General features: G+C 37.4%; 1 protein-coding gene across 1 annotated transcript; it reads left to right on the top strand.

Moving 5' to 3' along the window:
- The first annotated feature begins 23,035 nt into the window (after window positions 1-23,035).
- On the top strand, window positions 23,036-45,699 carry LURAP1L (leucine rich adaptor protein 1 like). The gene is made up of 2 exons (XM_071425011.1): window positions 23,036-23,959; window positions 43,010-45,699. The coding sequence occupies exons 1-2, from the start codon at window positions 23,462-23,464 to the stop codon at window positions 43,382-43,384; spliced, it is 873 nt and encodes a 290-aa protein (XP_071281112.1). The 5' UTR covers window positions 23,036-23,461; the 3' UTR covers window positions 43,385-45,699.
- The last annotated feature ends 26,390 nt before the right edge of the window (window positions 45,700-72,089 follow it).

Genomic DNA, 72,089 nt, shown 5'->3' with positions numbered 1-72,089 from the left:
GAGGACAAGGGTATATTTGAAATCCAACTTTATTCACAAAATATAGTTATGAACGAATTACTGCTTTTAAGTGGATCTGTGAAAAGATATTAATCATCAAAGCCACTCCAGTATTTGGAAACTTCAAACAGGTATTCAAACACAGCTGCCTGCAAGAGCATCCAGTTGAAAGGACAGATGGCAAAAGCCTTTGCTTAATTTTTATTTCTAATTTTGACACTCGCTCCCTTCCTCTCTCCCACTATCCCCACTGCAGAGCATTCTCCCCAGCAATGAAAGACCTTGCTTCAGTTGTCTCATGCTGGAATTTAAACCCACTCTTGTACTTTGAAAGAAAGCCCTAGGCATTAAGCTGTAGAAAAGACTTGGGAAAATAGCCTTAAGCAGCGGTTGTTGAATTAATTCAACATAAAACAACAGGACAGCAACAAACTGATGCCTGCCTTTACAGCCTGAGGTTGGGCTTGAGGAATCTGGCTTCAAGCCTCACCTCCTCTCTCTCATCCTAACTAGGTACCAATAAGTCATCAGATTGTCTTCCTGTGATGTGTTATTGAATCTAATTTAGCAGTCACTAACTGACAACAGGGGTGTTCCTGGTTTCAGGCTATTGAATGCACTCAACTTTAACTGAATGTTACATCAAGATGTCCTTTGGCTCTCTTCTGTCTAAGCCCAGCTTCACAGAAATGGCAAGTGACTTGGACTGAGCTCCTTCAGTCTGAGGCAGCCCTTCTGGACATAAGTTACTAGGTAGAAGTAAGGGTCACATGCCATGCTGACCTCAGGGGTTTCAGTGAGTACCAGGTGTGCTCAAGGCACATACATTCAGTTGCAAGGAGATACACTGAGAATGATGCAAATGAGAAGACAAGTACTCTTGGCTAGGCAAGTAGAAGATGGGTTATCAACTCAACCCACTTTACCAAGCATGCGTTATGGAGAGCAACAAAAATTTACACATATAACTGATACTGAGAAAGAAAAAACCCACCTCTAGTACCTATGGAACAGTTAATTAGAAACAGGAATTTTTTGTTGTACTCTTGTACTCTAACTTACAGTCTAGCCATTAAGTATTTCACATATGCAAGCAACAGCTTATGTTTAAACGTAAATGTCTTTTCCTGCCATTTTTTCTTTTACTGAGTAGCAACTTAAGAAGTCATCTACTTTACTGATTTCAGTGGATTAAAGTACGGTGATCTAACATAGTTTGGATTTGGGTCAAGAGACCTCTTTTTTTTTCTTAGCTGTTACTGACCTGATGAATGTTCTTAGCTTGCACATTTTTACCTCTGTGACTCATTTGACTCATTTATTATCTGAGAAAAAATAGTTTCCTTTCTGAAGTGCTTTTACTCCAATGGATAAAAAGGCCATACAGAAGCTTGACAGGAGAAGGAAAACGTCAAGACAAAATCAGATTTTGAGAAGAGGATGCTAGCCATTAAATCTGTTCAGTCCTTAAAGTAAAAGCAAACACTCATGCTTTGAGGAGGGCACAAGTCTTGAGGGTCAGAGATTAAGACAACTACCTGATAGTTACAGCTGCCACATCTAAGTCAAAGAAGCAAAGTCAATTTTCATGGCAGAGATAAAACAAAAGGGACAGTACGCCCAGGAATTGGAGAAGGAAGAAAAGGGGAGAACTGTGTGCTTGACCCATTCTTGCTAATAGTCTCATAAGTTCTTCCTTTGGTCACTATTTGCAGTAACTTGAACTATGTCTGGGTGTGGAGAAGTTCCTGCCATTCATTGAAGCTGCCTGGTTTTTTGTTCCTGAACAAATATGATGGGGAAAAAATAGCTTGGATTTGAAATCTGAGATGGCCAGCATATGAAAAAATTAAGAAAAAAAAACATAAAAAACCAGTAAATAGATTGTGTCATAATTGTAGACTTTAGCTTTTCATATGAAGACAAAACAAGTAGGAAAGGTCACAAGAAGAGAGGAATGGAAAATGTGGGAAAAAAAACCTGAGAAATCCTAGGTGCAGTAATTATGAAACACATGATGTCACTGTCCCCCACGCCTTTTCCTCTCTGTTCTTCTCCTGAAAGTTTATACATAAAAGAGTTTTATAAAGCAAGTGTAAAGTGTACCTGGAAATGGTATACCTGGAAATGATGAAAACACAGAGCTAAGTTCAGCTGAACTGATGACCATGCCAAAAGGAACCGTGACATAAATAGAAAAAGTTGGCACCATTAAGGAAAAAGTGATAGGGTCTCAGATTTGGATACAAGTGCAGTTCTTCAAAGATTTGTCAGGTAGGAACTCTTACACAAGTCAGAATTGTGAAATTTATATAAAATTTGGAGATTACTGAATAAGAACTGATAATGACACTAAGGGGAAAAAAACCCAGAGATGTAATTGCTGATAGATCCTCTTTCCACAAATAATTATTGGTCTTATTATATACCATATTATTATTCTTTTGACTTATATTGCAGTGACTGTATCACAAAAGCACAAAAAGCAGTCAGATACACAACAATTTAGACCTCTTAGACATCCCCTACAACAGGGGATATTATGAATTTTACGTTAATTTGCCTTCTTAGCTCCTAAGTTTGGTTTTCAAAATTTATTTCTCTTACAGAAAACCAAATTAGTAGATTAGTAGTGAACTCAAATAGTGAAACCGTAATTCGGATTCTCTGTTTTTTTGTAAGATGAACCATGCTTCTTGAACATAAAGAGTTAAAAGCTTATGGAATGACAGGTAGAAACTGCCTAACAAGACACGAACTAAACAATACATCTGCATCAAGACAGAAGGCAATTTTCATCCAAGAACCCAAAACTAATTTACAAAATTGTAAATTCATCTGTAAGGTGTCTGAATAATTTTATCAGGTCACCTGGCATAGTGTGCAATTGGGAGCAGCAGTATTTTGTGAGGGATGGAAAGTAAAAACGTTCTGTGCAATTGCAACTTATTAAATTAAATTCAATAGCAGACAGTCTTCAAAACAAATGATGGAAATACAATTTGGATCTAACACGACAGATTTATCAAAGTTAGACCATACTAGCCAGCTTAATACCTTTCTTTGGTAAGATAAACCAGAGATTTTATTTAGGAATTATATTGACTTTGAGAGCTTCATAAAATGCCATGTGCTAAAGCCTGAAAAATTAGGAATTGAAAGAGGAAGTGTGTGGACTGGGAAGAGAATTAGTGAGAGGAGAGGTAGCAATGTATTACTGAAAGATGTACCAGGGCTACAGGGCTAGTTCCTGTAGCAGAATTATGAAGATTGAATCAGCCTCATTTAGGTCTTTCAAGAGAAATTTGAATCACAAAAATGCACTACATGGATGGTCATCCACCTTAGGACAGTACTGGAAAAGTACATAGGCACAATGATAACCTGCAAAATACTTTGTGAACTTTAAATTGGAAGAAAGATGAGAGGGAGCAAAACAGCACAGCAATGATATCTCCTCTCTTTCCCTAGATTCCAGTAAGAAGAATTTCTATTCCCACATCCAAACTATTCCAGGAGGGAATGCAATTATTGCAAACAAGCTTGCAACAGCAAACCCAGTGCCACCAAAGTGATACTCGAGTGAAAACAGCAAAGGGACTTGGCCCTAAGAAAGAGCATTGTTCATTCAATAAATACACTGTATATCCTGAAAGTTTAAAAGATTCTGTGAGCTTCCCACAATAAAGGCAGCATCTGGGGCAAAAAATTTCCTTACACATTGGTATTTCTACAGGAAAGAAAAGACTTTGAAAGGCAGATTAAAGAATTTAGTGAAAGCTGCTAGGTGATTAGGCTGCCCAATTAACTTCCTCTTAATGGTGGGTAGTAAAATCATAACTTTTGTAAAAATTAGCTTTGGGCACAAAGCTGAACTACTTTTGTAACTTAGAGAAACATTTCCAGAACTCTCACCTCATCTATGTGAGGGAGGGTTAAGCAACCATTATTAATCATAGCTTTATTTACAGATAATTAGGGTGAATCCCAAAACAAGATTTATTGCCAAAGTTTATTCTGATTGCCACTTTAATATTTTTAGTGTTCAAAACATCTCTACCAGCTAAATATTTGACTATCAAAAGAATAATCTGGCAAGGGAGCCTGAGTAAAACTGAGATGTTTAGATTCAAAAATGTTAATTTGAAACAAAACGTATGGATCTCCTCTATAGAAACTAAATTTTAACTCAATATCTCTTTTAACCTCCAGTTCAGAATGAAAGTGCTGGCCTTAGCAAATGCTTTTTCCAGGTAAAGTGAAAGAGAAATCACTTTCATAATATTTGCTTCTTGGCGCTCACTGGAGAGAATTAAATGAGCACAATTTCAACAAAAATAAACCTTGAATTGATTTCTGTGTAGATTATTAAACATAGAACACATTGTGCATTGTTTTGTGTCATCCTCCCAAACCCACCCTTAATACTCAGATTATGCTTAGGTAAGGCATTTCCAATTACAATTATGTGCATCTCTGTTCCCTCTTCACCCCTCAACTGCTGGGGGCAAAGGACAGGATCTAAACAGTAATTTACAGTACGTTAAATTTTCATGCACATAGAAAATGACTCCAAGACCTTTGGCAATCAGCCAAGAATGGATTCAGATTTTATAATTCATAACAGCTCTTCAAGAAATAAGACTGGTATCTTGCTAAATCCATGCCCCTGGTTCAGTACAAGAGGGACCCATGGTTGTTGCTTGAAGCTAAAACATCTGCAAAGGAAGACATAAGCAATGCTGTAGAATCTACCAACCTTAATTTGAGGCTGACCTGGGGATAGGATGACTGCCTAAGAGAATTTTTAAGTTGACCATTCAACCTGTCTGTTTACCACTGATGTTAAGTTTTATATTGCTTCAGTTCAGAAAGTTTCAGAGAAAACTACTGATATAGATAAAAGGCCTCATGTTGAAGAGAATTTCTCCAAATAAAAAACCTTGAGGGAGAAGAGAGAAGATTGATAAAGTGTTTGTATCGAAACTGAAAGTTGTCTTGTAGCTGAAATGGACTCAGGGCATTAAGCCTGTAGTTTGCAGGAACACAATATTTCTCTCTAGAACAGATAATATACTACAAAAAAACCACAAAAACTCTAAACCAGGAAACCCTTCAAACCATAGCATGGCATCCAAGCCTCTAAGTAGAATTTTATGTTATTGTAAAACCTTATGCAAATAAACATATAGGACTACTCAGTATGAGCAGCATAGTAAATACAAATAATGAAGTCAAATTAAATAGCACTGGCTGATTGAACAATTATGTATATAATCAAAACTATTTTTTAATTTAAATGGGGGAAAACATCACCCTTGCTAACATTTACAAAGAAATTGCATTTAATATGACCACAAAGCATATGTGTTGTATAAAATAAGGTAAATTTTACTTACCTTTTCTAGTAGTGGAGATTTGGGGTCAGAGAAAAGAGTACTTCATACTTCAGCTTCCCACACACAGAAAATGCGTATTCTGTTCAAAATTATCCCAAAACTATTTCTGACTCAGAGGAAAATAGTCATAAATGTTAATTGTGGCTCTTATCCTTCAGGTGTTAGTGAAGTGACAGGAAAAATAAGACTATTCCCCTGGCTATGGAAGATACATAAGGCAAAATGACAGACAACGAAGGATAATGACATGGAAAGCAGAGTTCAAACACTGTTCTTCGTAATCAACCAATAGTGGATATCTGCAAAGAATTCTGTGAATCTTAACATCTCAGGGTCATGTCCTGTATTATCCTCAGGGGCCTGTATTTTCTATGATTCTATAATTTTACATCCCATGGAGAAGGAGCCTTTTAGCTTTGACATTTGCTTGAGCCATGTAAGGCTACAGGGGCTTCCTAGGCCTGATTGTTTGGTGACCAGTGGTTCACCTGCTTTTACTGGTTTGTTTTTTTTATTTTAAAGTTTTACTGCTTTTACTGAAAAGATCCCTCTTGTTCTGCCTCATTTCTCAACTTTTATCCAGGTGAAGCTCAGCAGCACTGAAGCTAATGGCAACAGGAACCGCAAGGGTTTGCTTTTCAAACCTGTCCCCAGCCTGCACAACAGAAATCTGCACAAAATTACTGGTCATGAAAGTAATGGAGAGATGGACAGGTAAGGAGAACTCCCTAAACAAGGGAGAGAAGAAGACAGTAATTACTTCTGGGGGGAAATTTCCTTCAGGCAGAAATTTATCTCTACATGATGTCTGTTCACAATCTGTATCTTCAAAGGACTTGGGATAGATGGCACCTGCCTTACTGAAAGCAGGCCCTCTGAATGTGGATGAACTTCACCTATTTGGGAGGAAACTTTGTCTTCTGAAAAAACCATTTTCATCCAAAGTTTTGACTTGAAAATTTTCATCCAAAGTACAATATTAAATGTTTTGCCAACCAATTAAAAAATGGGGAAAAAAAAACAACCCAAAAACAAAAACCAAAAACCAAACCCCAAAAAACCCAAAAAGAATAAAAAAGAAAAAAAAAAAAGGAAAAAAGAAAAAAAATACTATTAAGAAAATTTAGCTTGAGGGATGGGAAGCCACAAAGAGAAATGAGAAAGCTAAATGAGTATTGCTTGTTTTAATCAAGTTTTTGGATTATGTTTAAAAAAGGACAAATGAGTACTCTGTTGAGGAAATATTTGCCTGTATTTAAACAGCTATGGGTTTTTTCCCTCTTGCATATACCTTTCTGTTGAAGTAGCTCTTGCAATATCATTCTAGCACAGCCTTCTTTTCAGGATAGCAAATAATCCTGTTTAGGGTTTCATATCCATGTGTTTTATGCAAAAAATAATGTGCTTTGCCTTCCATTAACTTTCTCAAAAGGTACAAATACAAACTGAAAAACAGCCTCTTCTTATCACCCCTTTTTGCAGGCAGTAACCTCTCCTACAACCGCAGGAGAAGACAGACAGGCAGCATGGCACTGGATTTTCAGGGGTCCTCCCCAAGAGCTGCGTGTAGCAGCCTGTGCAGCTATTTTGTCCAAGGCTGTTTTCAGGGACACAGCCTGGTACTCTCCAGGCCCTCTGAATCCTTTTGTACAGCCATTAAGAAGCAGATCACCTTCAACCACTGTGCTGAGGCACTTCTGGGCACAGTTTCTAGTTTCTCAATCACCATATGTTGCTTTTCCAGATGACGAAGAAAATGGAGCCCTGTGATTCTGAAATAACATTGTGTTGATGTTTCAGGTATGCAGAGTCTGAAGAGAAGAGGGAAATTTTTATCATCTACAACCAGATGTTGGTGACATTGGAAGTTCACTTGTAGGCACCTGTGGGATGCACTGGTGATAGTCCCTGAGAGATGAGCATGTGATAGACAGTGTGTGTACACATGGCTCCTCCAGCATCTGGGGGAGTGAGACCAGATACTGCTGTGAGATCATGACTGCAGCTTAGCTTCCTTCATAGGAACCAGGGTCTGGTAAGACATCTATGACACCACAAAACTAGTCAATGAAGTACCACAATGAGGTACCACTGAATTAAGTGCAATTTCTGGATTTGCACTCAATTCAGTGAGAAAAGTCTATAGATCAAAGACTGTATTTTAAAAATAAAACCGAATTTCAGAGTAAATTTGGGGCCTCAAAAGGCAAATACTTTCTTGACTGTTTGCTTGACATCATCAAGTATTCAGTGAATAGATACTTCCCTAAAGATTTAGTTTATTTTAATTGTTTTTTCATTGTATAATAATGTCTAAGAAAAAAGACTTTCCATATGTCCAAACAAACAGCACATAAAGCCAGCCTGTATAACCTTCACATTTCTCTGCCCCAGGCCATTTATTGGCATCAACCATGTGCCTGGACCTCTTTTCAGGAAGTGCAGAGGGCAACTTCCATACAAAGGAGAAAAATAATTTAAATTCCCAAGTAGAATTTGGGCGGACACATTCTTCACCTATGGCTAAGCATGGTGTCCTTCCATCTAAAATCAGTGCTCGCAGACACCACCTTCCTAGATACAGGTTATCAGAGAAACAAATGTAAGACAAACAAAGGAGAAGATCAGCTATATGGAAGACTGCTGTCAGGAGATCCTTCAATAACTGCATTTAGGGCTATCTCAAAGACAATAAAAGACAATAAAAGTAGGCTTGAAATATCTCACTTTATTTAAGACCCTTAGCCACCTGGAAAAATTTGAATCATCTGTTGCAATCTGTTGTGGTATCATCTGGCTGCAATTATCCTGAAGCCTGAACTCAAACCTGATTTTTAGGCTTAGTCACCTCCTGAAGCTGCAATTCACCACTTCTCCTGAGGCAGGTAAAGTTTAGTTAGGATCAGAAAATATCAGATTAGGTGATTCAGGCTACAGTCTCTGCTGTCATCAGAGGCTCTTAATTTAACTAGAGCAAGCTATGGATAAACCATTTCTATTCAGTAGAAGGGTGTCAACTGGAGTTGGAAAGTTGGGCTTTGTAGGGGCTGCCCTGGAATGTAATGCTCACAGTGCCTTTTGTTAATGACATAATTTTAGGTCTAGGCCATGTAAGCGCCATCAGCTAAGGCAAAGCAGATGATATCCCAGTGCCTGTGCATGTAATTGCAGATTACTGCTTATGGCCTAAATCCAGCTGGATTTAAATCTAGCTACATCTGCTCAGAGGTATGGGGGTGGACACTGGTAGGGGACTCCAGGAAATGAGGATTACTGGCCTGAGATGTACTAGAGACTTAATGCAGACTTCAGTAATTGTGCACATATTATAACTGGTTTGGAAGTCTTCATCCATGTTTTACCTCAATTTATAGAAAATCAATGGGTTAATTTAGTGGTAGCATTGGGATTAACACTTGTTCCAGTAGAGAAGACACGCAGCAAGAATTACTTTTCTGAAGAGAAAAGTTTTCAAGACCAGGTGTGTGCTTTGTAGAGAGGTATGTGCTAGGGTATAGGATATGGGAGGAACTGATTTGCTAATATGGATTGACTGTCCAAAGAGAAAATATTAAATCAAATTGATACAAAAATAAATAAATCAAATTATAAAAGCCTATGGCTAAACAAATGGCATGGTTTACTATGAGATTAGGTTTCAAAACATCAAGACCTGATTTGCTGTTTTGGCAGTCAGAATCAGGTTTACCAGCTGAAAACCCCCCACATGCTAAATTTACATTTTGTTTCTTTGGCTTCAGAGCAAATAACACTGCTGGACCCATATACTAAATGGCAGATAGAATGGCTGAGAGTGGTTTAGGGCTGACCATTGGGACTAGGGATCAGCCAAGGATCAAGTTTCAGATGAACCGTGCAAAACTGGTTACTGGAAGTTACTGGGGGTTATGGGAACAGATCCACAGACTATCCTGCTTGAACTTGCTGGCTGGATGGAGCAGAGCCACTAGGAGGGATGGAGCTGATGAGGTTGGAGGTGTGCTGCAAACTTACTTATATTTGGAATAAATCCCCACTTCCTGCAAAACCAAAGAGCACCACTGACAGAGAATGATATTTGGCTTCACCTTAACAGTGGTGATGGCCATTAGTTTGTTTCTACTTATAAGGGAAAACTGAGAGTATTCAGATGAAAATTGTATGTAACCAAGTTGGGAATAGGCTAGCTTTGGTGTGTTTTACCAATCTAGGCAGGAAATAAATCAGCCTAGAAATTTTAGAGTTTTTTACCTCTTGCTACCTATCCATAAGTGTTAGTGAAGTTATTGTTAGAAGCTCACAATAGAGAGAAAATTCATGTTGCTGTATTTATTCCATGTTAAATATTTTCCTGGTAGAACTGGGAGGGATGGAAAGCAATTCAAAACACTTAAAATAATGAGCTATTTCCTCTCCTTATATCACTTAAAATAATTGTCTTGGGGAGGGTGAAGAGTCATTTCTGGCAATAATTTACTATGTTCTCTTCATATTATTCCTTTCAACGATATCAAGGTTGTCTGTAATAAATAACTCTTCTAGAGTTGACAGCTTTGATAACACTGTTCACTTCCCATAATAAATAAGAACAGCCTTCAGTGCCACTTTCATTGACATTTATCTTGTGACACTACAGGTTTTTTAATCAGTGCAAGGCCAAACACAGACCTTACTGTGTTTTTGACAGGTCCTGAGCCAGACTGTACAGCTGCTATTGTAGTGAATAAATATCTGCCCCCTTTACCTAAAAAGCAAAGACTGGCTGACATCAAGTGGTGTGCAAACGAAAAAAGAGGGGAGAGATTGCATGAGAAACGCCTTTAAGAGGTCAAAAGTGAATCTTTCAACAGCAAGATAAAAAGTAGGACAGCAATCATGACCTGCTTTGCATGCACTTCCTGACCTCCCATGCTTTTCCACTGTCTGCCTGGGGACCATGAGAAGCTGTGTGCTTCGAATAATGAGTGTGGTATCTTTCTAGGAGAGCCCAGAAGATTCATGTCAGATCTGGGTCTGAGTTACTGTCATTTCCCTTGGAGACATTACTTGCAAAACTCATAACTGGCTGAAGAGCTATTAATAAGCTACAAACAAAAGGACTGCTCTTCAGAAGACAGAACTATTGTGCTTTTGTCTAGAATAAATAAGGTTTGCCTTTGCCTTCTGCTATTGTCTAGAATAAATAAGGTTTGCCTTTTCAGCAAGCCAAATAAGGTTTGCCTAAGATGAAAGCCATTAATAGCAGTTAATACACACTATGAAATCTGTAAATCCAAGCAATTATTTTGCTTAAATACTGAAAAAAATCTACTTCAAGGCCAGATTGGATGGGGCATTGAGCAAGCTGTTCTAGAGGAAAGTGTCCCTGCCTGTGGCAGGGGGATTGGAACTAGAGGTTCTTCCAGGTTACTTTCAATCCTTACCATTCTAGGAGTCTATGAATTCAAAAAGTGAATTTATAAAAGGTTAAAATTCAGAGGAATTAACAAATAAAAGAATACAGTATCTTGCCTCAAAAATTAAACAACTTCATTCACTTACTTACAATTTTAACATTAAAATTAAGGTCCATTATACTTGAATTAAAAACAACTTACATTCAACAAAAATTTTTTGAGACTGGACAGTAATTACACCTTTAGAAACTGTACAAATTGACCGGTGATGCCAAAAGATTTTGACCCTTCCTTCTACCACCTATCTCTCAACCCTCCCACAGCAGATGGACACAGGAACCTTTGTGTTGGAAACTGAACCTATAAATGTTTCTTCCTGCAGTTCAAGAAAATAGAAATTCTTCCTAGTAAAATTAAACATGAAACAGAGCACACTCTCAAAGTTTTCAGCTATTATCTGGGAGCCATGGCCTCACAAGAGCAAACAAATGTTGTGAGGATGGAAGATCCAGCACAGGTTCAGAGATCCACTGACGTCCACTGCATGGAGGCCTGCCTCCAGAGGAAGGGTTCAGCAGCAGAAGGCAGTAGTGTGCAAATGATCAGCAACTTCCTGGGGTTGTGGGGAGAACTGAGAAGAAGCAAGGGGACAATGCCTAATTTATAGAGTGCACAATTTTTTACATGGAACTTTGTGTCATAGGAAGCAACAATAAAATAATTTAATCAGGCTTAATGGGTGTCTGTGTCGAGCTACACAGTGTCTTCACTGTGCTAGTAGTTTTAGTGCGTGGGCCTAAATAGTTCATTCATACACAAAGAACGGGAAAGCACCCTCTCTAGAGACTGAGTTAATGGATCCTGGGAATAACACACCTTTGCTCCTGTGTTAAGTCCTGGTGATATAGTTTTGTCCTTTATGAGTGTGACTTTTTCTTTGAGTTATTTTTGCCTCTAATACATTACCAGCTTCTGCTGTTAGGAATATAGCTAACCTGATTTATTTTTTTTAATCGATGTCTAGAAATATGCAGAATGCTGATGATAAATATATAATTACCAACAATCCTATCTTCCATGCCTTTGCATGATAGATGTGTAGAATACCTTACATCTGTGCTGCTGGAGCAACAAAAATAGTAATGAACAGTTTTGTTCCCTGACATTTTGCTGAAAATGAAAATGGGCACCTTCATAACACTCAGTTTCATAAGACAGAAAAATTTCAGGATCCTGAGTGGATCCTGAAATGTCTTCATGGCTCCAGATATTATTAATGCATTACAACTGGCTTACAAAGGCAGAAAGTTTAGGCTTTCAGGCTGAAGAAAAAAGAAAATTGAATGGCTTTACAAGTCATGTGTTCCTTATGAATCAATCTAATAAAGAGAATCTTACACTACTCTTTGTTTATTGGTTAGATTGGCACAATTGTATGTGTTATTACTGTAGCTCTCCTTCACATTAATGCTGTCACTTCACAGGCTTTCCTCATTTAATTTCTATTATTTAATTTTACTTAATTGCTGCTGTTTTACAAACCAACAGACTTAATTTCATTTCAATATAATATGAAAAGATGCTTCCATTGTAAATGCTCAAGGGGAAGGCAGGGTGTGGTATCGACAGCTTACAGAGTAAACTGAACCTAACTGGCCTCTGCTAGAGCCTAACGCTATATAGATGTTTTGACATTTCTCACACCTCCAAAATGGCTGTGTTCCCAGGAATAGTTACTGAGCAAAAGAGTTCCTTTCAGCAATTCTTCAAGCCCTGAATAGAGTCACATTTTCTGCAGTCCAATTCTATGCCTAGCAGCAGTGATAGCCATTTCTTAAAATACAGCCTTCCCTTCACCTCAGTATATCCTGGACAAATATCTGAAAATTAATATGCAAACTTACAAGGGTGAAAAAGGCTAGTTCTAATGAAAATTAGTTGTTTAAACTTCTCAGCAACCTACTATATCCCAGAGGTATAATTTCAGCCATTTAATCTTAATTCTCTGCATGGGTAAATGACAAATCCCGAAGAAGGCACAAAATGTTTTTTATTTCTATAAATATATTAGAAACTCTAAACTGTGAAACAATGAGAGCACCGGATGTCTGTCTATTTCCATTAGCAAGACTGAAACCTGGAACAATATTGGCATCACTCAAGGAGGAAGGTTGATACAAGGGGGTATCTGAGGTGGCACAGGGGAATGAGTCATGGCACTGACATTTGGCCTATTGAGCAGAGTTCCCCTGCAGCAACCTTGGGCAACTGTATGTAGCCTGACATGTAGTAAAATAGTAGATTTTCATGACAGCTACTTAAGTAAGAGAAGTTTTAAGGATTTGGGGTTTTTTCTCTCTTTTTTTAACAGAGATGCAGAAGGAATGTGGAAATTCAGAGAAACACTTTTTTTTTTTTTTACCATGGGATTAAAATGGGGGAGATGTTAGCAAAAAATGCAACTAACAAACTATAAATCCATTTTTGGGTTTTTTGGATATATACAATAATTATTCTTATAAAGAGTTGCTTCTCTTCTAGCAACCCTTGGACTTCCAAGTAAAATATGTGTAATACACCCCAAAAACTTATGGCTGTTGTTGAAAATATTACCTTACCTATGATCAGTTATCTTCCTCCACCCTGACCTTCTAAAGCCCTCCCTCAATGACTTCTATACCCCCATGGAACATGCTCCTTCAATGATCAGAGGGTCTTTGCTGTATCCCCTCACAACCAAGTGCAACGAGAAGGCAGATGCACCCATTAATTCTGTCACTAACTGGTGGAACAGAGCCTGACGCTTGCCTTTGACAAGTCCAACTGTGTAATCAGATGCCAGAACTCAAAGTAGAAAACTACTATTTTGTTTATTTTTACTAAGCCCTCCAACAAAAAAAAACAACAACAGACAATAAGAGAGTACCCCTCCAGTCATCCCTGCCTCCCCTCAAAAAACCCACACCAAATAAAACACAAAGCAAAACCCTAGAAGTCAGGTGTAGATTAAAGAGACTGGAAGAGAAAGAGTGGAAGGGAAACAGGAAGACAGAGGAGGACTGGAAAAGGTGTTATGCAATAAAAAGTGAAGGAGATTCTGAAGAATTCAGCAGGTAGAGAGTGAACTTGAAAGGATCTAGGTTCAAGCAGAGACAGATGGAAAAGAAATGGCTTCTTGGTCCTAAATAATGTTTCTTAATAGCTTGGAGTTATAACGGGGAATTTAACAGCCGACTGAATTGTATATGAAAGAGAAGAAATTATTTTTAAAATTTTTTGGCAACCTATTCGGTGGAACTTGTTCAGTGGAAGGTGTGCCTCCCCAAGATAGGAGGACTGAACTAGGTATTCTTTAAGGTCTTTTCCAAACCAAACCATTTTATGAGTCTGATATCATTGAATTTTAACTGGCACTTCAGTGACAGAATGGAAATTAGACAGTCATTCATAAGCTCAGGACTAGCAGGGAAAGAAAAGTAAGACTGAAACAACAAAGCTTAAAAAAAGGGAGGAACTGAAAGACATGAGTGAGAGAAATTATGTTGAGTCAGGAAGTACTTGAATGTGAGAAAGAAAGCAACTGAATGTGTAAAAGTAAGATGTGGTTGAAACTAAAGCCTTTGATCACATAATTAAATGCAATATTGAAAATACAGAATAAGACTGAGTTGTGCTTCAAAGAGTTGAACTTCTACTTGCAACTTTTCCAAACTTCTGAGTACTTAATTTCTGGGTCTACTATTGGAGTGGATGCATACAGTTTGCAGGAAAAGATAATTTTGCCAACAAGGAAAGAGGTAGCAGACCTAAATCTTAACTGAATACTCCTGCTGCCTTGTGTCTGCCCTTTAATTTCAGTTGTTATAGAAGAAAATATACATTTTCTCCAAAGACTTGAACCAAGGTTTAAAGCCACTGAGTACCTGTGTTATAAACCACATGGTTAAGAATGTTTTCATCATATGCTATAAGGGTTTAGCATTTTGTCATGTGTGTTAGTCTTTGAAATGGTAAGAAAAAATTGCAGGATTCATTTGCAAAAATATGTTTATCCCATTACTTACCTTCCCAAGTCTTTTTTCAGAGAAATACCACTTATATGCATAGTAGGAAGAAATTAAGTTGCACTAACAACCATGATAATTTAGATACCTAGTAATTTAAAAAGCAAAGTTCAATCAAAGGAACTGTTTTTCACAGTAAAAAATTGTAGAATCATGGACTTGTTTAGGTTGTAAAAGACCTTCAGGATCATCAAGTCCAACAACTCACAGCAAAGACAGAAAGATGCTCAATGATTGAGCTAGGTGCAAGTAATCTCTTCAACCAAAATAATAAAATATTGTAGAATAGCTGCTTTCCCCCACCAGTGCTATCCAGTGTGTGGTTTCTGAGACCACCCTCTTGTACTGTTAGACAATTCAACTGTTCCTTTTCTTTACAAGTTGCTAAAGAAATTTTAGAGAAACAAGATATTTTACTATTTGAGTTTATCTTGCTAAAAGGACTAAAAGTTGTATAAAAACTAAATACAAACCTGGTTCTGCATGGAAGAATATTTTCGGTACTTGGGTAGCATACTTTTGATGTTTTCATGAGGATAGATGAGCATTGTGAAGAAAGACCCTGGCATTGTGGGTCACAAAGGTGGTTGTGCTTTCCATCACAAAGAAAATCTTTCCCTGTGGACAGAGGCAAACATACTATATTTTGGAAGCAAAGTACCAGAAATTGAAGTAGTGAGAACTTCTGATAATAACAAAATACTTCACAAGTCTACATCCAGAGAAGCAAAAATAAGGTTTGAAAGTTTTTAACTGAGAGACCAAGTAAAATTCATTCTACAGATAGGAATATGGTACATAAAGGCTTGAAGTGATTTTTCTGAGAGCCTCAGAATATCTGGAAAGAGAACTACAGTCTTCTGAACACTTATTCAGTATTGACTGTGTTATGTTGATGCATCTTTTTTCTACCAAGGTCTCCTCCCCTCTTCAGGATGAGAAATTTTCCCTATGTAACATTTCTACATCAATACATAACAGACTAAAAATCATCTCCACAAATTTTCTCTAATTAATATGTAAAATATCTTTCACCTGATCTTTCCACTATACATGCTATTTTCTCACTCAGGCTGAGACTTTTAACAGAATAGAACCAGTGGTTGTGTTTAGGTCCAACTCTGTCAGCAGTAAACATGAAAATGGCTGCAGAAAAGTGGTGACATTTGGAAGTAATGTCACAATAAAATAACATTGAATTTCATAGCAAAACCCATCCCCATATTCAAGCTTTATGTTATGATGCATATGTGATATCAGAAGGGCAGACAGTCAAAGGATTTATAAATATGACTAGGCAACTCTCACATTTCTTCCTGTAATGTGTCAGAACTGCAAAGGATGAGCATGATTCACAGTAGTTTGTTATTCTTCTCCTTCCTAATGTGTCAGATCTGACTGATTCTGGAAGTTTATTTTGGGTTTGTCTTTTTTTTATGTAAATGTGATGTAGCCCAATGCTTGGGCATGCTGGGAGGGTTTTGGCACAAAAACATTGAGTGGTTGAAAACTTTTTGACCCAAGAGGAAAAGCTTTTAACTTTAGATTGTTGCACTGTGTAACATTCTCTTGTTCACTCTAAAAAAATGACAGACGTTATTAATTTCACAACAGCTAAAGGACCCTGTTCTGTTGGTGCATTGGGATTATAGCTCAATGAAACAGTTTTTCAGTTAGTGGCTTGAAATACTTGGCTTGTTTCTTAGGCTTCCTTTACCAACAGGTCTGTATAAACTACTGTCAGTAGATTTCAAGCTATTGTGCAGCAAGGATCTTTCATCAGGAAAATATTATGAACTTCACCATTGGGAAAAAATATTAAACCTGTGAACTTAGAAGTTGTTGAGGTGGCTGCATGCTCTTGGCTGTTGAACAGAATTCTACACAGTCTCCAGTGTTGCTTACAGCCTTATAAAAATCAATACCACTGTAAGTCTGAGATGAATGTGTACCACAGCCTTTAAGGTCCTTGCACTAAACTTGACCTAGAGGTGCAGTACATTGTTTCATGTATTTTTAAAGTAAAGTCTGGATTGTATAGGTGGTATCTACAGTCTCTTCCCAGGAGCAGTAATGGCTAAGGAAATCATGTATGTACACAGGTAAAGCAACAGAAAAAGAATAATAATGCTTTGGATAAACTTCTGTGTTCTCTGTATGCAATGATTAGTGCCTCTGGAGTCAGTGCATAAGCAGTTGCTCTAACACATTGAAAAACTGAACATGTCTTTGGTTCTGATTAATCTGGGTTCTTGTACAAGCCTGTGAAAAAGCAAATGCAGCAGTCCCATTTCCTCCCTCTAACAAAACCAAGAAAATAACAATCAGTGTTTCTGAATGTTTTTCCTGCATTCCTTTTTCTGGTCTCGTCTCCCATATCATGCAAGGAATTCCAGAATGGCATTAATAGCTTTTAGATGTCACTGAGAGAGTGTGCCAAAACTGACAAGTAAAATGCCCTGCTACTTCTCACCACCATGTTCATGTTCCACTGTACACTGTTCAGATTTTGGACACAGGACAATGCATAGCAGTGGTATTCCTCTTGAGGCTGCTGGGGTGGTAACAGTCTATCAGTGCAAGGGTCCTTTGACAGTCTTTTCAGACTTTCACAGTTCTTTTTTCTTACAGCTGTATGCAGTCTTAAATTTGGGGAAAACCTGCTTTGGGGTGAATCCCACTGTGTACAGTGCCCCAGATGAAAGTTCTGACTTTGGTTATTATGACTGAAACTTCTTCAATTCTGTAAACATGCACCAGGCTTCATTTTGTTAGTGGATTTGAGGAATAGTCACCTTGATGATGATTATCATTACCTCCTGTTAGGCCTCCTGACCATCCTCACTTGCTTTAGTTCTAGAGTATCTTCATTCCTCCTAAGGGAACTAATTAGGAAGCTCAGCTTTACTCTCCCCAGGTAGGAGTCACGCAATGTGACACTGAAGCATGGCCGATGAACATCCCTCTCAAAACACCTCACCCTCCTCTGGGTGTTGGTTTGAATAAACAAAAAATGATTGCTTCCCAGAAATGTCTGACAAAGACTACTGGCACTGTGAGGTAACTGGCTGGCTGAAAGCAGGAAAGTCAGGACTCCTGTCTACCACACCCAATGTTGTCATGTACTTGGAACTCTCGTAATGCTCCTGCAGCCTTTGAAGACAAGTCAAAGGTCCCATTTCTGTAGCCCAAACTCCACAGGTAAGTTATTATGAGAAGTACATTACCACAATATGAGAAATCACTCCCACAAAACTGGCTGTTTATTTTCTTTTAAAATCCTTAAATATTCAAAATGTGATATAACACATCTCTAAGGTAAATATCAACCAAATTCTTGCTGTACTATTGGAATCTGGCAGATTAAGGAAATATAAAACTTCTATAGGCCTAAGGCACCTGCTGTCTGCCTTTTGACATATTCTTCCAGCATTATTTTTATAAAGGAGAGCCAGAAATTACAGTATCTGAGCAATTCAGCTCACTACAGTGGAGCATTTTATGTTGGCCAAAAGTTGAGATCTGTCTGATTGTCCAATCAGTCAACTGAAATCCTTGAGTAGTTTCTGGACTGGGCTAGTATTTTCCACATCACTGAGTCAAATTCATCTTAGATGAATTTTAGCTGAGAGAGGGCCTGACTATAGGTGCCTAGCTTTGCACCTGGTTTTGGGAAAATTCAAAAATTTCAGAATCCTATTACAACATTTTTGGTCCTTTAGGACATCCTAAGGACTGTATTCAACATAAATGGGAAAAAAATGTATTATAAAGAGATACATTATTATTAAAATAAATTATATAAATAATTTGAGCTGCTCTGCCTCATTCCTTAAATGTAACATCACTGTAAATAAATTTTCATTTGTTTTGTTGGGTTTTTTTCCATTTTGAACTCGAGCACTCTTCAATAAGCATCATCTATTAAGGAAAGCAACAAAAAAGAATTAACTGAAAACAAGCCTCTAAGCCCCTTCCTTCTCAAGCTGCCCAGTGTTGTCCTACTTCATGACTTTTGTCCTCTGATTTCCCATGTGATTAGCTTAAGCAATCTTAAAAGAAATAAATCTTATGAAGATCTACCATTAAAATAAAGCACTCACCTTACAGGCTTGAAAATAGTTGCCTGATTAGACTACATGTCTGAGGCTCATAAAATCAAGTTGACAATGTGCTCTTTGGAAACACAGGTGTGTTGCATGACGGCACTATAGGGTTTTATAACAGTATTTTCACTTTCCTGGGAAAAGACAGTACTGTGTTCCAGACCTCATATGTTGAGGCATCAACATCCCCCCCGCCCCCCCAAAAAAAAAACAGTTTACTTTCAAAATTTTTAACCTAGTATCCACTCTCCAATTTCATATGTAAAATCATGGTTTGACCTAAGGCAAGTCTAAGGCTGTGCTCTGTAGAGTAACATGAGGAAGTTTTTATTCCTTTGGTCTTAAAACCTGTGGGAGATGCAGATATCATGTGACAATAGAAAGCCTATCTAACAAGAGACTGAATAGTATGGCCTCTTAGGCATACAAGCATTCACATTTTGTTGGACTGAAATACCAAGACTTTTGGCTACAGAAGGAATTGAATGATTGATAAGAGTATTAACAATGCATTAAAATTAGTGACTATCTCCATCTGAACTTAAAACAAAAAGAAATAAAGAAAGAAAAAGACAAGCTAGCAAACACTGATATAAATGATCTTACTGAGAGATTCAAAGTGAGATATTCAAAAAGCTCTAAATCTCACCCAAAGAGTGGACAGCACAGGGCTGAATACAGAGAAATGGAGGAGGACTACAGAGATACTATTCAACACTATAGGGAGTAAATTCGTGTGACCAAAGCTCAGCTAAAGTCTAAACTGAGCAGCACTTTGAAGGACAACAAAAGGCCCTCTTTTTAAAATACGTTAACTTGAAAAGAAGAACCAGAGATAATATTGGTCCATTACTTGGTTAGGTCAGTCACTTCAAAACCAGGCTGCAGACAAAGCAGAGGTGTTTATTGCCTTTTTGCCTGTGTCTTTAACATCAGTGAGTCCTAAACTCTCTTTTGAAAGGCTGTGATTAGGGAAATTATAAACTTCCAGCTAACTCTGAGCTTGAGACTTGATGCTCCAAATGGATGCATATAAATTTATGTGGTCCAATGGGACCTATCCCAGTCTATCGAAAAATCTGGCTAATGTCATTGCAGAAATGCTCCCCAGTATTTTTTTAACAGTGTTTGGAGTATGGAGAGGTCCCAGTGAACTGGAATCATAGCAGATATTCTTCCTATTTTCAAGAAGTGTAGGAAGGAAGATTCTGGTAATTACAGGCTTCTAAGTCTCACTTCAGTGACTGGAAAAATTATGAATAAATATATTCTGAGAGTTAGTGAAAAATAGCTGAGACACAATACAGTCATTAGTCATAAACAGCACTGGTTCATGAGGAGAAAGTCCTGCTTCACTAAATTAATTTCCTTTTATGACAAAGTCACCCATCTAGTTGTCCAAGGAAAGGCAGTAATGTGGGTTCTTAGATTTTAACAAAGCTTTTGATACTGTCTCTCACGGCATCCTTCTAGATGAAATGTCCAGCACATAGCTACTCAAGTTTATTATACACTGGGTAAGCAATTGGCTGACTCAAAGAATTACAGTAAATGGGGTCATATCAGGCTGGCAGCCAATCACCAGTGGCATTCCCCAGGGCTCCATTTTAGGCCAGTGCTTGTTGGTGTTTTTATAAATTATCTGGAGGTGGGAATTAAGTGTATATTGCAGAAGTTTGCCAGTTATACTAAAGTAGGGGGAACTGTTAGCTCCCTCAAGGGTAGAGAGAATTTACAGAAAGATGTGGATAAATTAGAGAGATGGCAATCACCAACTGCATGAAATTTAACAAGTGTCAGATTCTCAACCTGGGGCAAAGTAATCCTGGTTTATATATAATTGGTGGATGAGAGACTGAAGAGAAACACCAAAGAAAGACATCTATCTGACAGTTTAGGCAGATGGCAAGTTGGATACGAGTCAACAATGTGCCCTGGCAGTCAAAAGAGACAGATGTGTCCTGTGGTGCATCAAGCGCAGCACCATCAGCTGGTCAAGGAAGGCGATTGTTCTGCTGTACAGGGCACTGGTGCAGCCCATCTCAAGACCTGTGTGCAGCTGTGGGTGCGTGCCTGGGTACAAGGCTATCAAACTACTAGAGTGTGTCCAGAGGAGGGTGACCAAGGTGCTGAAAGATCTCGAGGGTAAGGCATTTAAGAGCAGCTGAGAAAAGGGAAGGTTAAGGGTTGTCCTTGTCAGGGACTACAGCTTCCTCACAGTGGGCAGTGGAAGAGGTTACTCTGTTACTTTGGTGACCAGCAACAGGGCATGAGGAAACGGAATGAAGATTCATCACGGGAAATTCATACTGGACATTAGGAAAGTGTTCTTTATCAAGAGTGGATGGTCACTGGAAAAGGTTTCCCAGGGAACGAGTCACTGCTCCAAGTCTGTCGGAGTCCAAGGAGTGTTTTGGATGATGCTCTTAATCATATGGTTAAGGTTTAGGTAGTTCTGCAAGGAGCAGAGCATTGGATTCAATAATCTTTATAAATTAGGACACTTTATTCTAAAATGAAGACGGGATCTGTCCCACGAGACGAAAATGGAATTTACATAATGTTTACTGGTTTTGTTTACTTCTGTTTTAAAGAAACACTTATTAGTTTAGCAAAACTGGTAACCTTGAAGATTTAACAAGGTGACTGCAACATAGGCGTATCTTTTAATCTCTGCAATCCAAAAGTATACCCAGTGACTTGCTAACTGCTATACTAATGCAAGGCCAGTGGGAGGTAAGAATCAGGCCATCAGATAGTAAAGCATAAATTAATGAATGCATAGAGTGCATTATTCTGAATGTTGTTTGTAAGTCCTTATTAGAAAGGACTTATTTTCATTACTTTTAGATTATTTAGAGTAGGATTCGGGGAAATTTTTTATCACTGAAAAACCTTTTATCAAACTAGCATAAATTCTTTGTGTTATTTCTCTTCCATTTTTTATTTTTAAAACTTTGATAATTCAGGTTATCTGAAATATTTAAAGAAAAATTAATATTTCAGAATTTTTCTTAGGTTCCTTCAAACAGAAAGTCTGAATACAGTTGAATCATGACCGTTTTTACAGGATACTGCTTGCAGAACAAAGGACTTCTACAGCTCAATGTTGTAACAACAGTCATGAAAACTTAAAATTTTACTTAACAAGGTGTTCATAGCTCAGAGAGAAAGAATTTCAGTGTGATCCCTACTAACTTACATAATGGCATAAATCAATATTAACATGAGACTATATAGGAGCAAGTCTGTAAATATCAATATATGAAAATAGAAATTCAGGAAATACTTGGGGGTGGAGGCAGTAAGAAGGAGAATTCTTATTTGTAAGCAGCTGGTTTTGGCTTTCTTTTCTGAGAAGAGTATTAATGGTGTTTTGTCGTATGAATTAAACATATATGACAAACATGAGAGCAATAAATGTTTTTTCATATGTGTCTCACACAGTATTTCCAGATGGTTATAGTGATAAAATAAGGGTCCTGGTCTAAAATCAATGTACTTTTAAGATATCAGATACATCTGTAGATTTTTTACTTGACTGAACCCTTGCAAAGGTCCTTGATAATAAATCTTAGATTTTAAAGTATAGATGAAATTATTTCACCAAAAGCATCCAGTTTGCTGTAAAAACATTTTTTTTCCTCAAGTTCACTACAGCACACTTTGTGATTCTAGTTGCTAAAGAGGACCTGACACTAGAGTGGCTGGCCTTGCTTTCTCAACCCCCTTGACATGTGTCAGCAGCAGCTCCACAGATGTGGCTATTCATACTTTAGAGCCTAAAATGTTTTTCAGTGCCATGGGACGAGGAGCATCATGGGACAAGGAGCAACAGGACACATCCAGCACTGCTATCTGCACAGCCAACATGTGCCTCGCTATCAGTTAGAGAAACTGATTCAGCTTTGCTTTGCTTCTTAAAGAGGAGGGGAACGAAAAAATAATAGAAATATTAAGAAAAATGCACCTGCCTGCAATAAAATGTTTGATAAGTGGGAATACCATTCACACTGTACTTATGCTCCTGTCCCTTGTGAGAAGGGGCGACTCTTTCTCACTTTCCTTTTTTTTTCACTTTCTTTCTCATTTTCCTATTCATTTTCCTATTCCTTCCTTCCTTCCTTCCTTCCTTCCTTCCTTCCTTCCTTCCTTCCTTCCTTCCTTCCAACCTCCCTTCCAACCTCCCTTCCTCCCTTTCGTTCTATTTTTCTCACACTTTTTTTTAGTTTTCTTCTCTTTTTTTATTTTTTCCCTTGTTCCCTCTCCTTCTGCCTCTCCTCTCCGTCCCCCTCTCCGTCCCCCAGGCTGTCCCTGAGGGACGCGGTGTTCCGCGGCCCTGGCGGCCGGGCCGGGCGGTCCCCGCCGTGCGGGGGCGCCCCGGGGCCGCGGGCGGGCGTGCCGGGCCTCAGCGCACGGGCACCGCGGTGGGAGGGCCGCGCCGCGCCTCTTCCACCTGCCCGCGGCTTTAAAGTTGCAGCCGGGCGGGACGCGGGATGACTCGGGTCGCGCTGTGCCGGCCGCAGCTACTGGGGCGCATCGCGGTCTCGTACACGAAGCGGGGCCGTTTTTCTCCATCGCCCCCGCCCGGCCGCTTTGCCTTCCCCCGGCGGCCGGGGAGCGGGCGGGAAGGGCCGGTGCGCCCGGGAGATGCCCATGCCCGCCGCGGGTCCCCCGCTCGGCGCATCCGCCGTCCCCGGCGCTGCCGCGGTTCTCCGCGCCTCCGCGTCCCGGCAGCGGCCGGGCGGGCGCGGGTAGTGCCGCCGCTACCGCCTCGGGCCCCTGCAGGGCGAGCCATGGAGCCCGGCGCCCTGCCTGACCTCCGCGACGTCGAGCAGAAGCTGGGGCGCAAAGTGCCCGAGAGCCTGGCGCGGCCCCTGCGCGGGGAGGAGCTCCCGGTCCGCCCCGCCGCCGCGGCCCCCGGGCCCCGCCGCCGCCGCCCTGCTGCGCTGGCCCGTCTGGAGACGAAACTTCAGCTCCTGAGGCAGGAGATGGTGAGTAGCCGGGCGCCGGCCGCAGCCCTTCCGCACCGCTCGGCAGCACCGGCGGCGGCCCGGGACGGGGACCGCGCTGCCTGCGCCCTGCCGGCCGGGCCCCCGCGGGAAGGAGGTGCTGCCTGCCTCCGCAGCAGCAGCCGCCGCGCATCCACCTGCCGTGGGGCCGGGCGGCAGCGAGGGCTCTGCTGCCGGCTGGGAGAGCAAGAGGCCGCTCGTCGGTGCGGCGTAGAGCGAGGCACTTGTCGGCTCTTTCCCTCGCAGCGGGGCAGTTCGTCAGGGGCTCGTAGTTGGCTTCTGTTCCAGTCAGCTCGTTAGAAGTACTGAAAGCTGGAGTACCAATAAATGAAATTATGCACTATCCCTTTGTCGTAACTGCATTTTCTGCATTGCATCTGTTTCCTTCTCATGACCAGCACCTAAAGACACACAGGATATTTTCAGGCTGGAAATTTGGCCTGGAATTCGGGGACTTGATTGCTGGACTTCAGAGACTTAATTAGTTCCAAACAGGCTGATGAAGAGTAATTCTTGAAAAAACAACTATTTCTACTTTGGTTGAATGGTATATTTTCTTCTGCCAGTGACCTGCGATAGGACTCTCCTGTATGTAGTTCAGATCCTCTAACTTGTTTTCTTAGTGCAGGTGCTTGTCCTACTTTATGTTCCCATCTCAATGTATTTATTTTGCCATAAAATGTTGCCATTAAACTGGTTTATTTTTTCAAAGACAAACCAAAAGGAAACTCTTTGCAAGCAAGTGACGAAGTGATTAGTGAACACCCAGCAGATATGATCTTGACAATGCAGGTTACCTCAGATATGTGAGCACAGATAGCTTCCATTTTTATTAGTGAGTGCTATGTAAAGTGTCAAAAGACACTTTTTAGTAGCAGTTCTTTCTGTAGCTCCTGTCATTAAGCTTATTTGAAAATGGGATGAATTTTGGTCGGGTTGGGATGGGGATTTTTCTGGCAACATGTTGAGATAACTTTATGCAACAGTCTTGGAACTCAGCCATTTACAGCCAATAAATCAATATCATTCTGTGTGAACAAGTTCAATGCCATGCCGCAAGTCTCTCTACAGTGCTACATATCGGTACATAGCTGTGTAGGTTTGTAAGGGTTTTTAGAAGTGTGCTGGGCAAAAAGGGGAAGGGAATGGATATTCTGAGAGTTAATAGCCAATATGGAAATGTTAATCTTTTGGTGTAACTTACAAATTACACATGCTGTTGTATGGCTTCGTGCTATTTAAGAGATCTCCACAAATCAAACTATCAGTGTATTCTGTGGAGATCTTTTAGCCACCTTTCAGTACTAGACCGGGCCAAACAAGAAAGCTGGGGAGAGAGAGGGACTTTTGACAACAGCATGGAGTGACAGGATGAGGGGGGACAGCTTTGAACTGGAAGAGTTCAAAGATGCAGAGATATTGGGAAGGAGTTGTTTACTCAGAGGCTAGTGGGGCACTGGGACAGGGGCACGGCACCAGAGACATTATGGGTCCCTTTCTGCTTGTCATTTGGAAGGTGTCCCTGCCCGTGGCAGGGAGGTTGGAACTAGATGATCTTTAAAGTCACTTCCAACCGAGGCTATTCTGTGATTTTAGGTAATGATCACTGGGAATTTCAGATTTAATATTGAGTAAGACACTGTCTGCTTATCTAATGCTTATTTTTTAGTTTAAAGCTTGCATGATAGTAATACAGTGACCTGCAGGTAGCTTATCATGTATGGGATGTCAGACTGCAAAGGCAGCAAATAAGGTAGCCAAGAGTTTTTAACAGAGCATGACTGTTCATGTCAAGACAAGTAGGCCTGTTAAGGAAGGGGACCTGAGTGAATTGCCCATATCACCTTTTCCTTTCCAGCTGGTCTCTTCACTTACTTCGCACTTGCAGATTTCATGTCACACTCTTCTTTTGCCTCTTCTTCCTCCCTGCATCCGGTTTCTCTCTTTTCTCTCCCTGCAGTAAGCAGGAGCATGTTTTAGTCCCTCTCCTGCTTTTTGCCACGTCAGTGACTGACTGACTTTTCTTATCTAAACTAATTTCTCATGCTGAGTAAGAGGAGATACGTTACAATGCTCTTACCACTTCTGGTCTGTATATGCCCATTAAACCACCAGTACAATGACTAACTGTGAAGTATTGGTACCCTATCTATACCTTTCCCATGCTCTCAGCTGTCTTCTGTAATCCAGAGTGTGAAAGTGAACTACCTTCCTGGATTTTTTTGCTCTGGCATCTTCAGGATTTCCCTCAACCCTAAGGGTTTCTTCAGCTTCTTAATCTGTCCCTTTCCCCTCTGTAGTTTTCTTAGCGGACATATTTTATAAATTTAAGAACAATATCAGGTTAAAATTGTGGTTCCAGTCTATGTTTCTTTCATCTTTTTTACTGCATATAATTTCTAAAATGGAGCTAAAACATCTATTTTCTTATTTCACACCTCTTTCTAGTGCATTATTCTTTGGCTTTGCTGCAAGGCATAGGAGGTCTTGTGTAAGACAACAGTCTTGGACATGTAGAAAAGTAGTCTATAGCTGCTGCAGTAGTAAACATGCAAAAATTGGAAACAACTAGAAAACCAAGTGTCATGTGTTCACCTTTCTTTTTCTAGTTGTACAATGATGGCAGCTTCTACAGCTTCCTCACAGAATTTTGGATAGACCTACCTCTGCTTTTGTTACTTGCTGATTCCAGACTTGAGAAGAACTTTCTGTGAACATATAAAACCCAAGGTTATTCACGTCCTTGTTTTCTACTGGTTTATAAAAAAACCACAATGTTTGACTTGGTAATGCTGGGTTTGACTGTGAGCCACAGTACCTGACAAATAGATGGGGTGTATGTGTCTGGGTAAAGGACTTGAGGCTTTCCCTTGCTCCTTCAGATTCTTTTGCAGTTCAAGATGGTTCTTTTTACCTCAAGCCTGATTTTGCTAATGGCCACTGAAATCACACACAAAGCACACAGTGTATCGTTCTTGAAATACCAATCTGCTTGGCCAGGTTTACTTAGCTTTTCTTATCCTCCATTTTCCCATGAAGGCCATGATGGAGACTACATTGGATCCTGAAAACCTTTGAGTTATAAGGCCATAATTAGAGAACAAGCAAGATGTAATTGCCAGTGTGAGTCAAAACACTGTGGTCTGGTCAAACTTGGGTGGAATGAATACCTCCCACTATCTGACCCTTGATTCAGTATGAAATTTTTCACTGTTAAAATTTTTCTTCCCATGGTCTTATAGGTGGAATGTTCCGTTGGGGATCTGAACATAAACCTTTATAGCTGCAGCCTTTTTTCTAGTGTACCATGCTCTGACGACACCATTCAACACATGCACCTTCACTGCAGTAAATAATCTGTGAGTCTCATTCTGCACCCTGAAATGATACTGCTTGTAAAACCTCATTTCTCCTTCACAGGTTCTGGGGTAACTCAAAGGGAGATTTTCTTTAATACTCAAAGAAAGAGATTGGGTGGGTTTTTTCCCTTTTAATTCAAAAGTTTCCGAACTCAACTCTTTAATGCCTCTTTGCAAGCTAGAAATATAAATAGATATAACCTGCATTACATACAAAAATTTAAAAATAGGTTTACATGAAAATATTTAAGGCAGAAAAGGTAAGCTGTGTCTTGGAAGTGAGGGGTAGATGGCAATGCTGGTGTTTTTAATGAGATTCCTTCCAGTGAATACTGTTAAGAATCAAATTGTGTTAGTGAGTCTGATCATCCAGGTCGGTATACTGAGTGCAGCAGTTTTTAGACTGAAGGATAAATAATCCTATTTTCAAGGAGCTGAGCATGCTAAAGCCATTTAAGATAGAGGAATATTTTTCATGCTAACTCATTAGTTGAGTTTTCTTCTTCTTTGTTCTCCTAGTTCAATTTTAGTATAACTATTTTTTAAAGGCAATTAACATTGATACCTAACAAAATGAAACTGGAATTAATGCAAATGGGATAATTACATTGGCAATCCCTCTTGGTGTTTTTGATGGTGTGGTTTCTTTTTACTTTTTTTGTTGGTTTTGGGTTTGTTTTTTAACCATCCCTAGCACATTAATGAAGCTAAATGAAAGACAGGGCTGTTGTAACCCTATTCTATCATCCCTAAAGAGTCTGACAAACTTCATATTTTCTCAGATTTATTAGATCCACAGTTTTGGAGGATCTGCATTTATTAGTTTCTTTGAAGGACTGATTTTAAAAAATCTAAAACTGTGACTTGAAATATCTCTTTAACACATGCTGTAGGTGCAGGCTGCTACATTCACTGTTTTGTATGATAACATCAGTTCTCTTAACTGAAGCCAAGATCTGGCTTCAGTGTGTCTCATCAGCAATGCAAAGCTGTGTATCACATGCTGGTTTTCAATTAGATTAATTGTAATTTTCGCTTAAAAACTTGACTGAAGATAAAATCTTAAATATAAAATTACTGTGCAGGTGAGTTTGATTAACCTTTGTTTCTTAAAGAGCCGTTATTCAGTGAATCCCTGAAGTGAGGCTCTTAGACAAAAAGAAGGCATACAGAAATAGAAATTAACTTGTTTCCCCAGGTCCTCCTGAAGTTCACTGAAAGAGGGGTTAATCCTCTATCTTGCTAGCAAGTTCTCTCTGTGCTACTCCAGTTTGCATAATGTAATAGAGGAGTTCGTAATTTTTGCATATAACGCAGATTGGGCAGCGATCATGACAGTGACTCGTTAAAATGATCTTGTCGATTAATCCTTTGGGAAAATAATCAAATAACCAACTCTAATAAGGAAAAAATGCAACTTAATTATAGTGCCAGTACTTTGCCAAGTTTTCCTTTTTTTCAGATCATCTCTGGTAGGATAAGTTGACCAAGGTTATTTAAATTAATGCATATTTAAACATATGTTTTGACTGGCAAACCTCACTCAGTGCCTGGCAGAAAGAAGGATTTGAATTGTAGAACATCTCAACGTTGTACTCAGAGTTTATGTCTGTTCTTACTCAGCTTTAGCTGCTGCATGGCCAAGAGTCCATGAAACCTTGCTGGTACCTTAACGAGCAGCATCAGTGTGAGGTACTTCAGTATGCATGCATCTGTCTGATGTGAATCATCACAGCAGCATCAGAAATACTAAAGTCAAGACTTCCAGTTAGACTGCCCATGTACTGTGAGACTTTTGCCAGCTTTTTTTTCAGAAAACATGTAATATAATTTCATTATTCCTTCCTGATTACTTTTTCAAGAGTAGAAGAACCATTGAAGTTGGTTTTTGAAGTCTGATTCCTGACAATTTGTAATGAAATGATGTGAATACTAAACCACTTCTGCACAGAGTTGTACAGTTTATGATAAGTTTTAGCAAATAGATTATAACCTTTCTGATCATCATAAATCATCATAACAGCATGGCTTTCATAGAATAGCCTGGGGTGGAAGGGCTACTTCAGAAGACCACCTGGTTTCACCTTTAGAAAGGAAGGGAGTCTGGGTGACATTGTCAATCATTCAGTCCATCGTGAAAACCTCAGCCATGTAACTGGGGAGGTTGTTTGCCTTCAATCATTCTCATGATTGATTGCCTTCACTGAAAAAAGTTGAGCTCATATTAAGGTGAAACTTCTCCTGGTCCTCTTTGTATCAGCCCAAATTACTGGAATGCTGTGCAGAGATACTCTATCCCCAGGACTTCTCTAGGGAGAAAAGACCTACCTCCTTAAGTCTTTCCTCCTATGGCAGATTTTCCAGCCCTTTGATCATTGTAATTTTGTGTGGATGCTTTATTTTATGTGGTTACTTATGGCAACAACAAATTAAAATTATCTTTTGTGTATGAACAGGAAAAACTTGAAATGCACAATACCAAATAGGTATATTAAGCAGAGGTGATCGCCAACAAGTGCATTTCTACTCTTCAATACTTCCTTTTTCCTAACAGTAAATAGTAAAAGAAAAATAATGGATTTTCAATTCATGTTAAAGGTTACTAGATTATTTGTCTGTTCTCTACCCTCAAAGTCAAAACCTAGTAAACTTTCCGCAGTGGATACGTTTATTTTCCATGTGTTTCATTTCTGTCCATGTCCTGGAAGGGAGGCTGGTTACTGGAATCTGAAGCAAATGAAGATGAAGTTACAGGAGTGAAAAGACAGAGGATCTGAGCTGTTGAAAAGCAATTGGAATTCAACTAAATTGAGTGCAATTTCTCTGATGGATTTCACTTGCATTTATAAACATGGAAGTTATGCTTACTATATGTAAGCAGTTCCAAAAGATGGTTCTCTGTTTACTGTTTGTAAGGATGAAGTGCTCTGATCATAAAACTACAAGACAATCTCATAAAAAAAGGGAAACTTTTTTGTTGTGAAGGCAGACTGATAGCCTTTACTATCCAGACTTAACTCCCATAAATGTGGCTTCTAATTATAAGTTTTTTCCCGTGGTGGAAGTGCTCGTGGTAAGTAACTGGAAGCAGCTCTAATTTGGAGTGTGACCAAAATGAGTGACCAAAACACGTCCAGAGGGTCCATAAACCGTCTTGTATTAAATCTTGGAAAGATATAAACAACATGGTTCAACCTTTCAAGCTTTTTCAAATCTATAAGGATATTGGGATGGTCATTTATTTCACTGGTCACTTGTTCTGTGTTTCAGAGTCCCTCTGGTGCCTGCCTGAAGATAAAATATGTTTGAGAATCCCCCTCTTTTGAAGTAGCTCTCAAGCAGGTTTCTCTTCTTCCATAGAAGAAGATAAGGAAGGACATTAGAGAGTATATGTATGTCAGGTATATAAGTATATAAAGTCAGCTACTCCATTTTGTCAGGATATGGAAACTCACCTATAGGTTCTATAAACGTGGAAAAGAGCATACTGGCACACCAATGCAACTCTGGCCTCAGCAATCCAATCCTTGTCTATCCCCATCAACCTAGCCATTCTTAACACTTACAGTTTGTCAGGAGAATGGTATGGCACATTTCTTAATTAACTGCAAACACAAACTAGCTAAGCTGCCAGAGAAGTTATCCAAATGTTTCATTTGCCATGCTGTACAATGAACTCCTCTCAATGCTGTGTGGCCCTGGTGGGTGCAGTGCCAGATGAAGTGAAAGCATTTAGTGACTTTCAAGCAATGGTAAATTGCTATTCAGTTTCTGGGGGTTTCAGGTTCTATAAACACTTCACTGGCATAATTTGTGATTTTTGTTTGCTGCTGTTAGATATCAGCTGCATTCATGACTCAAATGCTTCCAGAAGAAGAGCCATTTTGCTGCATTCTGGTTTAGCTAGGAACCCTGTCTCTTTATAGGTACAGAAGGAAACACAGCTAAGAACAATAATGCAACAAGTGTTTTCAAGCTCACACATTTTTACCCCAAGGTAGAAAAAAATAGAACAGCTTCGTTGCTTTGTATTTTTCTTTTTTTTTTTCTTTTCTTCCTACAGGATTTCCATTGGTTTAAAGAAGTGCTGCATTTGAGATAATTGCACTGCTCTTGTTAGCTCAGACACTTGCTTATGAGCTACAGCAAACATTGGACATTACTTTCTTAACATTCAGTTTAAAAGACTTTTTAATTTAAAAACTTCAGAAGGATCAGACCTTGATCCTTCCAATAATTATAAATTACTAAAAAAAACCAGTCCTGACACCAAGGAGGAAACTATGAAGCATTTCTGTGGAAGGAGGAATAGGATCTGTATTGTCTAGCTACCTCTTTAGAAAACTAGTGAAAATCATGAAGACAGGCCTCTATTTAGCCCTGGTAAGGCCATATCTGGTGTGCTGTGTGGGGATCCATTTTGGGCTTTCCAGTTTAAGACAAGGAACCACTTGGAGAGCTGGTCCAGCAGAGGGCTATAAAGATGAGTAGGGGTCTGGAGCATCATCTCTCTTATAAGGAAAGCCTGAAGAAACTGGGCCAGTTTAGCCTGGAGAAGAGATAGCTGAACAGGGATCTTACCGATGTATACAAATATATTAAGAGTCGCTGTCAAGAAGATGGGACCAGACTCTCTTCAGTGGTGCCCAGCGACAGGACAAGGGACAATGAGCACAAGCTGAAATACAAAAAGTTCCATCCATGTATAAGGAAAAGCTTTTTTACTTTGAGGGTGACTGTGCATTGGAACAGGCTGTCCAGAGAGGTTGTAGAGTCTGCCTCTCTTGAGATTTTTAAAACCTGCCTGGACTGGATCCTGTTGAACTTGCCTTAGCAGTGATGTGGCATTAGATCAGAGGTTTTTTCCAACTGCAATTCTCTCATGATTCTCTGATTCTGAATATCTAGTGTTCTTCCTGGAGTGAGATAAATATGTACCTTTATGAGTGTGTCTGGAGAAGACCTGTTCCAGCCACATTGAAAGGCTGGCACAGCCTTTGGAGTTTGGCAACTAATACAGACCATTTTCTTTGTTAGACAAAGGCTAAATAATGGAAGTGATAATGTAGGGGGTTTAGGTTGGATTTTGGTGTTGAAGAACCTTTTTCATGGGTAGGAAGGTTTCTGACTAATGAGATTTAGATGGGCCTGAACAGAAACATAACAACTTGGAGAAGTCATTCAAGGAGTCATTGTAAACTTCAGGCTATTTTTCTAGTTTTCTTGAAACTAGATACAGCTATGAGAGGGGCAGATATGAAGGCAGAATAATTTTTACAGGACTTTTCCTGTTCTGTGACTTCAACTACATTTTGCCTTCACAGGGCTATTTCAACCACTGTGACTGTTAATGGCTTGTCCACATGTCTTGGCAGAATTGTGCAGTGCACTGAAATATTTTTTCAAGTGGTGTTATGTGTTACAGGGTTTGTAGGAGAAAACTGTAAATCCTGCTGCAGCAGAGAGAGGAGAAAGCCTCTCTGCAAGAGAAGAGTGTTACTACTAGCAAACCAAACTAATAGTGATGTTCTTCAAAGGCCTGTGGAATTTACATCCTCCTTTGTTACCACCTGCCACCGGTTGCTGTGACTGAGGCAGGGAAATGAAGGCAGGTTGCAGTTAGCCCCATAGCCAGATGAGGTAGCCATCTGTGGTGATAACTTCATAAAGCTGCTTAGGCATTCACCAGTGCAGAGCTTCAGTGCACCCATTTCAGACAAGAAAGAAAATGCAACCAAAAAAACACTATGGTCTTTAATATTTTGTAATTTCTTTCCTTCCTTGTTATTAGTCTGTGAAGTTTAATAACAAAATTACTTCAGCAGAGCTGTTATCAGCTCTTTTCAAATACAACCAAACTTCTCTAGCCCAAATTCTGCTGTGTTTTCCTTGACTAGTTCTCTCTTTTCCCAGGTTACCTTTGGTTATTCAGAAAGGCCATATATGTCTTTCCCTAGCCATGTTTTGCAAGTCTTGCACCTTATTTTTCCTCCCCAACTACCTTAGTAGCTAGTACTTCCTCACAGAAGAAGAAATGAGAAATGTAAGCAACCACCTTGATTCCTTCTAAAGCTACTCATACATCTGATAATTGCATTGGCAACTAGGATTAATATTATTTGCTGAACTAGAATCACATCATAATGCCCCAGTGCTCCTCTATGTAGAAATCTTTGCTAAGAACAGGTTTAAGTGCAAAGTGTAAAAGAGTAAATAAAAGTATATGGCATGAGCTAGAGTTGTTTTGGAGAAGCTGAGGACTGCACTATGTGGTGTGGATATAAGTTATTGATTAGAGAATTGATCAAATAATGTGGAAAGAAAATGTTACCTACAGTGCCTGGTCTTGCCTTGTAGTTAATGGTTCATGACTGGTTACTCTTACTACCTTCTGACATCCTTGCCTGGAAGCATAAGATGTGTGTTTGTTTAATTGTAAACATTCATTGATAATCACACCTTGTGACCTCCGGACTGAATTGCTGTCGTGTATTCTGTGGGAAAAAAAGGAATCTCTGGGGTTTTGAGCCAAAAGGGCTCAAAAGTTGCAGCTGGTGTATTTCTCAACAGCCTGCTCAGCTTGTTGTGCTGGCCAATTTCAGTATTTTAGCTTGCTAGAAATGGTTGTAGCCTGTTTCCTCCTTGATTTTTATTCCTTTCATCCCAGATGCAGGTTAGCTTCTAGCTGTTCAGTACCTTCTTAGTAGATGAGAAAGAACTAAATTACTTAATATTTTTTGTAGATACATGGAGGTTTAAAAAGGTGGTTTTGTTTGAAAGACTCAAAATAGCCCATTTGATAATATCTAAAGGCCTCAAGCTTGTTAGTACTTTCAGAGAGATGTAAAGACGATGTAGGGACCATATTTTAGGAGAATGGTGATTACAGCACTGAGATTTGGATGAGGAAAAAGTAAGCTGAAAGACATGGAATTTCAAGCAGGTCACAAAGTGAACATAAACAAAACAAAACAAAACCCCTTATTTTTTAAGATACTGACTCATTTATATTCAAAAATTTATCATGGGAACTTAATGCTCATAATGTTTTAATTGGGGAAAAAATCTCACTTATTAGCAAATCAGTTTCTAGGACTACTAAAGTGTTTTTAGGAGCTCGTGTGATAATTTATAATACCATGGCTGTCTTGAAGTTCTTTTTTATTCTTATCCAGATAAACCTTCAGTAAATAGGACTGCAGGTTGCCTTTACTAGAGATTTCGTTGTTAGATAAAAAATATGCTTTCAATAGGATATACCCCATCTCCAGAACACAGAATTGTTTCAAACAGAATTCCATTTTGAATTCTGGGGAGATTGAGGTAAAGATTTTTTTTTTTTTAATTGTATGTGTCCAGTGGTATTGTGAAAGCAGACTTGAATTTCAAGAGATTTCAGGTTTCTCTCCAGTATTTCTATTTTTGTGTCTCAGTTGCGATTCAATGAAATAAGTTGAGTGTTTTGATGACTTTTTTTATAGATTTGGTTTTTTGGGATTTTTTAGGTTTTAAAATGTTTTCAAACTTTGCTGTTATCTCTATAGAGGCAGTATTTTCAAACTTTACATATACCTGTAAGCAAACCCTATTATCTTCTTTTATTTTAGTTGTATGCTTTTGAGTAATTTCCACAGCACCAGTATTAAAAGTAATTAGTTTTGAAGGGATAAACAGGTATGGAGTGGTTATTATATTTTTTCATTTTCTGCATAGTGTTTCTGAGAGTATGTTTTGGTCAGGACAGACATAAATAAGGCAGAGAGTGAAATCCAATGAACAAAACACCAAATTACATATGTTCTTGAGCCCCAGTGCTGTCTCATGTTGGTCAGAAGAGACATGTAGTCCTGCATTGTGGCTGGTGTCCAGAACACTTCATAATGATGCTGTGATCGTCCATCTGCTGTAACACTTTCTGACACCCACAGCCAAATGTTACAGCTTCATATTGACCTGAATGTTTGCAATGGAGTTATCTTGTCTGTCAACAAATGTGGGTCCATATTATGGATTGTTCTGGACATGTTCACCTTTGTCACAGTAGATACATTTCTAAGGTCAGATGAAGCTTTTTTGACAGAAGTTTGAGATATTTGGAAACATTCAGTAAAACCTTCCAGCAGCATTAGAAGTTTTTCCTCTTCACAAATCCCTACATTTTCTCACTGCTTTCTTTCATGTTAATTCAACTAAACTTTAAAAGAGCTGGGATTTTCCTTTTATATTTTTTATCCTTCTGTGATGGGATGTTTCTCTCTTTGAATTTTGTGCTAATTCCATGTATTTAAAGAGCTTATTTAACATTTATCTTATTTGGACAGGAGGTGAGAAAATAAGAACCTAACTAATTACCTTTTTTTTCCTTCTACTTGCTCTCAATTTTATGTCATGTTTCCTTTTGACTGTCATTTTCATATCTATTTAGGAGATACTTAAATAGCTTCATCTTTTTCACAGCAAAATTAAGAGATGGCCAAAAACGAAACAAAAAAATAAAATATACTTTCCTCCCCGGGAATGTTTTTTTATTACACTTAAGCATACAAGATACCTCAAACACTATAATGTTAGAAGAAAAAGTATATCCTACTGATCAAATGATTCATCCTAATCTTTGGTATGTTATTATCAAAGGTATTAATGTACTTGGCAGGCTGCCCACACATACTCCCCAGACAAGACCATACATATTTCAAGGCAGTGAAAAAAGGCCTTGAGATTCACTTTTTCTATTTTTTCAGAGATAATATGACTAAACAATTGCACAGCTTGGTGGTATGTATTTTCCTGTTAAGTATAAGGGAAACAATTAGTATGCATAAAATTAAAATATTAAAATAGAGAAATGTAAATCACCAGTACTGAAATTTCCTCTATCAGATGATGAGCATATTAGCATAACATTTTGTTCATATATTTGCAAGATATGTCCTTGGAACCAGCTCATTGAGTTATTTATGCTCATTGCCTACTGAACTAACTTGCTTCTCATGAAGTTGTTCTGCTTCCTAATTATTCTGGTGTATTTTCCTACATTATTCTGGTGGTGGCTCAGACCTGACCTGCCCACTTCCTTGCTTTAGCTAATGGGTTGGTAAGCTTTCCTTACAGTAAAATCCTTTTGTGGCTGATGTGGAATCACATGGTCTTTCTCCTTCCTAATTAAAGTCACTGTGCTCAGAGCTGTGTTATGTGGCTGCGAAATTTTACATACAGACCTGTGGAAATATTTATTGCGAGCACTTGGGGAAGGATTGCGGTGGAAATGCGGGAACTTGAAGCCGGACAATGGCTAGGCTAGAGCCTCTGTTTAAAGTAGCTAAGGGTGCAGACAGAAACTGAAAACTCAATGACTACTCACTTTATGAGCAGCTGGGAGTTCAACCATTGTAATGAACGCTACCTAAAAAATCTGATATGAGGGTTTTAACAAATTTGGAATTTTCAAGAGATACAAGATTATAAACATACTCTTGCAAAAGAAGTCAAAAATTAAGTGGTCAAAACTTCTGTGGTCTGCCACAATGTTTTTATTGTGACTCATTTGTGGAAGTACAGCTGAAAGGTCAGTGTAACTTATTTACTTTGCAGAAAGAAGGTAGATCAATGAACCATAACTACAAATCAACAATGGATCACAAAAATTTAGCTTTTGTATATATATGTAGCTTTTTTATGTGCTCCCTCATTGTCTGAAGTTTACCACAAGCCTAAAAATCAGAAGAAAATAAATGGGAAAATGATACAGCAATATATTATAACGCAAGTCCATGCTAAAAGAAACAAGATGCAGAAAAAGCTGTTGATCTACAATTTTCACTGTTGACTGAAATTTAATTTAGCTAGCTCAGTGTGAGGTAAATCACAGTCAGAGACAGAAGGCATAATGATGAACATTGCAGCACCTACCTTGACTCCAACAGTCTCATTCTCTTCCAGGCTTTGGTCCACATCTCCATTGTTTGGAGAGAACTTATACAGAGTTTCAGTCAGGTTGGTTGTGTTAGCTTGAATTATTGTGGTGTCTGAATTTACCACAGTTAGTTGGCTTTGCTGTGGAGTGCATGTTGCACATTCCCACAATCAGTTACTGTTCCTCCATAGAATATGCCTTCCACTTAATGACAGTAAACTTGTCTTCTTACCCTCTGTCATGTAAAACTCCCTTCATTTTTAACAGGAGATGCTGAAGATTCAAATTCAGGAGAATTCAAAGTTCAAATTCAGAAGTCAGCCTAGGTATTCTGATTTTTTTTCATCTTGATCCTGAAATACCATTGCCTAAAGCAGCATAATTATATGAAGAAACCAGTGCAAGCACCTTGAATCAGTGGGACACTTTAGAAGCAGGCAAGAAGTTTAAAGACATGCACATGCATATGTTTTAATTTAAGTAGGATGTAGCTCCTGCACAGCCTGTTAATCATCCTGTTTGTTAAAGGAGCAGACACGATTTGTTATTTTTGATTTTATTTTATTTTAGACATATTAAATGGGAAAAAAAGAGCATCTCTTTTATTCACTGGTGTTGAGAAGCTGTTGTAGTACCACTTTCAGCTTGCTCATCCTCAAATGGCATGCTTCAGGCTTTGAGATGGTGTCTTATAAACAAATCCTATGTGTGTCTCCAGACTTATCCCTGTTGTAAACCTGTTAACTTGGTGACTACAGTTAAATAAAACTTGAATTCACGTATTTTGAATTTTGTATTTTGAATAAGTTGCTTATGGTATTTTAGCTTGTTATGGTCTCACAGAATTAGTCTATGAGGTTTTATTGACCAGTTTTTTTATCCTTATATTTCTTCTTACTATATTTGTATCTTGATAAGACTTGAGTAATTGCCAACCACTGTTTTATTTTCCTCACCCTCATCTTTTGCCTCTTAAATTAATTTCCTTAGTTACTTTAAAACTTGTTATTCAGTGTTTGTAATAGTAAAAGTAACACCAGGTGAAAATGGAATAAGGTTAGCTTTTTTTTCAGAAGAGGCATCTCAGACTGCAAAAAAAATTATTATTTGGACATTGATTGTTTGCTTTTTTTTTAATTGCATCTGGAATTAATTGATGGAATTTACTATTCTATAGTAAATTCCATAAATTTTTAGCTGAGGTAACCTCCCTTTTAAAACTTAAAGGGGAGGTAGGCATAGCTGGCAACCTCTTCATCCTGAATGAGGGAAATAGAAGAAATTGAACAGGAAAGCAGAAAGCTATCTTTGATGCATCTTAGGAAATTGAAACAACAGTAGCATTAATACTCCTGAACCATAGTGGTTATGCAGATCTATTTAGTGTGGAAAAGTTCTACAGGTTTGAAATTCTGTTTATAAAAAAAAAAGTGAGATAGAGATGGGTGTGGTAGTGTTTAGCAAGAGATGGAATTGGCTGCAGGTAGTTTCATCTAACCCTCCCCATGTTTGTTACTTCTGCAAGACTTCCCAGGCCTGGCAAGGTCTGAGAGACTTCCCCAGGAGTACTTTGCTACTGTTTCCATCCATTTCCACTTATCATGGAATTTGTGTCCAAACTCAGGAAGTTTTAGAACACAGATTCCAGAGCAGCTAACCCTAGATTCATTTTGAGATGCAGAGCAGAGCAGAGCTTCTGATCAGAGTGACTTAAATAGCTCCCTGAATCCTGTTGTGAGGACTTACTTCACTGTGCTCTGGCAAAAAGACTTAGCCTGAAAAAAATACTTTATTTAGGATCCCTCACTTCTTTTCCTTTTACTAGTAGACTCTTTACAGCACAGAACATAAAAGTGTTGAGAAGAAGTGAAAATGAAATAATGTAAATAAACTTAGGGATATCTTTTCCTGAAGCCACATTTTATGGTTGCCATTAATATCCTTGCAGAGTTCCTGTAATTAGAAGAAGCAGCATGTGAAGCCAGCAATTTAAAAGAAAGTAATCTGCAGGAAGAATCTAACATTTCAAACAGCTTTCGCAGCTTAGCAGGGTATATTACCAGTCTAGGTTTGCCATTTCTGGAGGGGAAGGTGACCCACTGTGTTTGGAACTGACTGGAAGCTATGTCTGCATAACACACAGCAGCAGAACACAAGGCTGTTTTGCCCAAATTGTGACTACATATGTGACTTTGATCCAAAAGCCAAGTGATCAATGCACTACTTTGGGTGACTGCCAGGAAGCAATAATTGTCTTTGTTAGCAGTCCTGGTCATTAAGAGTTTTATTCTAAAAGCAATAACCTAGTCAATCTTTCTCAAAAACACTGAAGTATATTAAAAAATAGCATGGATATTTGCGTGTCTCTTTGCATATATATGTACACAAAAGCCCTTAATGTTTATATATATACCAATTCTCTTGAACAAGTTATGAGAGTGTTGTACATATTATTACAGAAGACCAAAAGAAAGGAAGAAATATTTTGTTAGAACAACAGGTATGAGAGGGAGACACAGACAGGTGTTTAGTCCAGCTATTCCTTCCAGATTAAAGTTCTGGTTTTTTCTGAATGCTAATCTGTGCACTTACACCACCAGAATGTGTTACTTGAAAGATGCTGTCACTTTAATTTCATTATTTTCTCTTGCTGTGACTAGCTCTTAATGTCAAACATTTAGTATTCCTTCCTGTGATCAGCACTATTGTGGAAATATATGGAGCAAGACTAAGCAAAACTATATAAAAGTTTACCTGTAATAGGAAATCAATTTTTACTCTTTTGTAGTTTTCTTTATACACCGTAAGTTTTTGCTGAGAATTGGTCCATAGTAACACATACCTTCCCTATAGTGGTCCTGTGCTCTAGCTTTAACTTAAGGGACAGCTATAAAAACTGTTCTGAAAAGCCTGTATTAGCTATGATAAGCTGTTTAGATTGTTCCTGAAATGCACCTGTTACTGTGCATAACAAATGAAGCTGTGAAGCATGGTGAGATTTTATTGTGTTTAGTCCTGTTAGCTGAACCAGTCTTGGACTGACTTGTTTACTCCAAAAACACTCCAACTTGTATACTCCAACAACTTCCAAGATAAATTGTTTGCAGCTACATAAGTGAGTAAAAGCTCATGTGATTATATCTGTGCTAGAGCACATAAGGGGCAAAAAATGTCATTTTGGCATTTTTGTGTTATTGAACAGATAATGAAGTAAACCATATTAAAGAAAGATGACACTTGTAAACTACTTTTTAGTATTTGCTTTAGGAAAAGCCCGCTCTTGATATGGGAGATTTAGAATGGTAGCTAGGAGGAGGAGGATTCTAGTACTCAGGAATGCAAAGAATTGTTTCCAGTAAGGCTATTCCACAAAAATGCTAAAGCTGTTGCTGTATTTGGAGAAAAAAAATATTTCCTGTGAACTGAATCTGAAATATATGAGATGTCTACTTTATCTAAAAGGGACTATTTCATTTGAGTCATGTTGGTGCTAGTTCTGTTAAACATTTCCTTAATCAGCCTTTTGGGAAACTTGTCTTTGAGCATTTTATTTTCAGCAAGTTGCTGAAGTCTGTAGTTGTATTTGAGAAGTTGTGTAATTTACTGCTTTCGTGACAGCCTAGTTGCCGAGCAAATGGTTTATAGTGATTTATTAGTTAGAGTAGAGGAATTGGCTTGGGCAGGAAAACTACAAAATGGTCAATCTGTTTTCATAACCTCACTTCTCAAACAATGATAGATGGGCAATATTGTTAAAACTATGAATGGTAGGTAGAGCTGTTTTGCACAGTACCAGGTTAGCTGTGTTAAATCTTGTGATCCTGGATTGAGAATAATTCAGAAGTCATTCTGGGGACTGGGGAAGGAAGCTGGGAATACATATGATGGTTACACAGGCAGTCTGTGCTTACTGGCAAAGCTTGAAATGTCTTTGCATTGTGTTGTCCCTGGCCAGTAACTAAGGGTGCAGCAGCTGCTCACTCACTCTCTTCTCCTCTTCGAGTGGGATCAGGGGAGAGATTTAGAAGAACAAAAGTGAAAAAAACTTAGACTGTAACAAAGACAGTTTAAAAATTTAAAATTTAAAAAAGGAAATAAATTAAATGAACAAGTGATGCAAAGCCAATGACACACCATCTCCCACCAGCAGACCAAGCCAGCCCCCAAGCAGCAGCTGTAAAGGAAAGATTAAATGCACAGGTGTTATTGCTGGGCACAACATTCTATGGCAAGAAATAACCATTTGATGAATTCTGGTCAACTGTCCCATCTCTGTCCTCTCTATGCATCTTTCTCAGTCCTAGCCTACCTGCTGAGGGTGCAGAGTGAAAAACAGAAAAGGCCTTGTTTGCACTCCCTGCTCAGCAAGAGCTGAAACACTGGAATGCTACTGACATGCTTTGGTCACAGATACAGGGAGCAAAACCGTAACAGCTGCTAGGAAGAGTCCTAGCTGGATCCACTACAATCTTTCAATATCTAAGAGAATAAAAGTACATTAAAGTAATTTTTAAACAACTCTGCCAGTTGGGGAAATTTGGGATACTGAGAAGATGGCATTTGAGTATGGAAAGGATCATGTTCAGATTATACTCTTGGCAAAACAAGATACAGTCTTTGCTTCCTGAGAATACTCATTCTGTTCCAGTCCATTGTGTATGAACAATACAGGTGCTATTTTTCTGTACAATTGTGGACTTGAAGAATTGTATAAAATATCTGTTGTCTGATGTAATAGGTCTTACTTGTTTTTACTTTATTTTTCAGTTGAGTGAAGACTTTCAAATTTTCAATATGGGAGGGTCACAGATTATTTTTTCCAGTATCTATGATGTTTCAGATGAAGAGAAGGAAGCAATTAATATAAGGCTTAAGTCTCACCTTTATTTGTCAGTTGAAGTGACTTAAAAATTGGTTTTATACAGTTTGCCTGTTAAGGAAAACATTAGGATGGTTAACTCAAATATATCTGTGAAATGCAACACTGTAATATTCCATTAATATTGCATTACTATTAACACTTCTATGTGTTTGCATCAACCACTACAACTAAGTGAGAAAGTAGGAGTTTGTTCTTAATGTCCACTTTTTATTTAGTTAGCTATGGCAAATGCTTACTCCATGTCTGTAATACCTACTTAACTCTGAACTTCATCACCTTCATCTAATATGGGTTTAAATAACTGAAAGTTACAGTTTCAATAAATTAAATATTTCAACTCTCAGACATTTATATAGCAGATTTTAGTGTCCACTCAGGAGTAGTGTGAGTAAAAGTTAAATATCCACAAACTTTTTTCCAAATTATGCACATCTGAAAATTTTAGGCTTCCCAGGTAGCCATAGTAAGGATAACTTGGGGTGAATGCCTAGACATCTGTAGCCATAAGTAACTTAGAGTAATGGTAAATAGAAATGGCTTTGTGTCTTGCTTCTCTGATTAGTGAAAGGCTATCCCTAGGAGTTGTCATAGCAGCTGTGTTTCTCATCTAAATGGCATTGTACCAGTGTGCATACAAGTTTTGCCATTGACTATCAGTCCTGTTAATGGAGTGCTTAGGGAGGCTGACCAGTATTAGTATAGGTATACTTTTGGGGCTTTTTGTTTGTTTGCTTGTGGGATTTTTTACTAGTTACTGAAATATATTTGTCCTAGATAGGAAAGCTGGATTTTTTTTGTGTTTTATTTTAGCCCATTCAAGCCTGCTCTTTGGCTTGATTATGAAAAGAGTAATTTTTTTAATTACTTTTGCCTTGTAGGTTAATCTCCGAGCCACTGATGTGAAGCTTATGCGCCAGCTCCTACTCATCAATGAAAGCATTGAATCAATCAAGTGGATGCTTGAAGAGAAAGCCATTGCCAGCAGAGGCAGCAGTTTGAGTGGAAGCCTGTGCAGCTTGCTAGAAAGTCAGGAGACATCGCTCCATGGCAGCTGTAGCAGTTTACAAGACTGTAGTGATGGACTGGATGGAATATCAGTGGGGAGTTACTTGGATACCTTAGTGGATGATGTTCCTGGTCACCAAACCCCTTCAGATCTGGACAAATTCAGTGATTCTTCTGTCACGGAGGACTCACAGTCTCTGCATAAACATCCCAAAATTGATTCTGATGAGTACTACTGTTTTGGTTAATAAGAACAAGTTCCAGTGGGACACAAATGCACTTATACTTACCCGTTGTCTTTGCTGCTATTTTATTTCATGTGCAAAACCCCCAAAGTCCTCTTGGAAGGACAATATAATATACTTCAATTCTATTGCTTTACTTTTCTATTGCTTCTAATGCATTTTCTCCTTGATGGGTTGGGTTTGTCTCATCCTCCTCCTTCTCACATTTTCTTAATTTATTGTCACAATTATTTTTAATTTTTTACAATACTGTATTTACAAGTCTGTAAAATTGGTCAAGGAAAAGCTTTATCTTTAAAATTAAACATCAGAGAATGAGTAAACAATGAGTAACAATTTTGAATTTGTTGTTAATTAAACATCATCTGAAAAATATATGTTGTCATAAATTTTCTTGACTACCGTGTCTGGTCTTTCCAAAGACACTGTTTTTATTAAGCCTTAAATCTGAATCTTGAAAATACCTCTAGAAAATAATTTTCCTTTTCTATGCAGTGAAATTTTGTTCTGTAAAGCTATAAAGTCTTCGTTTGAAATATAAAGTATTCTAAACTTTTCTGTGTGGCGTTTCTTTCATTTTGCAATGTTCTCTTGTCTCTTGTCTAATTGGTTTTTTTTTGTTTTTTTTTTTTTAATTCAGCAGTGTTACCCTGCTGCCTTTTCTTTTCCTGTTTTACAAATAAGAGTTTGCCTTAACTTTTTTGTGCCTACTAATGCAGTAGAGATCTGCAGCTAATCAGTTGTATTGGAAGTACCTGAGAAGTAAAACAGTAACTGTTGCATGCAGAGCCTCTGTTTTTGAGACTGGTCTCTGCTTTTGTAAAGATTAGGAGGTAGATTTTTCTTCTAAGTGCTTCAGAATCATAACAAACCCCCCAAGATTTGATCCTTCTATGTTAAGAAGAAAATTAGAGAAAAAAGAACTAAAATTGAACAAGACACTCTAACAGATGATGAATCTATATTTCCAGCATACAAACAGCAAAAGAGGTGTTGATACTTACACATCATTTAAAAGTGTTCTGTTTCACCAAGTTTGACAGTATTCCTATTGCCAGTGAAGGCATGAATTCCCTCACTAAAGTAGCGTTTACTAAGTGTAAGGCAGGCTCCCATTTAAAAACGATTGTACACGTTCTGAAGGAATACAAGTACATGCAGCAGTTGATGTGTGTGGATTTGGTTCATTCTGAGGTAGTCCAATAAGGTTCTGTTCATCCAAGCCATGATTCCAGGGATCCATCTTGTCCAGTCTTGAGCAACATCAAGTGTAAAGAAAAGGTAAAAAAAATCAAGAAATTGAAAGTGGTAATTTGTGCTCTGTGACCAATTCCATCATTTCTCAGTACAGGAGATGTCTGTGTCTCTCAGAATTAAAAAACAAGATGTGTGCTTTGCTTTGGTCATCATGATAAAGAACTTGGCAAAGAATTCTTCCCAGGATAATGTTAAGTAGAATATTGACTGGGAATTCAAAATAGATTGTATTATTTTCAGTTATTTTAATCTAGGGAACAGAACTAAACAAAACTCCTTGATATGAAACTGTGACTCTCTTGTAAGTTTTTCTACCTTTATTGCTTGGCATGGAAGTTGAACATCAGGAAGTATACACTCTCTAAATGCAATGTGAATGTGCAATATGCAGTCTTTTCTTCTCCAACTGAGATTTTGGGCAGTAGGCCAACAAGTACATAAAATTTTTTCACCATGAAGAAAATCAAAGAATATTTTTAACATAGCTTCTCAAATATCAAACTATGCTGAAATTACTTGAAGGAAAATACAGGCTGTATCTGTCACCTACTCACTCCCAGCTGTAACACTGGATAAAGAGTAATTTAATCAGTGTCAGATTTATCACATTATGATTTAAAAGTCCATTTAATGGGAATCCAAGATAGGGAAACAAAAACCCTACTAGTAGAAGCAGTAAAGCAAGAGCTGTATGTGATTAGAAGCTTTTATTCCTCTGTATCTCTTGACTGGAAAGGGGGAAAGAGTACAAGTGCCAAAACAAAGATGTCAGAGGACTGCTAGAAGGAAACAAGTGTTTCCAGGTGTTATCTTTCTGATATCCAAGAACATGAACACCTTGGTTTTGATTTTTGAAACATAAAAGCTTCAAAGATTTAGAGCGACTTGTATTTTTTATTGGGAATTAACAGGGTTTCATAATCAAAAGATAATGATATACTCTTGGCTTGCCATGTAAAGACAGACCATGAAATTTGAACATCTAAAATTAATCAAATAACTTTGAAGTGAACTACAACTTGACTGTTTAGACATTGGAAAATCCAATGTTCATTAAACAACTATTCCTACTGGCTTGTTAACTTTGCTTTTAAACAGTTTACATTTTTTTTTCCAGCTTCCTCTATACTTGGCTGACCTTGGTCTTGCAAAATCCTTGTGTGGCATCTGGGAATCTGGATGCTCTCTTCCAGCATGGACTTCCTTTTAACTTTTGATCTATTTACAGAACTAAAAACATTAAATGATTGAGTAGAATAGGGAAAAGTATCTGAAAGCACAAAGTTATGTCTGTTTCAAATGGATAAAAGCAATAGAATTTAAAAAAAAATAAAAAGCATGGATAAATACTGAATTTTATTCATTTATTCTGTGTCATTTTTTATCATCTTAGCTCTTTTGAGACTTAGCTTGCTTTCAGGAATGACAAAGAGTTTCAAGACACTTTGTAAAATCACAGGTGACGAGCAACACTCAGTCCATTACTGTTTCTATATCTCTGACTGAAGTTTTGTCTTTGAAGGACATTCTGCTGTGTAAGCTGTGTAATTCAGAGACAATAAGGGACACTCAAAAATAAGGTAAATTTAGTATACTTTCTGTTTTAGGATGCTTATTTCCTACTAATGGGAACCAGATAGTAAATGGATGTGCTCTGGTCCACAAAAAGCTATTGAAGGAAGGGAGAAAAAAACCTAGGATTTTCACATCTGAAAACTGGGGCTTTGAAGATTCTGCCAGGCCAGTCTTGTTATGACATTTTGAGGCACTTTCAAAAGACCAATTAAAATTCTTTGAAATCTCCCTGCTAGCTGCCAAGTCTAGTATTGATCTCAAGGTTGCATTGGCTCATGAAGAACCAAGCAGGAGCTCTTGAATCATCCATCAGGAGGCCAGAGACATTACACTAGGAGACCAAAGACAATAAAGTATCTCTGCCTTAGGAAGGTGAACTAGCATTGTCCTATAATAGAAACAAGTTTCTTAGAAAATACAGAAATCTGGTGTATCTTCTTAAAGCAAACACTGACTTTTGAAGGAAGTGGTAAAATGCTGGAAGTTCAAATGCTGTTGAATCACTTGAAGTCTAAAAAATCTCTCTCTGTATTCTCTTTGAAAAGGAGAACTGGTTAGTCAAGGTGAGTGAAGTCTGAAATAATGTCTGGTAGCTGCATCTCATGTAATCCTATGTAATCAACTGAGAAACTGTGGAGGTTTTGTTTAAGAATCTTAAGCAGTTACTAAGCTGTCAAAAAACCTTGTGCTAGTATGTTTCATCTTGCCAACACTTCTGAACCAAGGCTAAAAGATGTGTCTTTGATATAAAGAATTAGTGTATACCAAATAAACATGAGATCAGTAGAAAGCATCAATCACCTTACAGCAAAGGAGGCTTTGTTTTGCTTAAATGCACTTACAGCAAGTTTGTCTTTCTCAGAATACCTATGAATTTACTATAGAAACAGTTTAAGGGCATCCTACCCTGAAACAAACAGAAGCTTTTCCCTTACGTAAATTAAAAAGAGATTAATGCTGCCTGCACTTGATCTTCCCATTGGCCAGAGATTAAATTTCCCTACTAAATATGTCTGGAGTGAAGATAAAACAATTTCTTTCCCCCCATCATGGAATTTTCTATGCTGTGGCATACCACCAATTGGGTAAGCAATCGTTATGAAGTCCTTTTAAAAGCCTACTCTTGCAGCAGACATGTCTGGTCTTCCAAACTGATATTTCCTTATAATCTTTCTTGGTTATGTTAGCTGGATCTCAAATGAAGGATTTTTGATATGTCTTTTGGTTACTGTTAGGGAACCACATGATACAAATACCTAGTAATAAATACCAGCAACAAAACTTTTCTTTAGGGCAGGGAGGGAAGCAAGTCTACTTGCTTTGTAGATGGGTTTTTTTCTTGTGTTTATTTTTCCTTTTCTTTTCTTTTTTTGTTTTCAAAAGCTGGCTGCAAAAACCAAGTTGGTGCTCATGAGCAGTTTTGAACTTTTTTCCCCACATTTTTTGACATGCGTACAGAGAGAGAGCAGCAAGCTTGAGCTCAAAGGTTTGAAATCGTGCTTTTACCTGTGAACACTTTTCCTCAGCAAATTTTCAGCATTGCTGGGTCCAAATTTTTATGGCTAACAGATATAACATTATAATACTTTTAAATCCTTTTGATTCCATTTAAATCCCAATTATTCCATTGTTCATCTTCTGGAAAACTGTAAGAGCATGGAAACCTTTCAAATATATAAAGGATACTGCTTAGATTTTTTGAAGGAAAGTGTTATTGTTAGAATACAGTACCTTAGGGGTTATGAATTATGAACTCAAAGAATAAAGCACACAACAAAAGTAAAAATGTTTTTGTGTTACAGATCTAACTTTTTTGTGTATAGATCTGTATTGTAGTAACCTGTGTTTCTCTTCAATGTTGTTGGAGACTGTTTATCTTCAATGCATGTTTTATCCCTAAAGAATAAAATGTTTATTTTTTTCAGATGCTATTATGTGAGGCTTTTCCAGAACTTTTTAAACTTGTAAAAGCATTAAAACAAAGCCTAAAATACTGAATTAAAAATATTTTTAAGGTTTAGAATTTATAACTTTAACTGTATATTTTTGGTAATATGGTAATTGCTACTAGTTTCATTTTAAAGAAATAAAATCTCTTTTTGGCTCTACAAATATTATTTTATTTGCATTCCAAATAAATTTCCACAAAACAATACTACGGAAAGAGAATAAAAAAATGCTATCTGTGAGATAAGTTGTAAAAAATCACTTGGTCAATTCTTTGTTCAAGCTTTACTGTCAGAAGTGTTCCCATCATCTTACTGGGTGGATGTTTAAACAATAGCATATATCTTATCAGGCAAATCAGAATTAAGCAATACAGCATAAAGAAGTATTTGTAATAAAGTGATAATTCTGCCTTTTTAGGGGAAAAATACAAAAAAAATCCACCAGAAAAAGAAAAAAAGGCAAACCAAAGACATTTCCCTAGGAAAGGAAGGAAGAGAGAGACAATAACGGAATAGTTATCAATACACCCAGTACTGTGTGCATCGAAATGATAGGTAACCTCAGTGTTATGGACAGATCTGACCCTATGGCCAGGCTTGCAGGAGGCAGCCTAAATGTTTTATACATAGAAAACAAATCTGAATACTTCCTCTGCATCTTCATTTTACTGAATTCTATCTAAAAGTGTTTGTTATACCAAGGGAAAAAAATACGAACCTGGCATTTGGGAGTCTGGCTTTCCAGATTGCTTATTCTGTCCTTAAGACATACTGATTTCCAGGGAACTGTTCAAATGTTTGAAATATAACTGCTACAGTTATATTAAAGTAGTGCATGAATATAAACTGTAAAGCTATTTAACAGTAGTTCATATTTATTTTTCCCCTATTCGTTTTCTGCGACCCACTTTTTTCTAAAAGGCAGTTTTTTCCAGTGAATATGACAGGACTTTCACAATATGTATATATTTTACAATCCAGTTATTTAGGCAAAGTTATTAACTGCCCAGTTGATATCATAAGTGATCAAAATAGGGGGAACTTCTTAAACTTTTGTTCATCTCTGAGAATTTTGATTGCTCAGACCATTTCTTTCTTTCAGAAATACAGTGCCCTTTGTTCCTGACAACTGGCTATCACAGTTTGCACAGTCAAGTAATCCTAAAAATATTTTGATGAGGGGGGAGGAGAAGGGTAATTAAAATGCTCCTTGCTTTTTGCACAGAGAAGCTGTGTTTGGAACAGTGACATAACTCTTAGGACAAGTATGGCTTTCATTGTGCCACCCCACCTCCTCGTTGTCTGAATTAATGTAAATATTTGCTTCAGTCCATGAAGCTACCCAGAGTCACTGCTGGGTCACTTTCTTTCTGGTATTCAACATGCTGATATCAGCACAGAGATTTTCAGAATGAGTCACAGGGAGCTACCAACTTGTTTAATCTTCACATAGAACTGATTGCTCTTCAGCATCATCAGGAAAGGTAGAGTTGAGAAACACTTTCACATAGTGTTTTTAAAAAAATAATGTAAACCTAGGGTTTTCAGTCTTATCATTGCACTTGTCTTACGGTAGCTTAAATTACTCTGGCTACTGATGAAAGCTGAAGGATGAGTTTCAGTTTTTAAAAGGAAGACTGATTTATTGATGACCCTTTACACCAAAACACATATAATAGAGAAAGATACTATCAAAAATGTTATGAAAATATTACCATGATACTTTTTGCTCTGAAATTAATTAAAATTTAGAATGTTCCCCTGGATCTGCTGAAGGACAATTTTTGTCATACTTTTATCTCAGAGAGGGAATATAAGCTATCCAGGGAGTGCAGTTTTTTGGTGAAGTGAAGCAGGCAGATGGAGTGACTGAATATGAGAGTATTTGAATAAACAGACTATGCCATTGATCCCAGTTAAGTAGGCACTAGCAAAGGTCCTGGAAGACAATTACAATTGGATTGGATTTGAATCTTATAAACAACAGGGAATTTGAAACTGTATTTGTGGAAACTTCCTTATGGACAAATGTTTGGTGGCTGCGGGTTTTGGGGGTTTGTTTGCAGGGGGGAGATTTGGTTGTTTGGGTGGCTCTTTTCTACCCTGTGCAATGGTAAGGTAAAAAACTTACATTGGAACTAATCTATAGTTTATGAAATCAAATACCTTCCCTTTTTCTGTCTGTGCTTTTAAGTATTTGGCAATTTGAACCACCAAGATATTTACTGAATATTGCTAACACCATGCCTGGAGTTGGACTTTCTGTTAAAATGCTGGCATTTTTGTACCTTTGCATGCATGAAATATTTTAGTATGCATTTGAATTTCCATGGTAGGAAATCAACTTGAAGCAGTTTGCTTAGGAAATCAATCCTGGACCAAGGTTTCCTCACATTTCTGCACAATATGAATTCATTGATTTTTATATTTCTCTTTTCCATAATGTAATAAATCCAGGATATAGTAAATTATAAGGCAGGTGGGGGGCTTCCTTACCTTTTTCATTTGGACCAACAAAATTCTAGCAAGGCTTTTAAAGCTTTGTTGTTACTTCTTGAAGATGCTGGAATTATTTAGAAAGACAGATTTCCTCTATTTTTTTTCAAAGAGCTAAAAATTAATATAGGAATTAATAAGGCAACATCCACAATTTCAGATCCTTTACCATGGCAATTAGGGCAAGTTTGGTTTCCTCCGCATTTTTAAGTGGAGGCTAATCCTGACATTATAACATGAGTATTTAAAGCCTGAATTGCTAGTTTTGCCATGACATCAGGCTGATGAACCACTGACAAGGTAAACAGAATATATTGACATGTTTTAAGACTAGGCGGCATATGACCTAGCCTGGGAAATGCTTTCAGTGAGGCGTCCTGGGAATGGCTGATTTGTGTTGCAAATACCAAACTGAGTTTTATGCTTCTATACTGATGAATATTAATTGTAGGACCTGAGGTGGTATCTGGAATGTACAGTACACAGAAGACTGTACCATTAAAGACTGTCATGAACAATGTACAATTCATTACATTTATTAATGCTCTGTTTCCCCTTCAGGCAAATCATTTCACCACTGTGTGATAATAAAGGGCTTCAGTCAGACAATTTTGACAAACTTGACATGTTATTGAACAGAAGCCATGTTCTCAGATAAAAACTGTATCTTGCTCTACAGGGTCTTCTCACAACCAGGCCTGGAAAAGGAACACACATTTCCATCAGCACCAGGTTATTTGATGTGAAACTTAAAGTTGGCATTTGTGTGATATTGAAGGGGACTTAGTGAGAAAGATTAGGAGTTGGAGAGAGAGGAGAGAAAGGATTATAACACAGCCAATGTCAATAGATGCTGGTGTCCTGTCAGTTCCAAATGCTGGTTAGGAACCAAAATCACAAAGCAGGACAAGTCCTGAAAGACAGAAACTGGCAAAACAATCTCGTCTCATCTGTCCACTCTATCTCCACTGCAGATCTCATGGATATGTACACTCACAGGACACCTTTTCACATGCTTTTTCTAGAGACATAGGGGATAATTTGACAAACCACTTAACTACATCTTGCTCGTCTCTTCTACCCCTTGTCCCAGGCTACTTTCCTTTTTCACCTTGGAAAGAGCCTGTGAAAAAAGCTTTTTCTCTACATTTTGACACTCAGGGAAGGAATCCTGGCACAGAAAGAGCTGTCCACTACTCAACCCACCTTGCCCTCTCAGAACTGCACTCCAGGCTTTATCAGCTGCTGATTTGTGTTAATCAGTACAGCAAACAGAATTTTATTAGCCAAAAAGTGGTGAAGGAAGAAGTTTAAAGTTTACAGTTCCATAATTCAGCAGCAGCCTGTATTCTGAGTTTTTTTTGGCAGTTTGTATACAAAATGAGTCTTTATTGTGTCAAAACATCAAAATAGCAGGTCAAAAAGTCTAGCCTCTTCCACAAAGTAATTAAAAATAAATTTTAAAACAAACAAAAAAAAAAGAATTCTCTATGTTTTTTGTATAGAGCAATAAGTTAAAAAGATTTGTCACTTTTCCTTGATAGTGAGGGCAGTTCAAAGTACAGATTGGAATAAAGCTCAGAGTACCTAAGTCACATCACTTTATCAAGGACTACCTTTTTATTCTGACAAAATACTGTTCTCTGCTATAGGTATCTCGTCTTCAAACATGGCTGATGGCTTTCAGCCTGTAAGGAAAAAAAATTATATTGTAGATATTTTTATGTTTTTTCTATGTATTTTATGCTTTATGTGTAGAATTTTTGGACAGGTAGCCTCATCTTGAAAATTAGGAGGACTTTTGTTCTGTGTACAAGTTCATTGTTCAGTAATATCAAGCAGTTATTGTTTATATTTTAAAATTGTTTAAAATTATTTTAAATTAATGATTCATTTATTTTTTTGTGTTTCTAATTTTCATAACCCAAAAGCATGGACTGGTTTCTTCCTATCATTGAGCTAATTGAATTTAGATAAGACTAATATAAATAAATATTATTATATATTTAATATAATATAATATAAATAAATAAATAAAATCTTCCCCGTTAGCTTCATTCTCTTTTCAACTGAAAATGCTCGTCTTTCACACTGATAGGAAACTTCCTTTCAAGCTTTTGGAACAATGGTGTTGGGGTATTTTTGCCTTTTTGAAAAAAAAAAACAAAAAACAAAAAATGAATAATATTTTGCAAATCTTGCAAATCAATCAGCACTTTAATTTCATTTTAGAAGTGCTTCCCAGGAGGAGCATTTGCTACACTAATAAGCTCACTCATTAAGATACAAATAGAAGAAAATTTAGTCTGGAGAACAACTGACTTTCTTGACACACTAGGCAAAGTGGGAAAAGTTTACTCAGTGCCGCAGCATAATCTTCTTAAAGAATAGGGCAAAGGACTATTTAATTTGTTTTACCTACTTGCCCCTAGCTGTCCTGGCAGTTCAGCAGGTTAGAAGAAGGTACCTATTCATGGGAAAGTTCTGACAGACTTTCCTAGCAAACATTAAAAGCTGATTTGTAGCCAGTCCCTGGCAAACCAGTTTCCTACAACCCTTCAAGTGTAGGCATCCATTAGGCATTCACTTCAGAAAGATACTTAAGTATGTGGTTAACTTCAAGTGAGTGAGTAATCTCATTGATTTCAATGGGACTATTCATGTCCTTAAATGCCTGGCTGAATCAGGAGCTAATTCCTTCTGGTTATCCTTTGAGCCTGCGTAGAGACAACTCTGTGCAGACACTGAATCTCTCCAAATGAAAGTTTGCCAAATGGTCTTTGCTTAGTATCCAGAGTTCATCACTGCCTCTAAAATTCCTCTGTTATCACCACATTACTGACAGACAATTCACCTTTTAGTTGTCTTCTTCTTAATCTTTACAGAGATCATCATGTAGTAATATCTTCTGATGATGGTGCAATTGAAATGATGGCCACACCAGGATTCAGTCAAAATGTAGGGGGTTTATTAGTCAGAATACGACTTAGTTTTCCTTTTTTTAATGCCAGCACTTGTTTTTAAGGTTTTTTGTAATCTAGGCCAACATTTTAGTCAGTCTTTCAAAAAGAAGGGAAAATATGCATTGTGACAGGAGTTGGGTAAATATTAATCATTCAGTCATGGTTAATTCAGTACTACTGTATATCATGGCACCTGCTTAAGATGTTTAACAATCCTGATTTCTTTGTCAACTTGCCAGATATCTTCAAATTATGCTGGAGTACAGGAGAACAAAAAAAAAAAAAAAAAAAACAAAACAAAAAAAAAAGAAAACCAAACCAACAAAAAACCCCACAAAAACAAACAAAAACCAAACATACATATGGCTTGTCCCCCCTCTTTTTTTAAGGATTAGGGAAGCAGTTTCATCTTACTGACTAAAGATAGCACTTCCTATTTCTTTCCCTGCAGATCAATCCTGAATATTGCTAGCCTGTGCTCCCCTGAGTTGTCTGCTAACATACTGTAGTGTTCTCCCTGAAGACAATAAATGTGTTATTCAAATACGGAAGAGTGAGATCAGGAAAATGGAGGGTCAATCCACTTGTAATTCTCTGTCTGTTCTGTATGAATGCTTTTCCTAGGTCCTGATAATGTTTTTAGTCATATCCTCATTCCAGGAATTGTCAACTGGTCATGACTCAGACTATAAGCAAAGGTTGGATTTTGTTTTTGCTAATGCTCTTCTTATGCTGGAGTTACACTGTTGCCTATCAATAAAGAACAAGCAACAAAAGCCTCTTCTCTTTATTTTCTCCTAGGGAGTTATTAGACTATCCCAGAAAAAGGGAGGTAAATGCATCAGAAACTATCCTTCTAATTGGGGCTGTATAAGTGTACACGGTATTGTTGTGGAGCACAATTTCCGTCTTCTGATCAAGAAGTTCAGACATATTATTTAACTTTTCATAGAGTGTCTCTGGAGCTGGGTATGGATTAACTAAAAGATTCCTTTTTTCTCTTAAAATGAGTAGAAAAAGTTAAATGTGGCCTAACTATCTCCATGCTTTCTCACAGACCCCATAAGCAGAAAATAAACAGACTTTATGGTTCCAGGAATGAGACAGCAGAAATAGCTCATGTTTAAGATGAAAATATAACAGTAAGATCTTAGCATGAACAGAATCCATTAAAAATGCTTGAAGACTAACCTTCTTTCTGCCGAAAACTGCACACTTGTTGAGGTTTATTTATCCAAATTATCCCAGAAATTTTTCCAGAATGACTTGTGTGACAACATAGGACACACAGTATGCTAAATATTAGTGTCACATAGTGTGACTTTTGTAATTTATTCTTTTCCATCTGTTGTACTGTCTTCTTCTCACATGTGTGTACTGTGACTTCTAAACTAGACCTGGTAGGAAGAATCAAACTCTAGTGTGAGACCACAAACAGCATAAATCCAGAAGGTTGGTAGGCTTGGAACAAGCAGTCGTGCAAAAGAGGAGAACTAAAGCCTCAATTTACAGATCAAATCCATTTCTATTGTGCTCTGATGAGGGTTTTTTATTATTTTAAATGCAAAACTGTCATGCAAGAAAATTTCCAGCTATTTATTCCTTATTTTTTAGTATAATTTACAATTTAATAATAAAAGTGGTTCATGCTTACCAAAATCTGCACTTTTTTTGGTTGGTTGGTTGGTTTTGGGTGTTTTGTTTTGTTTGTGTTGGAAATGCAAGATTGTTTAGGAAATGATCATTTGATTCACTGTGAAGCTCAAGGACATTCAGACAAATGGCTGGCTGGATCACATTTAATGGATTATACCAAATAGATTGCAAGAACCAAAAAATCTGTATAATAGGCTGTGGAATTAAGTAAGTATTGACCAGTGCAGAAGAATCAATGGCTGTTGAAAAAAGAGTAATTACAGTATATTGCATCCTCAGGGTATAAGCATATAAATACACACAAGTGTTTTAACTTTCAAAGCTTTGTTCTGTTTAATCATAGGAAAAAGCCCTTGAAGCTATTACCTAATCTAATTGCTACCTTCTTTGAGAGAGAGAAGCAGTATGGGGACAGTTTTTCTTGTCAAAATATGATAATATCTTTGTGGCAAAAAATACAGGTGGAATAAATACTTTCAGAATTGTCTAAATGTTTAGAAGGGCCCAATCTAGTCTGACAAGAGCTGGAATGTCTGTAATTGCATTAGGAGTAAACCATCAATTTATATTCACTTCACTCTGTAAAGCTATGTAGCAGAATAGCTGCAGGGGATGATTTCATGCTGATTACATGGGAAAAGCTTCCAGACTGTTGTGGGAGAACACAAATATTTTGGGCAAGCATCTCACAGAAGTGTTAAACTGGATCATGAACAGTATCAGTGTACATAGACAAAACACAACTTTCTTTTCCAAAAAGGTGGAAATAGAACTAGCAAACCCTGTCAGAAAATCTTACATAGAAATGTCCTTGAATTTTTTTTTATTGCTTTTTGGAGATATTTCCGTATGTTAAGCTCATATTTATGTTTTCCCTACAGAAATATGTAGCCTAGTGCTTTCAAAAGTTTATGCAGCTGCGGTCAATTCTTTTTCAATGTGAATCTCTTATATGGTGGATTGACTTCCTCTGTCAACAGAAATAGATGAATATTGATAGTCTTGCCAATATTATAATATAGCTTAGCTATTTTTAACAATAAGTACTTTTGAGAATCAGTGAGAATTTGATAGTTTGACTTGAATGAGTTGTCCTGAAATAAAAGTCAACAGCTTAAAAATGTATTGCCTGAAACTCAGCAAATAGATCCATATTTAGGTAAACATGGAATTAGTCCAGTATCCCACAGCACCATGGAACTACATGTTCATCATGTTTATGCTCTCTACTTGGCAGAAAGTATTGACAACATCTTAGCAGAAATGTATTAACATCTTAAATTCTGTGTTTGTGTCTTAAATTGTGTCTGGAAATGTGTAATAAGTGCACAAATGAGGTGTATATGACAAAATCCCTTAATTCAAGACAGTAGGCAAAAATTCTTGCTCTTCCCAGTTAGCTTGAAGATTTAGGCTCAACTATGTTTATAGGAGTCCTTCTAAGATGACTGTGGCTATTGATTTAATTGTGGCTTGTTGCTTTACTCATACCCAGATTGAACATCTTTCCACTAAGAAAGACTAATTTTACCAGCTGTAAGTCCACAGTGGTGAAGCTAAGTTCAGAATGCCCATTAACTTCATATTAATCAATTAAATGTGCACCTGAGTGAACACTTCCATTAATAATTTAACTCTATCAAATTTAAAATTGACTTGGACTTTATGAGCATCAGTAAAGCTGTGGATATCAGTTGAATAAACAGATCTGCACAGGAAGTACTTATAGCCTAATGAGTTCTAAGGTAGAGAACTATTTTTGCTTCATGTTTCTTTTAACAGCTGTCTTAGTTGAAAAATGTCAACTTTGCCACAGTAAAACTGTTTATAAATCCAGCCCTTACTCAGTTAGTGGCTTAGATTGAGCTGAATGGAAAATTAGTTTGAAATAGCAAGAAATTTCATTTTCATTTTTTGTGAACATTCTATTTCAAGTTTCCTCTCCAGCCTTAGAAAGGAGACCAAACCCTGTCTCCCAAATTAATAAGAAGGAAGTTATTTTTCTTCTTGAAACCTATTATTCAGCCTACGATTAAGATGTGAAAATCCTGACTCAGATCCATTCTACCCCTAATTTCCATTTCTTTCCCTCTAGATATTTCCCCATTCAGTCATATGGTTTATTGTTTAAACCACTGCTCTAGGAACTGACACATCTGAGTTTCAGACTTGCTGTCAATGAGTTTTTATTTTTATTTTGTAAAAAATAAGGCTACATCATCAGGAAAATTTGAAAGGATCATCTTCTATGAAAGAGCTAACCTTTCTCCTAATATCTTCTATAAACCAAGATAAAAGGCACATAAAATTAAAACAATATTTTAAGTTCAATGATTTTTTTCCGTTTTACAAAAAACAATTTTTTTTTTCATTTTGATCTCTATAATGATACATCAGTTTTTGAGAGAAATTTGATGTAAGAAGAAAGAATTCATCTGGAAGTAGATGTAGAGCCAGATCTCCTATGCATCCTGTTTATCTTCTTCCTTGATGATAACAGTCCTGAAGTGTTTGAAGCATGTAATCATATTCCTGCCTAGTAACTACAAAGTCAAATCAAGGCATTCATTTGATTTGAACTTTCCTCGTAAAATACTCCCTACAACCACGTGTTTATTTCTGTTGCTTTCTCTGAGCTGTCTAAATTCCTTGGCACGGAGGTGCTTGTTCCCAAAAGCTGTATGTGTGGTGTGGTCTCTCTCATGCTACACAGACCAGAGTGATCTTCTCCTGAGGCCACAGCGTTCTGCCTCTACACGTACAGCCTAAATTTACACTGGTACTTTTTTTGTTGCTGTGTTCCTTTGCAAGATTCTCATAATTTGCTATCTGGAGTCACCCTGAGGGATTTTGGCTGAATCCTTCTCCTGATATTTTTTTCAGGCTATTCTTCCACCAGAGTAGCCTGCATCTTTTCCAAATTAGATATAATTTTCTTTTTCTCTGACAAAATTTCTAACTTTTCTTATTCCTTGTCTATTCCTTTATGCTCTCTACTTGGCAGAAGGTATTGACAACATCTTAGCAGAAATGTATTAACATCTTAAATTCTGTGTTTGTGTCTTTTCTGTGTTTTGGTGTTCTTTTTTTACCAGATTAAACCTTAACATTTGTAAATATCACTCACATTTCACTTATTATTGCTTTAAGTTCTTCAATTAACAAAATAAATGAAATAAAAGTTAAGGTGGATCTCTTTGACATCCACTGCTCTCAATTATCAATTATTTTGCAACTTAAAACATTACTTTTTATTAATATTTTCACTAGAACTCCTAGTGTAATCTGTATATGGGCTGTCTGATAATTTTTTTGCCCAATATCCTTCCTGGGAGTAGTTGATAAAAGAAGAGTTCAGATTAGTAAAATTAATTTGCAACTTAGAGTCATACCTGTGTCATTGTCTTTGCCTTTGGAATTTATATGTACATATTATTTTTGTACATAAAACCCTCAGAATTTCAAATGTAATTAACTTGCCATTATTAATGTTCTAATTTAAATTCAGAACTAAAGTACAAAAGGCTGAAGTTATGACTAAGAGGAAGTTTAGGTTTGTTGTGCCTTGACCCTAACCTTGACATCATATTAAGTCCTGGTCCTAAGTAACCCTTGCAGAAGTTTAAAGTATTGGAAATAAAGGAAAATATTGTTCCAATATTGTTATTGTTTATAAAAACTAAATAGCAAAATAATTGAGAAAGTTATCCTATAAAATGCAAGAATGAAGCTTCAATCTGATTATAGAGAATCGTTCCAATGATGTAAAATCTGTGTTCAGTTTTAGAAAGAAAAGTATTGTTAGATTTAATCTTCCCATAGGAAGACTAATTCTAAGACTGCTTCAAAGTATTTGCTCTTTAATCACAATATTGTTGAAAAAGGAGGTTGATACAATGCAAAATCACCACACTCTGTATTGTTCTGAGCAAGTATCAAAAGGAATTTAATAGCAGTTCTTGGAAAGAATTCATACATGACTAATAACCTTGAAAAGACTTGTTGCTTCTTAGGGAATGAGAAAGTGCTTAGCACAGCTTTGTATGGAAAGTAGGAAGGCAGTTTTATCAAGCACAGGTCTGAACTTCACTTTCTTATTAATGAAGGACCACTGGTGCTGTGGTCTTCATCAGCTGAAGAGGAAATAATATTTTACTTGACATTGTACTACAAATAGGATGTAGAAATACTCCCACAAAGTTTTTCAATGCTTAGAACATACCAAATGAGAAAATGAGAAAACAGGATGATGCTTTAAAGTTTCGAAGTTTAGATTTATTGGTTAAGGGGGTTTGGTTTGGGATTTTTTTTTCCTTTTAAGAAAAGAATCAAACCAAACCCAACAAAAAACCCACAACAAACAAAAAAAATCCACAAAAAATGCCCCAAAACAGAGAAAGCCTTGGAAGGTTAAAATGGTATATCTGAAAACTGGTGCTCTGAAACATTTCATAGATTCCTTTCACAGAGTTTGATCCAAGGTGTCATGGATATTGACAAAGACCTATACTATGTCAAAAACGACTTCAGGAAAGTGAAGTCTTTTCTGGAAAGACAATACTCCTGGGCAGTTAGATGTCAATATGTGTTTGGTACATGCACAGTACCTACAGGTATTGTTGAGGGCATTCCACACTTTTGTGTTTAGTGGAAAAAGCTGGGTTCTTCCTTGTGTTGCTGTATATTTTTATCCAATCATCACGTGTCCTCTTTTTTCAAGATCTATATGGAGAATTCCATTTCCAAGACAGTCTGGAAGCAGACTGTTTCAAAATTCACCAATCCTGCAAACCCTTGTGGAGAAGAAGAAACATCACAACAGGTGCCTGGAATCCTTTCTGGCTCATTTGCCAGGTCCTGTTGATTTGGTCTGCAATCTGCCACATAGCTGGGGACAAGGTGACTTTGAATCCTGCTTTACAAAACAGGTAAGTGAAGCCCTGCTGATTCTGCAGCAAAAATTCACAAACGAAAAATATTTCCATTTAAGAAAAAAAAGTCTTTTTCAGCAGAACCAATCAAGAGAAAATGTTTGAGCCGACCTAATGATAAATAGCATTGAAATATACTTTGGTGGGTTTGATTCTGTAATGAGATGGAGTAGGGGAAATTCAGTCACCATACATAAAATCTTGAGAGATGAAGAGATCGGTTCAGGAATTCTGCAGTGAAGATTCGCACATATTTTTCTGTGATTTCACTGAATTATTCGCTGTTCTTGAGAAATGGTTTGCATGCTGTACTGTCATATTTTTAGGTGTTCACTGGAAAACCCAAATATAATGATTCTTTTGTCAAAATGTGTTAGATGCTTTTCAGATATCCCAGAGCAATGCTCTTATCTCAAGGGTTTAAATCTTGGTAATTTACATTCTCACTTATAGCTCTCAAAGGAAGGTACAGATGCTTGAATGCTTGTGAAACCAGCACTGTCTTAAACATTTTTTCAGACCTTGGACAAGTAGTTCCATCTCCAGAGCTTCAATCTGGTAACAAAAGAGTTCATATCTATAAAATACTTTGAGGTAAAATTCAAAAAGCCCTTTTTGTATGTTTCCATATGGATGGCCTCACTTTTTTTTTCCTCATGGCTTCAAAAAACCACTGGTGTTTGGTTCAACATAGTTATGGGTGTACAGTGGGGCACTGCCTCTTGCACCATGCAATATATACAGCAAGAAGCTCTTGTCCAACAGATACAGCAGATACAGTCACTGCCACATTCTTTTACTTCTACCCTTCCCAACCATATGGCAAAATGGGGTTGGTTTTCTTCTCCTTTCATTTTCAAAGGAAAGGGGAGTGCAATCTGTTTTCCACACTGTTTCAACTAAGTGCAGTGTGGAAAACTGCAGGCCCAGTGTTCTGTGCTCTAAAGCCCTGTGTTTCTCTTAGCATTCAGAGAGAAAGTATGTTTGAGGGAAAGATTGCACCAGGTATGCATACTGATATGCAGCATTTTGTTTTTCACATTTGTTTCAGCAGCAATGTTTGAAGAAATATTTATATCCAGTTTGAAAGGAAAGTGCCTTCATAGTAAAACTCTGGTCCTCCATCGACTAAGGACCATATTTTTTAATACTTAATACAGTGCTGCAAAGTTGGATGATATCACGCCAAGAACACTTTTGGCTCAGTTCGCATATTCTGATTTTAAAAACACACCATCCAATTAGTATAGCCTCTATTGAATGGACAAACCTGGTGGAAAAGGTACATGGAAAAATTTCATCCAAGGATGGCATGCTTTCCTAAAATTTCCACCTTTTTTTTAGAGGGTTTGATTTAAGAAGAAGCTAGAGAAACACCTCTCAAATACAGTCTGAGAAGAGAGCAGCTGAAGAATATTAGGAGAAGGAGGAAAATGCTCTTAAACTTTGTAGCATCAGTGAGGCTATTACTATGTCTGAAAGACATATTTAAAAGCAATATATAAAATTGGAAAAGGTCTAGTGAGATGGTCTGAAATCTGAATAATGGACTATGAAGGATCAGATTTAAGATCCTTCTCCTGTGGAATATTTAAGGTATCAATCCATCAAATAATCTAACAGGAGGTTAGCCTGTGACTTGACCTAATTTTTGAAGTATCTACATAGGAAAGATTTATGGATTTTAGCAGAAAAGAAAGCATAAAGAGATCAAGAGAAGGAAGCTGATGGAGGTGAATGCCAACTAAAAATAAAGCACTGTATTAACAGTGGAACTATTTCCATTCCATCTGAAACCCCTAAATCAATACAATATGTCTTATTAAAGGATTCTGTGTAATTCAAACAGAAATGATTAGTTTAGTGCAAAAATACCATTGTTGCGCTGTTGCTCAGAACTTAATTTCTCCTTTGTGTACTGGGAAAGTTTCGGATCATGCTTCAGAGCTCAGCCTATTATGTTACTTGTGGCTGAGATTTCTTTATTTTTGGGGTCAGCTAATTCAGGAGGCAAAAAGCCACAGGCCAAGGGTCCTACACATTTTTGCCATGCACAGTGCAGTTTCTGAGGTCTACAAGCTGGCACTGGCAGTATGACACAGACTCTTGCATGTCACCTATTAGGCATATTGTCATTCCAGAAGAAGAGACTGGTCAAACTATATGAAATTCCTATAGGTTCTGAGACATGTCATGAGCTTTGCTCTCTTGAACTTGAGAGAAATTTAAGAAATTAGCTTTCCAGTCATTCAACTTGTATTCCTGTATTCCACAAAGTTGAAATAGTGTAGGTGAAATGTGGAAAAGCTGTTCTGAACTTGGGAAAACATGATTTCTGTAGGAGCAGCAGCATTGTATCCCAGGGTTTTTCCTGTTCCCGAACTGCTATTTGTTTCCCCAGCAATGGGTAGTTTCTTTTTATGCTTTAACCTTTTAAACAGCTTGAGGCTCCTGAGTGGCTTCCTCCAGGCTTCCTGGAGGCTTCCAGGCTTCCAGGATCAATCCTTGCTTCACAATTAAAACATTTCTGATGTTAAACAACCTTTCATTGTTGTTTCAAGAATAGCTGCTGTATTACCTGTTAGAAGTTTCCTGTTTATCAGTAGAGAGCCTAGCTATTACAAAGTATCTCCCCTGAGTATTAGGAAGACTAAAATGCTACTTTCTAATAGGTTTCTTTAGCTGCTGTTGCCCTGGACATTTTGCACAAGTACAGACCATTTGGACAACTAATCTCAATGAATCAGTTTTACATAGAACTTTTTAAAAAAATCTGTTTCCAGGTCTTTCTAAACTACTCAATTAAAAGGGACATTAAAAAGTTCTAAAAGACAATATTCCATTGTCAAAGCATATATTAAAAAATAATTTTCTCTTTTCCTTATAAAGTGTTTATTATCTAAAAGTTTGTGTTCCTAACCCATTTCTTTTATTTTTATATTATAAGCCTTTTCTTTTTTTAGCAGTTTGGATTAGAAGAGAGTAAAATTTTCCAAATATGTAAGGATCATTGAATTCCTGGTAAAATGTGTTGGTCATAAGTCCATAGATAATTTTAATTATATGGTGGGAAGTGAAGGAATGAATAACATATATAAGGAATTAATACTGTATTAATTCTATTTGCCAGTGGCTTGGTGTTGGCTTAGTATTCCAAATCAGTAATAAGGATGTCAAAAAAAAAAAACCAAACTAAAACAGTTAATCCCCTACTCATTTGTTCTTATTGATGGAGGCTTGTTTGTAATTGCTCTGACACATGCAATTGAAGGCACAATTATTAAAGTCAGTAGAGCAAATCTTTATGTACAAACAAGAATATAGCACAAAGGAAGGACTGACAGGTAACTGGGCTCTTGAGGCTGCTATCACAACTGTTTATCGGGGAGCAGTAGAGAGGCCTTTCCTCCAGTTAATGAAGTATAATTATCAAAACTTGGCATCCTCAGAGCTGGTGAAGGAGCTGAGCAAACCAGATTCATTGCATTCCTTGGTTCCAGCCAGGGGATTCCAGTCTTATGAAAGTCATGATTTTAAGCAAGTTTTGTTTAGATTGGAGTGCACACATGGAGATACTTAATGCAGTTCTATTTCCTATTTCAAGATTTATCTTTCCTCTGTTTCTTTCAATTGTTTTTGTGTAATTATTATTTTGTCCTTCTGCCATTAAAATAAAAAAAATCTTATATAAAAAGAAAAATATCTAATATATAAATAATTCTTAATTTTATAATTTCCTTTGGCATTTATAGAGAAAATTATTTTTGCTTCCTGACAAGACATTGGCAAGGAACAACAGAAATTTTGTTGCCAATTTGTTCCAAGTTTAATCCACATACCTAGGATCAGATAAAGAAATTTTTAGAGGACACCTTAAAGAAGAGGTTTATCTTAACTCAGTAGAGAATCAAAACTTGTTTAGTGCTTTGAAAGCTTTCCCTTGATAGCCATTTAATAAATGAGCAAAGGCAACTCCATTTCTTGTACCATTTATCAGTTATCTCTGTACAATACTTTCTCAAACAATAGGCTATAGAAGGGAAGAAAGAAATCAGCCACACTGTCATAAACAATTTTTTCCCCATCTACATTCTGCTGGCTACAGCAGGAGTAGTTTGTAGATGATCTTTACAAATATGCACAGTGTTTTCACTTTATGATTGCTCAAAACTAAGAGCAAAGCCTCATCTTAGTAAATGATCTTATTATAATTTTGTGATGATGTGATTAATGATAATAAATGTTTATTATGATTAAACAGTATGAGTTAAGTCTTTCTTCCCTTCATTTTTGGGTTGAAATGACTTGTACAGGTTAAAATGTCTCTGTAACCAGGAGACTCCCTGATGAAGTCAACATTACAATCTTTTCTGTGGTTTAATTTCCTTTCTGTTCCCCAAACACACCTAGGAGACATGAGGATTTTAAAGTCCAGTGATGACTGAACACATTTCACTGTACATCTCTGTAGTAAATACAAATGTTTTACTTGATGAATCTGCAAGAAGCAGAGCAAATCTGAAATCATTATAATTCAAAAATTCATTGAATGTACCATGGGAGTGGTCCTTGCTTGTTACCTGCCTCAATGCAGAGTGCAGCAGCCCTGAACAGAAGCAGAACTATTTATACTTGGAGGAGGAAGGCTTGGGAATATTTAATGGGGCGAATACAACAGTCAGAACATATTGCTAAGTGACTGTGCTGCTCTCCTTTATATTCTTTCTGTCCTTTCCTGCCTTCATTCTCCCACTGGCTCTCACACCCCCTCACTCCCTTGCCTTGGTTTGCTGTAGCTATTTAGATCTAGACCAGAGTGAAACTGTGGATATTCATGCTTTGGGGTTACTTTGAAACAAAATCTTAAATGCCCACCTATGCAACAATCCTCACTTCTGAAACACATGTGTGATAACCTGAGAGAGCCCAGGTCTGTTCTCCATGAGTAGCTATCAGTAACTATTTTTTTTCTCTTCTTGATTATATACCTGTTTGTGTCTGTAATTCTCAAGGATTAGCCTAAGCCTAGGGTAGCAAGTAGTTTTAATTAAAATAAGATTGAGTAGACCAATGAACTGTAACAGAAAATCCTTGTGAATTAAGAGCAGTAATAAGCCTGAATAACTTTTTTTCTGTTTTAAACAGGAATGGATTTGCTCTTATCACTGATCTTAGCTTTTAGAACACAATGTATGCTTCTTTATTATGCTTTACTTTTTATAATTCATTCCAAAACTCAAAATGTTTTGATCATCCTCTGGAAGGCTGAATATTCAAAGCCCCATATGTCACCTCTGTCATCTGTAAAATTGTGTTTCTTTGTTCAGCCCTGTGAAAAGACAAATAAGATATGGGTTTCTAAGGCTACGCAAGGCTTGGTCTATTGTACAAGCATAACAACTAAAGCATAATATATTGCTACTTATTCAAAGAATTTTACAAGGCTAGAAATTCCAGTCACAGTATAACCTCGAGTCAAAATCTAGAAATACAAAAAAAAAAAAAAAATCAATACAAAATTAGCAATGTTCTCTAGGTGATGACAACAGCCACAGGTCTCTTCTCCTTCCTATGGTATTTCTGTCTACCACTTTACATAAGACAATTATCTAATAACATGATGAAAGGCTTTCAAAGCAAGAGTTATTCAGCCATCTCAAGGGAAGCAAGGCTTGGTTTTCTATTCCCCAAGATTCTATACAGCCTATTATTTATCAGTTTCTGCTGTCTGCAGTTTCTTAAATCATGAGTTCTGGATCACTACACTCAGAAATTGAATGACTCAATGGCAGGGGAATATGTGGTCTCACAATTCTTCCCAACAGAATAAACAGGAGCACCTTGGCCTGCTCTTCAGGAATGCAGTTGGGTCAAACAATAGATGTTTTAAAAAGAAATCACAAAATACATTTCATCTGTGACAAACAATCCTATTTTAGCTCATGGATTCTCCTTGTAAAAGTAATTTCTATCTCCAGGAAACCCTACTGAGCTGTTTTTTTCCTGCAAAAGATGTCTGTTTTCTTTTATAACCGTACAGATTTTATTAATTCAGATTTGTAAGCAGCAAATTGTATCCCTTTCTGATTTTTGCCTTTATAACCAGTGAACTTTGGTATTTGCCAAATGGCACTTTCATTTTTCTCAAACTAAAATGGGCCTCTGCCTTTAGCATAGGAGACCCTGTTACCAGTTAGCTGCATTATCTGTAGGATGTCACGTAATGTAAGTTACTGAAGAGCTTGGTACAGTGCTTTACAAGTTTTCTGTCATCTGAACAGGCACAAATTATTAAGGAGAATCAGACTGAGTAAGGTCCTGGAATCATGTTTATTAAAAAAACCCCTTGAACTTGATAACATAGTCCCCACACTCTGATTTAGATATTATAAAATTTACTCTGATGCAGGATTTGGGGATAAAGAATGCAACCATGATTCTGGAAGGAACTGGTAGGAGTTCCTTCCAGAAGTAGGACCAAATCAACTAGAAAATGATGACTGCCCTTACTACCAATGCTATAAAGCAATAACTGTGTTTCATACACAGCTTTTCTCCTTGCTGGTCCTCCCAAAACTCCTTACCTTATATGCATAGCATGTTGTATCTCTTTTAATAAATAAAATGCCTGTGTAATGCAAACTACACTTTAACTCTTTACCCAGAAAAAGCATCTGTCTTTAAAATATTTCAGAATTCCATTTCTTTCCTCAGTAATCTGTGAACATTTGTGTTCTTGTTCTTGAAAATGCTAGCATCCCATACCAGCTCACTCAGGAAACCTCTAGACAAGAATAACTGCAATATTTCCTTGAGAATCAAATATATAATCAGGAAAAAATCATATGGAGTCCTATAAAATAGTTATTTCTTTCAGAACTCATTTTTGTACTTATAGATCTGAACATAAAAATGACACATTTTTATTTTCCATTTTATAATTCAAATTAAGGCTTTATCCTTCATGGAAATATTTACTATTAGTAGTAAAATTAGTAAAAATTTTCAGACTTTTTCTCTGGATTTGTTCAGATTTCATCATGCTGATTTCAAGAGCCAATGACAATGACTATGGGATGTTTGTTTTATAGGCTCTCTTAGAAGATGCTCAAGTCATTACACAGGGAATCCAAATGGATTTCTGCTGGCCCATTAGTACATCAACTCATGGTCAATATCTTTACTAATATGAAAGAAAGGAAGAGAAATTTTAGACAAATGCACTTGTTCCCAGGTTTAAAATGGATTTAGATTTTTGAAGATTTTTATTGTCCAGAATCAGAGTTTAAGGACCATGTTGCACTTTCTTCACTGAAAGAAATTTCAGTGAAATTAAAGAATGCATCAAGAACCAGTTAATCTTGAACATCTTTGTGAAGTTAGACTGCACATTTTTAAAAAAGCTACCATATGCTGAGATACATCTTTAAGTACTTAAGCATCCGGTAGGAATAAACTTTATTTACTCAACAATGTTTGGACTGAAAGAGCGGAGCATCCAAAGTTACCTTTCATTTTGAAACTGCTTTTCAATATATACATAAAAAAGCCCTGGTTCCAGAGCCCTCCTCCTCCACCATGCCTGAGAAGCTTCCATTTGCAGCACCACAAATCCCATCTACCACATGAAGTGTTCCAAAACCAGTGACTTCTAGGAGCACTCATGTGCACTTCCTGCAAATTTGTTTCTCCCTGTTTCTCCTTTGTCAGTAGCCCCATAGACACACACTATTTCACAAAATATATGGTAATGGAAATTAAATGCAAAAGGACTAAGCAAGTGCTAAGAAGGTAAATCTTCACCAAATGTCTCTTTAAGGATTCCTTCAAAGCGTTGCTGTGTTTAGATATTTGGTGGTGCACCAGCCTCACAGCTTAACAAAGTAACAGGAAAAAAACCCCTTCTGTCAGTAGGATAAATGTACTGTTTCTTTTTTATACTTTGTTTTTGGATAACTAACAAACACAGTTCACTGTGGGAAACTGAAGGTCTGAAAGGCGTACAGCCTCATTACTCTTTTCCATTGAATCACATGGACTGAAACTCCACTCTCTATATAAACACTAAAATACCAGAAATGCCACTGATGAGGAAGCTTATCCATCCTGAGTTTTACAGTGTCTGTCTGACTGGTTTGTCAAAGAGATTTGCAGATAAGAGGAAAGCAGAACAGTTTTGATGCCAGATTTCTCAAAAGAGCAGTCAAACAGTAGGGATGTGTGTGAAATAAATCAATCCTAACTTTTCCCTTTCCGCTTTTTCCCCTTCTTTTCCAGCTCTTTGGCACATTTATGTCTCCTGAGAAGATTAAGTTGCAGGTTCCTCAGTTTACAGGAGAGGAAAATCTAAACTTTTCCACATAGAAAGGAGTTTTTGCAGTCTGCAAATGAAGTGTATGTGACATAGTTGGTTTCTCCATCAATATGACTTTAGAGAAACCTGAATTTTATGAATATTTTTTTGTATTGTAGTATTTGCCAGAAGTTTCCAGTTTCCCTAATTACTGAAAACCTGGAAAAGAGGCAAACTTTTGAGGTGGCTCAGAAGCTAGTCTCAATCTGTGAAGGGAATGTCTCCAGTGTCTGAGAAAGGGGAAAATGTCAGAAGGAAATAAAGAGTAAGCTGAGGTAACTTTTGTTTTTGTCACTTGAGATCGTCTGTCTAAAAAAAAAATCAGTGTAGTCTGTGCTTGCACACAGCAGGGTATTTTGTAATTGCACTAAGCTGTAAACAGAGCTGAAGGAGTTGTCTGGAGCTATGAAACAGTAAAGTAGCCTTTGATTTGTAAAGCAAGGTAGAGGAGCTGAAATGCTATGACTTGAGAAATCTTTTAGGTAACCATGAGGCTGTGAAAAACCGTAGGATGGTTTATTCAGACTTGAAGAGTGTGAAGCAGAAGAGGCACCAGTGACATAAGTCAGGCAGCTGCCCTGGGTGGCCTGGCTCTCAGTGCTGCAGCAAAGGGCACAATGTCTATCCCCTTCCTGACAGCTGGTGAGTGAAAGACTTTAGGGTGAACTCAGGTAAAGACAGGTGGGAAGCATCTAATCCTCTAATAAATAGATTTATTGAAACGGTTCTATGCATGGTGACCTCATACTTTATTCAGCAGTTTGAAAGTACAAAATTCTTGTGTGAATCTTTCTAATTTTCAAAAGAAAGATCCATTAATAAACATTCTTTTTTAATATTCGCATGCAGAAATGTTTTCTAAAACTCTTTTCCTATGCACCATTAAGTGAAATGTTAATAACTATAGTTAAAATTATAGTTACTTATAAAATTCATCTTCACAATATTCACTGCTCTATGGTACAAAACTAATCACTGAGATCAGGATAAAAATGGCTTTAAAGGGATAAAAACTACAATGTGCCTGGATCCCTTTTCTACTTTGCGCTAATTAGAATATTGAGCTGTCACAGCTGGAAAACTAAAGGCAAAAAATGAAGTTTTACATCTGTTATGAAAGAGTTTTTCTTCTAAGAATCTTAAAAAAAAAAAAAATGGGGCATTCATTGAAAATAGCAGAACCAGAATCTAGGACGCAGTAATTGTTGTGCTGCAAGAGCACTGATGTGGATGAAATGCTTTGACTTCATATGAGCCAGTGGTGAAAGTATAGGCATAGAAACAAATGTCTGGGTAGCAGCAAAACCTGAATAAACGCTAAAATTTCTCCACAATGAACAACTTTGAAGAAATTTTGACTCTTTGCTGACAAAAGGAATTAAATGCATGCAGTTTAACATAGATATTTCTCTCCATTTTATACTATGCATTTCGCTTGTAGAAAGAAACATTAATGTTGGATAAAGATTTATGTGATTAAAAAAACCCAAAATGCTGTGAAAATTTTTCCATTCATCTGAAGTCCTTTCTTATCCACAGAACTATGCAATCCAAGCCCACAAAATCAGTATTAGCACTCTAGGCTGTAATGGTCTAATACAAGGATTTTTAGCACTGATATTTTCCACTCCCCCACCCCCCTCCCCCAGTCCTGCCCCACTCTTAATACATGATCCTTTGAAGATTCCTCTGATTTTATTGTTGAGAATGAAGATAGATTATGATATAGAAATATTCATGGGGTAAAAACACCATTTATGATTTTATAGATTATCATCTATGAAATCAGACACAGGTTAGCAAATGCTAGACAGATACTGGTTTCATATATTTTGGGATATCAATTCCTTCAACTGCAGTGATTTCTGCACTGAAATAAGAATTTTTTTTAACTGTTTGCCTAAAGTTTTGACTACTTGTTCTTTTTTTATGGGACAATTTAGAGATTTATTTGTCAGCAGGTTCATCACAGATTAGCTCATGTTAATGTTTTGTCTCATTACAGGGTTTTCCATGATAATAAGCCTGCAAACACTGATGACCTCCAACAATACGCTTGACCTCTTATGTGTTCAGTATTTTTGTTGTTGATTTTTTCCAGTCCAGCATGCATCACTGAAGTTATAAACAAAGCAGAAAGGACATAGAGTAGGACAGATAGCTAAGAGGAATATGTAATCAAAACAAGAGATGGTTTTTGATGTTATCTTGTGTAAGGTACTTGAACTGTTTTTGGCTGGGGTACTGTTAACTTTCTTGGCTGGTATGGGGCTGTGTTTTGAGTTTGTGCTGAACATGGAATTGATAATACAGGGATGCTTTTGTAACTGGTGACCAGGGCTCACACACAGCCAAGGCCTTTTCTGCTTTCCATACTCCAGAAAGTTGAGGATGCCTGGGAGACGGGGAGACAGCAGGGACAGGTGACCCCATCTGACCAAAGGGATATTCCATACCATACAATGTCATGCTCAGTGTATAAAATGGGGAAAGAAACACAAAGGAGAGAGGGAGCATTTGGAGTGATAGAGTTTGTGTTCCCAATTAACCATTATTCATAATGCGGCCCTGGTCTCCCCAAGATGGCTGAAAAACTGCCTGAACATGGGAAGAAGTGAGTTAATTCCTTGTTTTCCTTTGCTTTTATGCACTGCTTTTGCTTTCGCTACTAAACTGTCTTCATCTCAATCCATGAGTTTTCTAACTTTTGCCCTTCCGATTCTCTCCCCAGTCCCATTGGTGGGAGAGTGAGCAAGCAGCTTCAGAGGGCTGTGGTTAAAAAAATTCCAGTACTGTAGGGGCACCAGCATTGGGCAAGCTAAATATTTTACTTCAGATTAATAAATAGGGGAACTGAAATTATGCCGTGCATGCACATGCATATCTACGTAGGTGAAAGACAAACTTATGCCAACATACTGCAAAACTTTCAGAACTGTGTTTTATTATGCTGGCATTCTTTCAGACAGTGAGTGGCATAGTGTACAGGAACCTTACAGCCTGAGAGAATATATTTATTTTTTTTCCAGAGATTTTCTTTTGTAGATGATTACACCGCATGGTATGAAACCAGCATACATTACTGCAGTGCAGCTATGGAGTGCCTGCAGTTTTTCTCAGCTGACCACAGTCCCCAAGGTAACATGACACCGGGTAAAATGGCAGGCAGTACCAAATCTGGAAAAAATATTTGCTCTGTTTAAAGAAACTTCAGTAACTTCTGAGAGCTACGTATTGCTTTATTAACTTGACCATGAGCTTCAGATACATAAATCATTTCACTTCTTGGCACACTGGAAAGACCATAATAAGGTAAGATCAATCTCTGCTTTGTATTTGTTCATCTATACAACTCTATGGGGCCTGATGGGATTCATCCAAGAATCTTCAAGGAGCTGTCTGATAGCTTTGCAAAACCTCAATTGATGATTTTCAGGCTGCCTTGGGAAACTGGAACAGTCCCAGCTGACTGGAAACTGGCAAACATTGTCCTGATTGTTAAGAAGGGCAAGAAGGAGGACCTTGGAA

This window comes from Agelaius tricolor, unplaced genomic scaffold (assembly GCF_023055355.1).
Source record: "Agelaius tricolor isolate 1412-34295 unplaced genomic scaffold, bAgeTri1.0.p SCAF_4, whole genome shotgun sequence".
NCBI classification, from domain to species: Eukaryota; Metazoa; Chordata; class Aves; order Passeriformes; family Icteridae; genus Agelaius; species Agelaius tricolor.
The sequence above is the reverse complement of the archived record's forward strand: the minus strand, read 5'-3'. Positions and strand labels throughout refer to the sequence as shown.

Coding starts and splice junctions, on each gene's coding strand:
- LURAP1L (XM_071425011.1), top strand. CDS start 23,462: ATGACTCGGGTCGCGCTGTGCCGGCCGCAGCTACTGGGGCGCATCGCG. Junction 23,960..43,009: donor AGCTCCTGAGGCAGGAGATG/GTGAGTAGCCGG, acceptor TTTGCCTTGTAG/GTTAATCTCCGAGCCACTGA.